The sequence below is a fragment of the Macrotis lagotis genome, chromosome X, assembly GCF_037893015.1.
Source record: "Macrotis lagotis isolate mMagLag1 chromosome X, bilby.v1.9.chrom.fasta, whole genome shotgun sequence".
Lineage (NCBI taxonomy): Eukaryota > Metazoa > Chordata > Mammalia > Peramelemorphia > Peramelidae > Macrotis > Macrotis lagotis.
The window spans coordinates 640,749,659-640,821,747 of record NC_133666.1 but is presented as its reverse complement, the minus strand read 5'-3'; the positions used below and the strand labels follow the sequence as shown (position 1 = coordinate 640,821,747).

General features: G+C 33.9%; 1 protein-coding gene and 3 pseudogenes across 1 annotated transcript; all 4 read right to left on the bottom strand.

Moving 5' to 3' along the window:
- Nucleotides 1–4,112: 4,112 nt before the first annotated feature.
- Nucleotides 4,113–5,051, bottom strand: LOC141497470 (olfactory receptor 1f45-like; annotated as a pseudogene).
- A 28,674-nt stretch (nucleotides 5,052–33,725) lies between these two features.
- On the bottom strand, nucleotides 33,726–34,667 carry LOC141497469 (olfactory receptor 1F1-like). The gene has a single exon (XM_074200122.1). The coding sequence runs from the start codon at nucleotides 34,665–34,667 to the stop codon at nucleotides 33,726–33,728; it is 942 nt and encodes a 313-aa protein (XP_074056223.1).
- A 12,603-nt stretch (nucleotides 34,668–47,270) lies between these two features.
- On the bottom strand, nucleotides 47,271–47,987 carry LOC141499527 (solute carrier family 25 member 32 pseudogene; annotated as a pseudogene).
- A 2,586-nt stretch (nucleotides 47,988–50,573) lies between these two features.
- LOC141499526 (proton-coupled zinc antiporter SLC30A5 pseudogene) lies at nucleotides 50,574–62,739 on the bottom strand (annotated as a pseudogene).
- Between the last annotated feature and the right edge of the window lie 9,350 nt (nucleotides 62,740–72,089).

Below are 72,089 nucleotides of genomic sequence, written 5' to 3'. Positions count from 1 at the left end.
CTATTTTGCTAAAGTGGATAATTATTTCAAGTAATTTTAGTTAATTTTCTATGATTCTCTAAGTATACCTTCATATCAGCTACAAAAAGTGAATGTTTTTGCTTCCTCTTTACCAATTCTAATTACTTCTCTTTTTCTTTTCTTCTCTTATTGCTAAAATAACATTTCTCATAAAATATTGAACAATAAACATAGGAACATCCTGGTTTCATATTGGAAATGCTTCTAGATCATCCCCATTACAAGTAGTATTTGCTGTACTACACATTTTTCATTTTTAATAGGAATGGGTGCTGTATTTTGTCAGACTTTTTCAGCATCTATTGAGATAATCATATGATTTCTCCTATTTTTGTTATTTATATGGTCAATTATGTGGATTGTTTTCCTAATATTGATCATTCCTGTCTACTTGGTACAAATCCTAACTTATCATGTTGTATTATAATACATAATAATAATTTGTTGTTATATCTCTTTGTTAAAATTTTATTTAATATGTATGCATCAATATTCATTAGTAAGATTGGTCTATAATTTTCTTTGTATGTTTTGACCCTTCCTGCTTTAGATATCAGCACCAAATTGATAATATAAGAGGAATTTGGCATAATGCCTTCTTCTATTTTTAATAATAGCTTATATAGAATTGGAATTAATTTTCCCCTAAATGTTTGGTAGAATTCACTTGTATTGCCAACTTGCCTACAGATTTTTCTTTGGGAGCTTATTGATGATTTCTTAAATTATTTTTTCTGTTAATGTGAGTATACTTCATTTTTGTAAATATTCATTCATTTCATTTAGATTGTCCAATGCATTGGCATATAGTTGGGCAAAATAACTCCAAATTATAACTTTAGGTGAATTTATCTTTTCATTTTTGATAGAGAATATTATTTTCTTCCTTTTTAAAAAACATTTATTTAATAACTAAAAATAAAAAAAAACTTGATTTTATTGATTTATTCAACAATATTTTTACTTTTAGTTTTAATAATTTCTTCTTTGATTTTCAGAATTTCTAATTTGGCATTTAATTGTTGATTTTTAATTTGTTCTTTAATAACTTTTTTCATTGCATGACCAATTATTGATCACTTTCAATATTTAGATGTAAAATTTTCCCTAGAAAGTGCTTTGGCTGTATCCCACAAGTTTTGGAATAATGTCCAATCACTGCCATTATCTTGGATGAAATTGCTGAATTTTTCTATGATTTGTTGTTTACCCATTCATTCTTTAAAATTATGTTATTTTGTTACTAATTGATTTTTGACTTATCTTTCATGGCCCTTTATTACATCTAATTTTTATTACATCATGATTTGAATTTTCTTCAGAAGTCTATCATATCTAAGTTTCCTAAAATTCTATTCACCTTAATTTCCTTCCTGTTTATTTTCTGGTCAGATTTATCTACTTGTGTGGGAGAGAGGTTGTGATCCCCTCCCCCCACCACTATTTTTTTGCTGTCTATGTCTTCTTGTAACTCTTTTAAGTTCTCCTCTACAGATTTGGATTCTATACTACTTGGTACATGGATGTTTTCTACTGATGTTACTTCATTACCAATGGTATCTTTTAGGAAGATATAGTTTCCTTCCTTAATTAGATCTATTTTGGCTTTTGTTTATTTTGAGATTAGGATTGCTATTCCTGTTTTTTTTTTAATTGCATTATTTGAAGCATAATATGTTCTTCTCCAGACTTTTTCCTTTACTCTATGTGTATCTCCCTGCTTCAAATGTGCTTTGTGTAAAGAACATATTGTAGGATTCTGGTTTTTAATCCACTCTACTATTTGCTTCCATTTTATAGGAGAGTTCATTCCATTCACATTTACATTATTGGTTATTAAAACTGTAGTTCCCTCCATGTAGTCTTTCCATTTTTTACTCTGTTCTTTCAATTTATCCCTCCTCACCAATGTTTTGCTTCTGACTGTTGTGTCTTGATCAACCTCCTTTTTTTCCTGTTAACCCATTTCCTTTCTTTCTCTCTTTCCCTTTTACTTTTCTTTTTGTCACTTTACCTTTTCCTTTACTCTTTTATTTGCCCTTCCTTTTTTCAGTACCATCTTCCCTTTTCCCAACCCCTCACCCCCAGTTCCCTGTTGAATAGGATAAATTTTTAAACCCAATTGGGAATATAAATTATTCCCTCTTTAAGCTAAGTATGTTGAGAGTATGATTTCCTCTGCGCTCACATGTTTTCTTTTTTCCTGCTACTATAATATGTCTTTGTACCTTTTTGTGTTGTGTTATTTATCATCTAACAAGTATAATCCATATTTTCTGGTCTAAAAATTTTATATGTCTTGTATACCTTGTATACCTGAGGATATATTCCTTATAAATGCCCTCATAGAGAGATGATTCTCAATGATTAATTGGTTGATTTATAAACTTTATATCTCACAATGAATTCATATCCATAGCCTCTTCCCAAGTACACTACTGTCACCTGGTTCATTAGAAATACAATTTTCATTTTCTTTTTTTTTACTTTTTTTTGCAAAGCAATGGAGTAAAGTGACTTGCCCAAGGTCACACAGCTAGGTAATTATTAAGTGACTAAGGTCAAATTTGAACTCAGGTCCTCCTGACCCCAGGGCTATTGCTCTATTCATTGCACCACCTAGCTGCCCCCAAGACATACAATTTTTAAGAGTCATAAATAAGATCAAGTTAGACTCAATTTATACCCCACCTTCTCTCCAAGAAATGCAAACTTCATGAGTTCAGCTATAATGTAAATCCAAATCACTTCATGATCAGCTTATAACTGCCCTTCCCCAAGTATACTCCTTCCAATTGTAGCTAAAGTCTCAAGTAAAGTAACATTTCTTGGTTTATTTTATTTAGATTTATTTTATTTTTCATGTTATATTCTTTTTCCAGTTGATGATTTTTACTTTTAAAGGAATTAATTTCTTCAGTCAATTTTTCATAATTATCCTATGTGGCTAATCTCTATTCTGCATTTTTTCTTCTCCTTCTCTTTGGTTTTTAAAATCCCTTTTGAGCTCTTCCAAGTGGTTTTAGATTTGAGGCCAACTTCATAAAATTTTCTGAGGTTTCAAATGTAGGCAATATCTCACAGCTTTATTCTTCTGAGATGGTATTTTTTTTATCATTCCTATTAGAATAATAACTTTCTTTTAGTGATCTTTTTGGTTTGTGGTTATGGAACTCTTCTGGGGCACAGGGCATATAGATCCAAGTTTTTTCCTCGGATTGGAATCTGATCCTGGGCTTATTGCTTGCTTTTGGTATTGATTATGTAGTGGTTTGTTCCCCATTTTTAGGATAGCCCTGGCTTTGCATTTGTCTATACTTCATTCTATGTAGAAGTTTATTCATTCCTTTAGGATAGTAATTGTTTTCCACTTGCCAAGTCATTGCCTATGCTTTGCACTTGTTGCCAGCATTAGGGGAGCCCAAACCAGTCCCTTCTATTGCAACAGTGTTCCTAGGGCTTGAAATGCTTCTTTCTGAGGACCCTAATAAATGGTTAATTTTTGTGAAGTTGTTATGTGCAATCGATAAGTAAGCATACTACTTCACATTCCCATTCCATATTTACCTGATGTCTATATTACCTAATTACTTATAAAATTCTATTCATGCTGTGTGGAAAATGAACCTCCACCCACTACTATAGTTTTAATTTCAAGAATGGTAGTGTAGTATAGTGATCAAAGAGCTCTCTTTAAAACCAAGAACATCTGGGTTCAAATCCCAACTTGGACATATCCTATTTGTTAGTCCCTAGGCAAATTCTTTGACTTCTCCTTAATCTCCCCAACTCTATTCTTGTAAAAATATAGATCTCTATTTTTTCTATATTATGTTGTATCCCTGAGTGCAATGATATAGTACCCCTGAATTTCCTGAATAAAGAAACTGAGACCCAGAAAAATTATATGATTTTCTCAGTTAGGAAATGGTAGAGCCAGAACCATAAGCAAAAATCCTAATTCAATATCCCATGTTCTTTTCACCACAAAATATCACTGTTGGTACAGGTTCAGAAGGGAACTTGATTGAAAATTTGTCAAAGAATTGAGATTATCTCAGTCATAGTCCCACCATGAAGATATCTCATTGTTACAATGACAGTTCTGGTTTCCTGGTGATGATCATTCTTAAGGCCCTTTTAATATCCTTGTTCCTTAGGCTGTAGATGAAAGGGTTCAGCATGGGAGTGACCACATTTTACATCACAGCTGCTACTCTGTCCTGTTCAGGTGTGTGGGTCGATGTGGGAGCGAAGTAGACTGCAATGATTGTTCCATAAAATAGAGAGACCACAGTGAGATGGGAGCCACACGTGGAAAATGCTTTCCATTTCCCTGCAGTTGAAGGGATCCTCCACACATTCAATAATATTTGAGTGTAGGAGAAAAGGATGCCAGTGACAGAAATTAAAACTGTGAGCATCCCCACTGTGTTGACCATTAGGTCATTGATAAATGTGTCTGTACATGCTAAGTTTAGCAGGGGACTGAGGTCACAGAAAAAATTAGGGATTTCATTATGGCCACAGAATGAAAGATAGGTCAGAAGGACAGTGTGTATGAGAACATCAGCAAAGCCTCAAATCCAGGACACTACTATAAGAAGGGCACAGATCTTTGGAGTCATGATCATGGAATAATGTAGTGGGGCACAGATAGCTACATACTGGTCATAGGCCATTGCAGTGAGAAGGATGATATCTATGCCCCCAAAGAGAAGGAAGAAGAATACTTGTGTTAGACACCCTGCATAAGGAATTACTTTTACTCCAGAAACATGATTTGCCAACATCTTGGGAACTGTAGTAGAGGTGAAGCAGATGTCATTCAGGGACAAATTGCTAAGAAAGAAGTACATGGGTGTGTGGAGGGATGAACTGGTCCTAATGGCCAGAATGACGAGCATATTCCCTAGACTTGTGATCAGGTACATAAGAAGAAATAAGAACAGGAATCTCTGCTGTTCAGACTGGTTTGAAAGTCCCAGGAGGATGAACTCAGAGACTCCAGACTGATTTCCTCCTTCCATGATTCTGTTGGAAAGTATGCATAGAATAGAGATGAAAGAAGAATTTAAAGATTAAACAGATTAATGGACTAAAGTTTGAGATATCAGTTTTAATACTTTGTTTTAAGTTATTTATGAAAGTAATACATTGTATTTTTAATACTTGGAAGAAGAGATAAACTGACTCTTAACCTCTTTTGTTCCAGTGAAATATAAGCTCCTAGAAGAAAGGCACTGTTTAATTCTTATCTTTTTATTTTCAGATTCTAACATAGAGTGCCTGAGATATAAAAGAGTTTTATAAATTATTTTTATTTGATTGATTGACTCCTGGAAGTGGATCTGCATTTGCCTCTGTTGAGCTGACAGACTTCTTCTACAGGAATAGAGTTGGATTTGAAGACAGAGGTTGCAGATTTTAATCTGGTTCTATCACTACTTACCTGTTTGAACTTGGTCAAGTCACTTATTCCATCTGTTCCTCATTTTGCTGATCTGTAAAACAAGAAGGTCAAACAGAATGTCTTCCATAGCCTCTTCAACCACCTAATATATGACCCTATAAACTCTCTCCATCTCTGTTTATCACCTCAGGAAAACACTCAATCTCACCAACAGATATGTGAAACATGAATCTTCCCAACACAAGTGCACAGTAATTTCTTTTATTCTGCCTTCTAGGACAAAATAGAAAGTCTTAAAGGCTACAGAGAGCTCAAGAAGGATGATAATTCATTTAAAAAAAGACATTAGCTTTGGAATTTATTGTTATTTACTTTGGAGGAAGTTGAAGGATCTAATCATAAGTTAGACAATGGAAGGTTAAAATAAGAAAGGAAATGTTTCATAGATTGCTGTCAGCATTCATCAAGTCACAAATTAGGAAGTGATATAAAATGATAGGTAACAGGAATGGATGGATCAAGTCAGGTCTCCTGAGAAGTAGGAAGACATGCACCTGATTATAGACATCATCAGGAAAGCATCCAGTAGTGAAGGCGAGATAGAACCTAAGTGACAGAATGGAGTAGTGGCAAGCTGCTGGAAAAAATGAGGTAGAAATGAGATTGCTTGTACATGTAGAGGGGTTTGCTCCAGAAAGAAAGGCTATCTCAATATGTGAGGTGAAGGATAATGAAAGAAGTTATCTGGCTACTATGAAATGAGAAGGAGGGAAGCAGAGCGAGGTCATAGGGAATTGTTTCAAAGGTAGGAAGAAAAGATCTATCATTATATCCACAGTTGAATATGGGACATTGTAAACAATCTTCATGTTCATCATTATTATTTCATTCTCCTTCTCTTGTCTGATCAAATTCAGAAAAATAATTCCAAGGGGAAAAAACTACCCTCTTGCTAGTATTATTTTATGCTGAAGATTCTGAAGACAATTGCACAGATCATTGAAATAACTACCTTTCATTTATTTTATTAATTTATTTTTGTTTTTTCCAACTGCATGCAGATAGTGTCCAGCATTTGTCTTTTTGTAAGACTGTGAGTTCCACATTTTTCTTCCTTCTTCTCTTTTGTCCCTCCTCATGACATCAAGGAATCTGATACAGGTTATATATGTACAATTGCCATATTTGTATACTAGTCTTATAATTGTTTTTTTTTGTAATAGTATACATGTGGATGTAGATTCATCTTCCGTAGGATAACTGGAAGCATTTTAGAGAAAGCTCCAGTAGTATAAACAATGCTAGGTAACATCCCATATCCCTGGATTTTATTTGCTTCTACTAACTTCCTATATTTTGAAAACTATTCATTACTCATAACTTTAAATTTTGAATATTTGGAAAGTCAAAGACTTACAAAAACTGTTCTTAAAAGTTTGTAGATTGGGGCAGCTAGGTGGCACAGTGGATAGAGCACTGGCCTTGGAGTCAGGAGTACCAGAGTTCAAATCTGACCTCAGACATACCTAGCTGTGTGGCCTTGGGCAAGCCACTTAACCCCACTGCCTTGCAAAAACCTAAAAAAAGAAAGTTTGTAGATCAATGTTATGTCTATGAGGCTGTAGACAATGGTTCTAATTATGATGATTGTCCAGTTAAAATAAAGTTTATTGTTGAATTATCATAAAAGAAACAAAAGTCTAAGAATTACAAAAGCATTTATTTCCACATTATTTTGCATTTGCACAAGACACTCCCCCTGCTTGGAATATATACTGACTTTTAAAGTCTCTCTCTTTCTTCACAGAATGGGTGAGGTGCTTCTTCCCATTTTTTGCCTTTCCAGATCCTTTCTGTTGACAGAGCTTTCTCCCTCTTGAATTTACTTTGGGTTATTTGCTATATAACCAGACAGCCAACAAACATTTATTAAACATCTACTATGTACCCAAGTACTGGGGTAATTTCTGAGGTCAGAAAAAGAGGCAAAAGTCAATCTCTGTAAATTAAGGAATTTACAGTCAAATGGGGAAGTCAGCTTGGGAACAATTATGTACAACCAAGCTATATACTGGATAAATAGGAAACTATCAACAGTTGGAAGGCTCTGAATTAGGAGTGATGAGGAAAGACTTCTTGTAAAAGATCAGTTTCCTTTGGAACTTGAAGGATGTCAGGAAGAAAAGGAGGTGGAAAGGATGGAGAATATTCCATGTATGAAAAACAACCCGTGAAAATTCCCAGATATAGAGGCTTCATTGACAAACCACAGAACAGTTTCTCTTTATTTATTTGTGAACATGGTCCATTCCTGATCTCAGTAAAAACACCCAATAGAATGTAAGCCTGTTGAGGGTGGGGAGTTTTTTCTTTTTTCTCTTTTTGTCTTTCAAACACCTCATACTGTGACACAATAACCATTCAGTTGAGTTGTTTTTAATAACAATCAATGATTACCCATGGATTTGATTACAGATCTTCCCAATTCCAAGTCCAGCTCTCTATTCACTCCACTGGGCCGCTGATAACCTGATCTTCAGAGACTTTTAACATCAAGGTAATATACAAGTAATAATTGGGAAAGAGTTGGAAACGTCCAAAGGAGACTCAGAAAACTACAATCTTCCTAACCAGTTTTGGCAAATGGATTCCCTTCTAAAATTTAAAACTTGGAAAAGGGAAGAAGTATTATGTCGTAGAAAGTCCATTGGAATGAAAATCAGGATGACAGTTGCAGATATGATATGAATACACCGACGGACCTTGATTGACACCCTTTATAGCCTTTAACTTCCCCAAGTATTATATGGAAAAATGGAATTTGTGATCCTTAAGGGCCCCTTTAACTTGATATTTTTCATTATGGCTTCCATTTTGTTTTTAGTGCATGCGGAGTAATATCCTACATCTCTTCTAATTCTGTTTTTTTTTTTTTTTAGTTTTTAAAAAAATTATAATATTGTTTGTTCTGAGAGCACTTCTTACTCTCAGATTCTATATGGTTAAGGTTTGATTTGTCCCTTACATTCTGTATTCTCACCTTCATTTTAAACCTGGATATTTTATATTCATCTAAAATTCTATGCTCTATATAGAATGTCTCTCTATATCTTTTAAATACATAGCACAGATACAAAAGCTTTATGAATGCTTAGGCTTTAAAAGGTATTAAGACTTTGAGGATAGCCTATTTTTGGTTTTTGCAAGGCAATGGGGTTAAGTGACTTGTCCGATGTCACGCAACTAGGTAATTGTTAAGTGTTTGAGACCTGGTTTGAACTGAGGTTCTCCTGACTCCAGGACTGGTGCTCTATCCACTGCACCACCTACTTGTCCCGAGTTTTCCAACTTCTAACTGTTTTTGTTTCTATGTACTATAATTCTTTCCAGCTCTAATATTTTGTATTCCTCCATCTGCTTTTGCTTTGATGTTCTAGGATTTATATGTTAAGAGGCAACTATGTGGATCAGTAGATAGAATTATTCATCTGCAGTCAAGAAGTTTCACTAGCTGTGTGATCCTGGATATCATTTAACTTCAGGTTGCCTCAGTTTCTACAATTATAGAATGTAGATAACAATAGTACCTACCTCCCTGGATGAAGATAAATTGAGATGCCTACTGGTAAAGCATTTATCACAGAAGTATACATTGTAGGTGCTTAAAAATGCTTGTTTTCCTTCTTTCTCCTTTCTTCCTTCCCTCCTTCCTTTGTTCCTTCATTCTTTCTGACTTTCCTTCCTTCTTTGGTTCCTTGGTTCCTTGATTCCTTGGTTTGTTGATCCCAGTTTCCTTGGTTTCTTCTGTCCTTCCTTTCTTCCTTCCTTCTTCCTCTTATTCCTTACTTTTCTCCTTCCTTCTCTCCATTCCTTCCCTCCTTCTTTACTGGTCACTTTCCTTCTTTCCATCATTCTCTCCTTCCTTCTTTCCTTCTGAAATTTCTTCCTTCTTTCCCTTATTCCTTTCTTCTCTCATAACTCCTTCCCTTCCTTCACTTCTCCCCTCCCTCTTTCCTCCCCTCCTCTCTTTCATCCCTTTGTTCCTTTGTTCCTTCCTTCTTTCCTTTCTCCTTCCCTCCCTCCCTCCCTCCCTTCCTTCCTTCCTTCCTTCCTTCCTTCAACTGACAGTCTAAATTTCTAAGATCTCTGTGTTTTTCCATTACTAGCATTCTAAGTTTTATTGTCTAAAGTCACTCTCAGATCTGACATTTTAGGTTCTATTTTCTGAGGTCTGTTGTGTTCTAAGAGTTCTTCCATCTAGTGTGTGTGCTATAGACTTGAATCCCTTTCAGTTTTTTCATCTTAGATATTCTATGTTACAGTATCCAAAAGGTCATTAAAGCATTCCAAAATCCTTTTATATTGAATTTCTAGCATTTTAATGAGACTTTTCCAACAGCATATGTAATTGCAAGGTTTTCTTCTTGAAATGAATAGAAATTGCCCTCTACAGATTCATTTACTTGGGCATTTGTTTGTTTTAGATCTTTGGTTCTTTTCAACTTTTAAGGTCTTTTTTTAGCACTTAAATTTCTATTATTTTAATGAAACTCATCTACAACTTTATATTACATAAGATTTTCCCCTTGAAATGAATAGAAAGTTTCCTCTCCAGATTTACTTGCTTGGGAATATCCTTGATTTGGGTCTTCTATTCTTTTTCTGAGATGCTCAGTTTCATGACTTTCTCTAGTTCATTTCCAAAGCTGAGATTTTCAGACAGGAAACCAGTCCAAAATGTCAGTTCTTCCAGGAGAAAGAAGTCTTGAGGCTTTGACTAAGATGTAATGTATGTGAGCAAGGGTCATCTCTGTCTCCTAGGAGGAATGTGTGTAGATAATTGTAGGTCCTTTTTCCAGGGATTGTCTGGACCCAGAATTCAAATTCCCTTAGGTGCTATTAGAGGCAAGCATCATATAATTTTCCATTTTCTACTCTGGCTTCTCAGGGCTAAACTTGTTTTGAAGCATTTGGTCTAAGTTCAATTTTTTTACAATATTTCTGTTAGGATTGATGATAATACCTTCCTAACTGATGTTTTTTTCCTTTCGAAATATGAAATCAAACATAGAGTTAGAAGGTGTTTTAAAGTATAGGATACATTATATATATATATATATATATATATATATATAAAATATATTTATATATATAATATATAATATATTTATATAATATAAATATATTTATATATATATATATATATATATATATATATATATATATATAGAGAGAGAGAGAGAGAGAGAGAGAGAGAGAGAGAGCGCAAGCATAGGAGCTAGAAGAATTCTGAAATATGCAACATAAGTGCTCAAGTTGATAGCTACTTTAGGGCATTGTGTCAAAAACTTCTTGAGAGTTACCTTGTTAGAGCTTAAGAGCCTTCTTATTTCTCTGCTTCATCATTTATTTATTTATTTATTTATTTTTTGCCAAGGCAATGAGGTTAAGTGGCTTGCCTAAGACCATACAACTAGGTAATCCTTAAGTGTCTGAGGCCAGATTTGAACTCAAGTACTCCTGACTCCTTCACTGTGCCACCTAGCCGCCCCCATCTGTGCTTCACTATTATAGGACAGATTATCAGTGTCTGACACTTTGCCACCTCACTTACTGTTTTTCACTAGCCCACAGATTCAGAAGACTCAAGATACAAGTTCATAGTTTCATAGAGATGGAAGGGATTTGTGCAATCAGTCTTATTTCCTTGTTTTATAGATTTCAAATGTCAACATTAACTAAAACTTAGAGTCAGGATTTGAAACTAAAACTTTTGACTCCAAATCTAATGCTTTTGAAATTCAAATAAAAAAACACAGAATAAGAACAATATTGTTAATCATTATCCCTTATTGAGGCTTGCACAATTTCTATTATGGGTAGTCGCTGATTTTTGTTTTCACATTGTTGCTTTCTTTTCAATATCTCAATGACACTGATTTTCTTGAAGTTTATACTTTTGGGAGTTTTCAGGAGATGTGGTCAGTTAATATGAATTTTTTCCATTTCCTGAAGTTCATTATACTTCTAATTTATCTGATGTTGTTAATACTTCTTTTCTCCAGACTATCAGTTTTCTGTCTTCATAATTCTTGTCAACCTTGAGAACAGCTCAGAAATTCTCAGGAAACTGTTTGAATTGTTTCCTTTGTACTTTCACCTCACTTTGCACCTTTTCCCCTAACTAATTAATTCATAGATTGATTTTAGCATTCTTCCCCTATGGATTTTGAATTCTAAATTTTTTTCTCCCCTCTGCTCTCTTCAACTCATTTAGAAGGCAAGTAATATATACATATATATATATATAATATGCATATTATATATATGTGTGTGTGTGTTTACATGTGAGTGTCATAAAAACATTATTTCCATATTAACCATGTTGGAAAAAATAAAGCAAAAAATTATACTTCACTTTATTCATTTGGAGTTCTTCAGTTCTCTTTCTGATGTTGGTTATGTTATTTTGATTTCTTTGAAATTGTTGTAGATCACTATTGATTAAAGGAGATCAGTATTTTAAAATCAATAATATCATTATATACAGTGATCTCTTGGTTCTGCTCACTTCATTCGGACTCCATTCAAATAAGTCTTTCCAAACTTTTCTGAAGCATCCCCCATGTCATTTTAAATAGCTCTATAGTATTCAATCTCAATGATGTGCCATTATTTTTCAATATTTGTGGACATTCCCTCAATTTCCAATTTTTTGCAAATACAAAAGAAACTGCTATCAATATTTTTGTACATATGGGTCCCTTTCCTTTTTTCTTTGATTTTTTTGTGATTGAGATACTTCTAAGTCAAAGGATATGTTAGATTTTTATAATCCTTTGAGTCTAATTTCAAATTGTTCTCCAGACTGGTTAGACAAAATCACAACTTTCCTTATATTACACATTACAGACCTATTTTTCCACATTCCCTCTAGAAGTTTTTTTTTTTCCTTTTTTTTAATAATAGCCAAACTGCTAGTTTTGAAGTGGCAATCAGGAGATGTTTTAATTTGCAGTTCAATAATCAATACTATTTAGAGCTTTTTTTTTTTACTCATTTAACTATAACTTTGATTTCTTCATTTGAGTGGTGACAGAACAGCAGCAACTATTTCCTCCATTTTTCTCCTCTTTTCCCTCTTCTCCCGGTATAACCCTCTTTTATACTTCCTTGTTTTGGAGATCATGGTAAAATAATCAACTCCCACCCATCACTTCTGCCTATGCAGACTATTCCTAATTGCTGAAGTAAAGATAATAGTCATCATCTTCCCACATAAGTATATAAACAATTTATATTATCAAATCCTATGTCTTTCACAGTTACCTTTCATGTAAATATAATTACACATTTGTCATGTAGTGAAAGAAGAAAGAGGACAAAGGGAAAAAGAAATTAGAGGGAAAAAAATCCAAAAAAACCAAAAATAGTGAAAATTAAATACTTTGATCTGCATTCAGACTTCATTGCTTTTTCTCTATATGTGTATAACATTTCTCATTATAAGCCTTTTAAAATTTATTTAGCTCATTATATTGCTGAAAAGAACTAAAGCAATCATACTTGACCAAACTTGCTGTTACTGTGCACAATTCAATCTCATAGGTGTGAGGTGGTACATCGTGGTTATTTTAATTTTTATTTCTTTTATCAATAATGAGCATTTTTATGTGACTATAGCTTTAATTTCCTCATCTGAGGCCTACCTGTTCATATACTTTGAACATTTATGAAAATTTGACTTCATTCTCTATAAATTTTAAAAATGTGTTCTTTATCAGAAGCACTACCTGTAAAAAATGTTTCCCAACTTATTATCTTCCTTTTAATCTTAGGTTGCTTTGGTTATATTTGTGCAACTATAAAGTAATCCATTTTATATTTTATAATGTTCTTTATCTTTTCATGGGTACAACCTTCTCCCCTTTCCACAGATCTGATAGAAACTATTCCCTGTTATCTTATTGCCTTAGGGTATCACCTTTTTGGTCTAAATCATCTTCATTTTTTTTCTTACCTTGGTTTATCTGTGTCTAGTTTTTGTCATTCTATCTTTCAGTTTTCTAAAAAGTGACTTCTTATTCCAGAAGTTGATATCTTTCAGTATATGAAACAGTAAATTCCTATACTCATTTAGTACTGTTTCTTTTGTACCTAAACTATGCCAGTAATCCACCATTCTATTTCTTAGCCAGCGCCAAGTAATTTTAATTACTGGTGCTTTATACCATAATTTTATTTCTGGTATGGTTAGGTCAACTTTCTTTGCCTTTCCTTTTCTTTTAATTCTCTTGATATTCTTGACCTTTTGTTCCTCCTAGTTAATTTAGCACCTATTTCTTCCTAGGTCAATCAAGTAATTTTTGGAAGTATGATTTGTATGGCACTGAATGAATAATTTAGGTTAGGCATAATTGTCATTTTTACTATATAAATTCTGTCTACCCATGAGCAATTGACATTTGATCAATTATTTAGATCAGTTCTTATTTGTGTACAAAGAGGTTTATAATTGTTCTCACATAGTTTCTGAGTTTGTCTTAACAGGTAGACTCCCCTGTAACTTATGTTATCAATAATTCCTTTTTTTTTTCTTTTTTTGATTGAATTTTTTTTAATTACATGCTGTGGTATCCATTTCCAGTTTAAGAGTCATAAATTTCTCTACCACCCTGGCTTCTCTGAACTTTTTTCATCAATTGCCTTGTTATTCATGTTCTCTTGCTGTTCCAGATAAATTTTGGTATTACATTTTTAAGTTCTTAAAGTAGTTTTTTTGATAGTTTGATTCGTATGCACTGAATGAGAAAAATGTTTTGTAATTGTGTCCATATAGTTCATTTAGCATTATCTAGAATGGTTAGACAAGTTCACAACTCTACCAGTAGTACATTAGGTACTGTATTTTGCCAAATTCCCTCCATCAAGGATCTTTTTTTATTTTTCTTTCATATTAGCCAAACTGCTAGCTTTGAGATGGTATTTTGGAGTTGTTTTAATTTACATTTCATTAATCAATCATATTTAGTGCATGTCTTACTCATTTAACTATTTTGAACTTTTTTTTCTTTTGGACACTGAAAAACAACAATTTCCTCTATTTTTCCTCTCCTTTCCATCTTCTAATAGTGTAACCCTCTTTTTAACTACATTATTTTTGGAAATCATCCTTTTATAATCAACTCATAATGATATCTTCTGTCTGTGCAAACACTTCCTAATTGCTGAAATAGTAATAATATTCTTAGGAATTGCCTACATTATCTTCCCATTGAATGTAAACAATTCAATCTTATTAAATATTTCATTTTAATTTCACATTTGCTTTTCCACAACAGTGAAAAAATGAATAAAAGGGAAATAATTTGGGGAAAAGAAAAACAAAAACAAAATAAGCAAGAAGTGTAACTATTATGCTTTGACCAGTATTCAGACTCCTTTGTTCTTTCTCTGGATGTACGTAGCATTTCCCCTTAAGAGCCTTTTAAAATTAAGTTGGATAATTATATTGCTGGTAAGGAATAATCAATCAAATCTGAACATCACACAATGTTGTTATGGGCTCGGTATTTTTTTTTCTGGCTCCACTTATTTCACTCCTCATCAGATTATGTAGGACTTTTTAGATTCTTCTGAAATCTCCCAGCTCATCACTTCTTATTGCACAACCATATTAAAAAATCAGAGTTATATCTCCCCTTCTATGGATGAATATAATTTAATGATCTTGACTAATATTTGTTTTGTTTTGTTTTTCCCCCCTTTGCCTTTCCCTTTTTATGCTTCTCTTGAATCTTGTATTTGGAGATTGAATTCTCTGTGCATTTCTAGTTTTTTTTGATTAGGAAATTTTGGAAGTCCTTCATTTCATTGAACATTCTTCTTTTTTCCAGACAGAATATACTGAATTTTACAAGGTAGTGTATTCATAGTTTTATCTAAGATCCTTTGCCCTCCAAACTTTCATATTCCAGTCCTCCAGGACTTCAATGTTGAAGTCTTTTGCAAGTCTTTTGTGTTTCTGTTTGTCCTTAATTGCTTCATTTTGTCTGTTTGCAGAACTTTCACTTTCATTTGAGAATTATGTAATTTGACCTTGATAGTCATTGGAATTTTTATCCTGGGGTTTCTTTCTAGAGAAATTCTTTGTGTACTTTCAATGGCTCTTTAGTCTTCTTGATATAGCAGATTTGGACAGTTTTCCCCAAAAGTCATTGTCCAGGTTGTTTTTCTTTTAATCTCTGCTTTCTGGTAGATCAATTCATAAATTATCTCTTCTGGATCTATTTTCCAAGTTGTTTGTTTTTTATAAAATATACTTTAAATTTTCTTCAATTTTTTCAGCCTTTTTACCTTGTTTGATGGAATCTTAGTGTCTCATAGAGTTGTTGGTTTCTCCTTGTCCAATTTTAATTTTTAGGATTTTATTTTTTTAGTTAGCTTTTGTGTTTCCTTTTCCAGTGAGTTATTTTTATCTTTTGGTAAACTACATTCTTTTTTTTCAGTTGATTGCTTGGACCTTTAGATAAGTTGCATTCTTTTTCTATTTGGTCAATTTTCTTTTTTTTTGAAGAGTTATATTCATTTTCCAGTCATTTATTTGTACATTTAAAGGAATTGGTTCCTTTGATCAATATTTCACAATTTTCCTGGATGACTCTCATTTCTTTTTGCCATTTTCTTCTTCTTCTCTTATTTGGTTTTTAAATTCTTTTTTGAGCTCTTTTGAAGTCTTTTTTGAGCCTTTGGATTTGAATCCAATTCATAGACTCCTTTGAGACTTCCTATGTAATTTTTCACTGTTTTCTTTTCTTAGGCAACATTGCTATCATATTTATCTGCATTATAGATTTCTTTCTCTTTAATTAATTAATTAATTAATTATTTTTCATCCAGATGCATATGTAGATTTTTAAGTTACAAAATTTCCTTCCACCCACCCTTCCCACCTCCCCTCTCCTCAGTGTTGAACAGTCAGGTTAGCATTGTACATACATATTTTATTTTATTTTATCTTATTTTATTTATTTTATTAGTGTTTTTTTTTTCAAGGCAATGGTCTTGTGTGGCTTGCCCAAGGTCACACAGCTAGGCAATTATTAAGTGTCTGAGACTGGATTTGAACTCATGTATTCCTGACTCCAGGGTGGGTGCTCTATCCACTGTGCCACCTAGATGCCCCCATACATATTTTTAGATAAACATGTTTACATATAAGTTATTTTTGGTATGAGGAAGTAAGATTTAGGGAAAGAGATAAATAAGAGATAATTTTTATAAAGGGTTCATCAGATTCTGAAAGGTTAGATTTTTTTAACCTATTTTCTTTTATTTTGCTTTTTCTTCTTCCTCTGGATGGGGATAACATTTTCCATAGATGGTCAAATACAGTTGTCCAAGTCATAATAGCTTTCTATGGATAGTGTTTATTTAATTTTGCTGCTCATTTTTATTATTTGAATTCTGCTCCTTGGGTATAGGGGTTTAGACCCAAGGCTTTATGCTGGGCCTGGGGTGTGATCCCTGGTTTATCTTTGGCCAAGGTGTTACCTATGCAGCCTACGCTTTGCCTTTGCAGAAGTTTGTTTCCTCTTTTATGTCCAGGTTCAAAGTATAGAATGGTTTGTTCCCAACGCAGTTCTGTCTTTGGCCCCAGTGTTCCCAGGGTTCACACTTTGTTTGGAGTTGGAACCTTCCCTTCTGACTTCCTATCTAGCTGCCAGTTGCTGTAACACTGCCAGACCTGGACAGCAGTGTCGCTCAAAGTCTCCTACTGAATTTACTACAATCCTGCTTAGCTAGATTTTGTTTCCCCATTTCTCTCACAGAGATAGACCTTCACTGAATATTCTCCATTATGTCTACAGTTGAAAACTTCCTTCCATCTTGTCTTTATTTTGGTGGAATCTATAGCTTAAATGTCTTTGTAGAGGTTTTATTTAGCAATGTGTAGGGAGCTCCCAGAACATCCTAGCTTCATGTCATCATCTTCACTCTGCCCTTATAGTTTTAATTTATAGAAATGTTGTGTAACACTGTGGATTGAGTCCTGTCTTCAAAACCAAGCACAATAGGATCCTATGTTCTTTTCACCATGTAACAATATTGTTGGTGCAAGGACAGAAGGGATCATGATTGAAAATCTGTCAGAAACTGAGGGTATGAGTCACATGAAAATGTCTCAGTCATAGAGAGGTCTGGTTTCCTGGTGACGATCATCTCAGGGATCCTTTAAGATCTTTGTTCCTTAAGCTATAGATGAAAGGGTTCAGCATGAGAGCTAAAGTGTGTGCATCACAACTGCTGCTGTGTCCTGTTCAGACATATGGGTGGTTGTGTCAGCGAAGTAGACTCCAATGGTTTTCCCATAAAACAGAAAGAAAGCAGTGAGATGGGAGCCACAGGTGGAGAAAGCTTTCCATTTCCCTGCAGCAGATGATATCCATAGCAGTCACAAACACTTGAGTGTAGGAGATAAGGATGCCAATGAAGGAAATAAAAACTGTTAGTGCCTCTACTGTGTTGACCATCAGATCACTGATAAAGGTGTCTGAACATGCCAACTTCAGTAGGGGATTGAAGTCACCATGAGCAAAGACTCAAATCTGGGACACTGCTATAAGAAGGGAACAGATCTTTGGAGGCATGAACATCGAATATTGTAGGGGGTCACAGATAACCACATAGTAGTCATGGGCCATAGCAGTGAGAAGAATACTATCCCTCCAAAGAAAAGGAAGAATACTTGTGTTAGACACCCTGCAGAAGGAATCGTTTTTACTCCATATACATGATTTGACAGCATATAGGGAATGACTGAAGTGGTGGAAGAAATGTCCACCAGGGACAAATTGCTAAGAAAGAAATACATGGGGATGTGGAGGCATGAATCGGTCCTAAATGCCAGAATAATGAGGACATTCCTAAACCTGTGAGCAGATATATAGGAAGAAGCAAGTAGAAAAGGAGTTTCTGTTGCTTAGGCTGGTCTGAGAGTCCAATAGGATGAATTCAGAGACTTCAGACTGATGTTTTTTCTTCCATGCTTCCGTTGGGAAAAACACAGTGGAAGAGATGAAACACATATTTAAAGATTTGACAGATTAAATGTCTCAATGTTGAGATACCAATTTTGATACTTTGTTTTGAAATGTTTATCACATTAATATGTTGTGAATATTTTAAAATATATTTTATTTATTTTTCCAGCTACAATGGTAGTTTTTACTAATCAATTTTTTTCCAAGGCTTTAAATTTTCAATTTTTTTCTCTCTCTCCTTCTCTCTCCTCCTGAAAGAAGCATTCTGATATAGACTCTACATTTAGTAACATGCTAAACATAAATCTGTATTGATCATATTATGAGAAAGGAATAAAATTCAAACAGATGAAAGGAAACATTAAAAAGAAAGAAAATAACACAATAAATAAGATAACTTGTAAACTCTGTTTGCTCAGAGCTCAACTAGTTTTCAAGAGTTTGACCTAAGTTCAAGTTTTTTTGTTTGTTTGTTTTTACAATACTTTTGTCAGGAATGATGAAAACTTTCTAGCTGATGTTTTTTTTTCTTTCCAAATAAGAAATCAAGCTTAGAATTGAAAGAAGTTTTAGAGCATTTTTTTGCACTATATAAGTGTATATAGAGTATAGGAGCTAGAGAGTAATTGGAATATGCAGCATATATCAGAAACTTCTTGAGATGAAGGACCTTGTTAGAATATGGGAGTCTTTTTATTTCTCTGTTTTAATATTGGGATCCAGATCATCAGCATTTGACACTGCCCTACCCCACTTATTCTCCTTTGCAGGCACATGGATTGAGAAAGTTCAAAATATGAATTCATGGTATCACAAATTTAAAGTTGGAAGAGATTTTTGCAATCATTTAGTCTCCCATTCTCATTTTATAGATTAGGGAACTGTTGAAGGTCATATAGTAAGATTCAGTGACATGATTCTTTTGAACCAGACCTAATGCTTAAAGAATCCCTATCATTAAGCAAAGGAAAAAACCAATACCATTAGTGAACATTTATTTCTTGAGGTTTATATAATTTCTCTTACTGGCTGTTTCTGATTTTTGTTTTCATATTGCTTCTTTCTTCCCTATAATATTGATTTTCTTGAAGCTTATACATTTTTATAATTCTCAGGAGATGTGGCTAGTTAATAAGGAATTTTTCATTGCTCGTCATACTCTTAATTCGTTTGAAGTTGTCAGTAGTTCCCTTTCCCAGAGTAACAATTCTCTATTGTCATAATCTTTGTCATACTGCCAAACAACTAAAGATAACAGAAATGCTCAGGAATCTGTTTCTGAATTACTGCTTTTATTCTATCACATCTCTCACTATTGCACCTTTCCTCTGAATTAATTAATTGATTGGTTTTGGCATTACTCCCCACAAAATTTGGTTTTCAGATTCATTTTCTCCCTTTTACTCTCTGTTACTCATTTAGAAAGCAACTAATTTACATCAGTTTACATGTGAGATCATGAAAAAAAATTTCTGTTTTAGCTATGCTGAAAAAAATTAAGAAAAATGAAGTCAAAAATTATACTTCACTTTGCTATTGGAGTTTATCATTTCTCTTTCTCAAGGTCATTGTGATCAGCCCTTTGGAGTTATAGATCACTCTATTGATTAAATTAACTAAGTATTTTAAACTCAGTCATTGTTTCAATATTAGTATTATTGTTTACAATGATCTTCTGGTTCTACTTTCTTCATTCTAACACTTTTCATATGAGACTTTTCATGGTTTTCTGAATCCTTCCTCCTCTTCACATTTTTAATAAACCAATGGAATTCCATCTCAACAATACACCATTATTTGTTCATCCATTACCCAATTGATAGGCATCCCCTCAATTTTCATATCTGTGCCAACAGAAAGGGAGCTTGTATTAACATTTTTATACATACAATTCCCTTCTGCTTTTCTTTGGTCTCTTTGTGATTCAGTTATACTAGTAATATTTCTGGGTCAAAAGATATATATAATGTTTTATAACCCTTAAAATTGTTCTCCATAAAAGTTAGATAAGTTCACAGCTCTGCCAGTAATACATTAGTGACCTATTTTTTTCATTTTTTTCAAAGTTGTCAAATAACTAATTTTGATGTGGTATCGAGGAATAGTTTTAATTTGCATTTCACTAATGAATACTATTTAGAGCATTTTTTACACATTTGATTACAGAGAACTGTAATTTCTTCTTTTGAACACTGATAGAATAATAACAACAATTTCCTCTATTTCATCCTCCTTTGCCTTTTTTCCTAATATCACCTTCATTTTTATTCCACTATTTTAGAAATCATCAGACTACATTCAATCTAACTTGTGATTTCTGTCTATTCATATTCCTATTAACTACTAAAATAATGATATTTTTAGGAGTTGTGTTTATCATCTTCCCACATAGTAAAATAAACAATTCAATCTTATTAAATCTCATGTTATTTCCCTCTCATATTTTTATTTCATGTAAATATATTTCTACATTAGTCATGTAGTGAAGAAGAAACAGGACAAGAGGGAACAGCCAAGGAAAAAAATCCAAAGAATTTAAAAAAAGTGAAAATAGTATGCTTTTATCTTTATTCTGACTCCATTTTTCTTTCTCTGTTATGTCGATAGCATTTCTCAATTTGAATCTTTTAAAATTGTATTGATTCATTATACTCTCTGATATGAACTAAAGCAATCATAGTTGACCATCACGTAATATTGTTGTTCCTGTGGACAATGCAATCCTCATAGAAGTGAAGGGTATCTCAGAGTTGTTTAAATTTTCAATTCTCTTAAAAATAATGATTTAGAGCCTTTTTCATATAGCTATAGTTTTAATTTCTTCATCTGTGAATTACCTGATGATATTATTAGGGAATGATCAGCATACTTGCAATTTTTTCTCTGTTTTCTCTAAATTTTAGAAATGAGTCCTTTTTCAGAAACACTAGCTATAAAAATTATTTCCCCACTTCCCTACTTACCTTCCTTTTAATCATGGTTGCATTGGTTTTATTTGTGAAGAAGCTTTTCAATTTAATATAATCAAAATTATACATTTTGCATTTTATAATGTTCTCTACCTCTTCGTTAGTCATAAACTACTCCCCTTTATATAGATCTGTCAGAAACTATTCCTTGTTATTCTAATTGGTTTACTTTGTTATTTCTTATGTCTAAATCCTGTACCAATTTCTACTGTATCTTAATATGGGGTATAAGATGTTTGTCCATGCCTAGTTTCTGCCATACTGCCTCCATTTATCCCAAGAATTTTTATCAAAGAGGATTTCTTATTCCAGAAACTGGACTCTTTGGTTTTATGAAGATTACTAGGTTCATTTACAGTTGTTTCTTTTATACCTAATGTGTTAGACTGATCCAACACTCTATTTCTTACCCAGTACTAAACAGTTTTGATGACTGATGCTATATAATATAATTTTAGATCTTGTATGGCTAGACCTCTTACCTTTTTATTTCTTTTTTGAAATTTTTCTTACTATTCTTGATCATTTCGTCCTCCAAATTAATTTGGTTGCTATTTTTCTTCTTCAATAAAGTAATGTTTTGGTACTTTGATTGATATGGCACTATTGATATGTCATTTTTATTACATTAGCTCAGTTCACCCATGAGCAATTGACATTTGCTTAATTATTTAGATCTGGTTTGATTTGTGTACATTCACTTTATTTTATTTTATCTTTTTTCCACTATTTCCTTGAAAGTTTATTTTACTTTTCCTTTACTTTTCCAATTATATGCTTTGGTAATTTCCAGCACCGATGCATTTGCAAGCTTATGACTTTGTAATCTACAAGTTCATCTTGACTTTTTGTTGCTCTGGATGAGTTTTATTGATATTTTTTCTAGCTCTGAAAATAGTCTTTTGGTAGTTTGATTGATTTGGCACTTAATATATAATTTAATTTGTTTAGAATAATTATTTTTATTATATTAACTGAACCTACCCCTGAAAATTGATATTAGTCCTATTGTTTTGATCTGCCTTTATTTAAGTGGAAAATATTTTTTTTATTTGTCTTCTTTTAGTTTCTGGATTTGTTTTGGGAGGTAGATTCCCAAGAATTTGATGCTGTGTACAGTGACTTTAAATGAAATTTCTCTATTTTTCTCTTGCCATTGGAATTTATTGTTCATCTATATAAATAATGAAAATTTGGGGTGACGGTTATTTGTGCTAGAATTGATACTCATTGCAAGTAGTTTTTTAGTTGATTTTCTTGGGTTCTCTAGGCATGCCATCATATTGTTTTCAGAGTGTAAGTCTTGCTTACTCATTGCCAATTCTAAATACTTCAATTCTTTTCTTCTCTTATTGCTAAAGCTACTATTTATAATATTATGGTGAATAGTGGTGGTGATAATAGGCATCCTTGCTTCATGCCTGATCTTATTGGAACTGCTCCTAGTTTATGCTGAATACATATAATATTTGTGGATCATTTTAGATAGATTCTGATTAATAGTTTAAGGAAATCTCCATTTAGTCTTATATTCTCTAATTTTTTTGAAACAAAAGAATACTTATATTTTCAAAGACTTTTTCCAACATTTATTAAAATTATCATAAAATTTTTGCTGGTTTATGTTATAGATGAATTAAATTTTGTTAATTGTTTTCCTAATATTGAACCATCCCAGCCAACTGGCTTAAATATTGCCTTATCATAGTTTATTATTCTAGTAATAACTTCCTGTAATCACTTTGCTAAAATTTTATTTAATATTTTTTGCATCAATGTTCTTTAGGGATATTTTTTCTAGAATTTGATTTCATTCTTGGGCTTTTTTCTGCTTTAAGCATCAGCACCACATTGGAATAATAAAATTAATTTGGCAGAACTACTCCTTTTTTTGAAAAATAGTTTACATTGAATTGGAATTAATTGTTCTTTGAAGCTTTGGTAGAATTCACTTATAAATCCATCCGAACCTGAAGATTATTTTAGAGAAATTATTGATAGTTTCTTCAATTTCGTCTTTTGAAATGGAGTTATTTAAGTGTTTAATTTCCTCTTCTGGTAATGTGGGAAGTTTATATTTTTGTGAATATTCATCCATTTCACTTCATTTATGAAATTAATTTTCATACAGTTGAACTAAATAGTTCCAATTATCATTTCAATTATTTTCTGTATTGGTGGTAAGTTCATCATTTTCATTTTTGATGCTGGTAATTTGGTTTTCTTCTTTTTTTATTTTAAATTCAGATTAATTAAAAGTTTACCTATTTATTGTTTTTTCCCCACAAAACCAGCTTTTAATTTTATTTATTAGATTAATAGCTTCATTGCTTTTCATTTTATTATTTTCTATTTTGATTTTCAGAATTTGTAATTCAGTATTTAATTGAAGATTTTTTTAACTTTGTTCTTCTTGTTTTACTCTTCTTGTTGTTGCATGACCAATTAATTGATTGTCTTTTTCTATTTTATTCACATAAGCATTTAAATATATAAAATTTCCCTTAAAATCTACTTTGACTACATCTCATAAATTTTGGGAAGACATCTCCTTGTTTTAATTGTCTTGGATGAAATTCTTGATTATTTCTATGATTTGTGCTTGGTCCACTAATTATTTATAATGAGGCCATTTGTTTTTCAAAACACTTTTAGTTTATCTTTTCAGGACCCATTATTTCATGCAATTTTGTTTTGCATCTTGATCTGAAAAACATGCATTCAATGCATTCTTTCTGCATTTGTTTGTTAAGCTTTTATGCCACAGTATTTGGTCAATTTTATATAGATATCATGTACTGCAGAGAAAAAAGGTATATTCCTTTCTATTCCTCTTCAGTTTTCCCCAGAGATCTATTGTATCTGTTTCTTAAGATTCTATTCATCTTCTTAAGTTACTTCCTCTTTAGATTGTGGTTAAATTTATCTTATAAGAGAGTGACATTGAGCACCCCACTATTATAGTTTTCCTTTCTCTTTCTTCTATTATTTCATTTAGATTTTCCTCTAAAAATACGAATTTTATAACACAATGCTTATATGTTTTATATTCATATTACTACCTTGAGTATATTGTCCTTGAGGAAGATGTGATTTCCTCTTTATCCCTTTTAAAGAGATTTATTTTTTATTTTAATCTATCTGAGATCAAGAGGAGCAATCCTGATTTTCTTATTTAATTTGAAGCATAATATATTCCACTAAAATCTCTTATCTATAACATTTATGTATTTCTCAACTTCTCATGTAATTCTTTTAAAGAACACATTGCAGGATTGTCATTTTTATCTACTCTGCTATCTGCTTCCATTTTATAGGAGATTTCATCCCATTCACATTTACAGTTATAATTCCTAACTCTCTATTTCCATCCTTATTATCTTCCCCCTTTTGCATTTTTCTTTTCTTTCCCCTTTTCCTTTCATACTAGCATTTTGCTTCTGACTGCTACATCTTTCAAGCAACCATTTTCCTTTCCTCTCTTTCCACTTTAGCTTTTCTTTTTAATCTTAAATTTAACTTTACCTTTACTTCTTTCCCTTTTTTTCCCTTCCCCTCCCTCACTTCTCTAGTGAACAGGATAAATTTTTAAAGCCAATTGGGATTGTATGTTATTCCTTCTTTGAGTCAAGTCTTTTGACATCCTCCCTTCTTTATGTCTCTTTGTGTGTTATTATTTATCCTCTAAGATATTGCCTTCTCCTAGTATAATCCTTCTTTACCTGTCTCCATTGTTTTAGAACTATCTTATACCCAAAAATCTCTGTGAAGATATTTTTCTAATATCTATCATGATACAAGTACAATTTCTAGAGTTGTTTGATTAATTGTGTGATTGATCATCATCATTACCTCATAGTCTCTTCATACTCAGCCTCTGTCCAGGTACACTCACCTCAATTAGAAATAAAATTCTCAAGAACAATAAATATCAAATTATAATCAATTTATCCTGTATTATCTTTTCTCTAGAGAAATATCATAGTAAAATATCATGCAAAATAAAATCAGTGAATTCCACCATAGTATACTGCCCTCAATTGTAGTCAAAGTCTCAAATAAAGCAAAATCACTTAACTAATGAATTGCTTTCCTTTTCCAGTTGGTCAATTTTACTATTTGATGAATTATATTCTTTTTCCATTTGATAACTTTTTCCTTTTTTATAAAAAGATGAATAATTTTCCTTTTAAAAAAAATTTTAAATTTATTTAAGGCAATGTGGTTAAGTGACTTGCCCAAGGCCACACAGCTAGGTAATTATTAAGCATCTGAGCCCAATTTGAACTCAGGTTCTCCTGACTCCAGGGCCAGTGCTCTATCCACCAAGCCATCTAGCTGCCCCATGCTTCCACCTAGCTGGCCCAGATGAATAATTATCTTGCAACTTCCAATAGGACAATAAAATTAAATAGGCAAAAGGTATGATAACTTTGAGTTAGGTTATATTGGAATGATATTGCAAGTTGTTAAAATTGACTGTATTTCCCTGAATCCAATTTTCCACACCCTCATTTATTCTATTCTCTCTGTCTCCTGTTACCCTGTGCACCTCAAAAGTGTGTTGTCCTGTGACTACCATCTCCCACAACCTTTCCTCTCTTCTATCACTTAAGCCCTCCTTCACTCCCTGTTCCGTTTTTCACATCCCTTTCCTCTCCTATTTTCTTTTAGAATTTCTCAACCAAATTGAATGGGTAATGTTATTTCTGGTCTGAACCACTTCTGATGAGAGCAAGTTCACTCAGTCCTCCTCAACTTCTCCCTCTTCCACTCTACTGCAAAAGCTATTTCTTGCATCTTTTATATGAAATAACTTTACACATTCTACCCCTCCTTTCTTTTTCTCCCAACACATTCCATTCTCCCCCATTAACTCCATCTTTTTAATATTTAATACTTGCAAATTCAACTCCTTCCTACCTTGTCTATATAATCTCTTTCTAACTGTTTATTTCATATGCATTATCTGTGTCATCTTCCCATGCAAGAATGCAAGCAGTTTAACATTATTAAGTCTCTAACTCTTTAAAAAGTAAAAATAACAAAATGGAATAAGAACATAACTCTTCAAAAAATAAAATCAACTAACTAGAAAAGGAATGCAGCTCATCTAAAACTCAAATTGATTAACTGGAAAAGAAAACGCAAAAGTTAACTGAAGAAAATAAAACCCTAAAAATTAGAATTGGACAAATGTAAACCAGTGAATCTATGAGATGCCAACATTTCATAAAAAACTAAAAAGGCTGAAATAATTGAAAAATATAAGATATATTTTACCAAAAACAAATGTTTTGGGAAAAGATCCAGAAGAGAATATCTGCAAATCATTGGTCTACCAGAAAGCCTAGATCAACATAAGAGCCTAGGAAATGTATTTCAGGAAATAATCAGGGAAAATTGTTCAAATCTGTTAGATCAAGAAGACAAAATAGCCATTGGAATAATATGCAGAACTCCTCCAGAAAGAGACCCCAGGATAAAAATTCCAAGGGCTATCACAGTCAAATTCCAGTATTCTCAAAGTAAGGAGAAAATACAACAAGGAACATAAAAATCACTTTAAATAAAAAGGACACACAATAGACATACACAGGACTCATTTGTTTCTATATTGAAGCACCAGAGGACCTAGAATACCATATACCAGATGGTAAAGAACCTTGGATTACAACCAAGAATCCACTACTCTGCAAAATTCTGTCAGGGGGAAAAGATGGATGTTCAACAAAATAGAAGAATTCCAAAATTTCCTCATAATAAAACAAAACTGAACAGAGAATTCAGTCTTCAAATACAAGACTTAAGAGATGCATGAAAAGGGAAACGGAAAGGGAAAAAACTGTTAGTCAAGAACATTAAATGTATATACCTCTACAAAGGAAGATAATATGTATAACTTCAGAACTGAATTTCTCTTCAAGGGTTGAATAAATGTGAAGAGACTGTACTTAGAGAATATGAATGAGGTTGTTTCTTGTCCTATCCAAGAAGAAGAAAATGACATTACTATGTTCAAGATAAATTACAGGACATTCAACTGTGGCTGTTCAGACCAATATGAATTCAGAATGCTCCACCACACCTTGTGCACAATTAGTCCAGGTGAAAATCTGGGGTGTTTACTCTAAACTTGTGCATCTCATGTTTCCTTTGACCTACTTTAATTCTGTCTTGTTCATAGAGCACAAAACTTTCTCTGATGAGGGCATCCTATGCTGGACAATTCTGTGCCAATGTTTCACATTCCTTAAAAGCAATCACAAAGTTCTTAAGAGAGATATTCAGTTTCCCAGTACTTAGAGTATTTAGAGACTCTATATTTAATTAAATCAGAAGTGACTTTACTAGATACTTAGAGGTTTATGATAACATAGGGGCAGAGTGGGAACCTACTTAGAAGGATTGGGTATAGATAGATTAGGAAGTGATTTTATCTTAATCCATACATAATTTTTGTTTAATTACTATGGTTGGGGAGCTCAATGATGGAGTATGTTTGAAAAGGTTTATGAAATGATTTGACTTTACAAGTTTCTTTGGCTCATGAGAATTGTGAATTCATGGAGGGTACATGAAAGAGAGGTAAGGTTCAAAGTCATTATGATTTAATGTGATTCATGAATCTTGAGAAGTATACATCTAATGAGATAGAAGAGGGGAAGGTACTTATTGACTATGAGGCAATGTTACTTAGCAATCAATCAAGCAATCAAACAATCCACTTCTGATTGATTATATTTTAATGGATAGTTCTTTAAAAACATCAAAAGAATAACAGTAGGCATTAGTGGATAAATAACATCAGGTGAAGAGGCACAAAGACCTATTATAGAAGAGAGAAAGAAGGGAGCATGTGAACACTGAACAATCTATTTGACCCAGAGAGGGAACAAAATACATTTACAATTGAGTTTAAAAATCTATTCTACTCTACAGGGAAGTGAAGAAGGAGGAAGAAGGGAATGATAAAAGGGAAGATGAAGGTATAGGTGAAAGTAAATTGAAAGTTAAAGTTCAAAAGAAAATGGAAAGGTAAAGGGAGAAAAATTTTGGTGAGTAAAAATAAGAGAAAAGTACACATGGAGAAGATAAATTGGAGGGAAATTAAAAATTAGTAATCTTAACTGTTGATATGAATGGGATAAACTCTCTCATAAAATGTAAGAGAGCAGACTGTATTAAAAACAAGAATCCTGCAATATGTTGTTTACAAGAAATATATTTGAAGCAGAGAAATATACAAAAAGTAAAAGTAAAAGACTGGAGTGTAATATATTATGTTTTAGCTGAAGTAAAAAAAAATCACAGTTAGTAATCCTGATCTCAGGAAAGCAAAAGCAAAAATTGATTTCATTTAAAAAAGGACAAAGAAGGAAACTACATCTTGTAAAAAGGCACCATATGAAGTTATATCATTATTAAACATATGTGCATTTAATGGTATAGTGTCAAAATTCTTAAAGGAGAAGCTGAACGAATTGCAAGGAGATGTAATAATGGGGAACCTCAAACTCCTCTCAGAAATAGATAAATCTCACCACAAAATTTGCAAAAAAGGAAATTAAGAAGGTGAACTTAGATAAGAAAGACCTCTGGAGAAAACTGAATAGGTATAGAAAAGAATATATCTTTGTTTTTCAGGAGAATATGGCAGGTATATCAAAACTGACCATATATGAGGGTATAACAACCTTGTAATCAAATGCAAGAAGTCAGAAATAATACATACTTTTTAGATCATGATAAAATAAAAATTATGTGTATAATGGGACATGAGAAGATAAACCAAAAATTAATTGAAAACAAAATAAATTAATTTTAAAGAATGAATGGATCAAACAACAAATCATAGAAACAATCATTTCATCCAAGGAAATTATAACAAGAAGACATCACAATAAAATTCAAGAGATTCAGTAAAAGCAGTCTTTAGGGGAAATTTTATATCTCTAAATGCTTATGTGAATAAAATTGAGAAGGAGGATATCAGTGAATTGGGTATGCAACTAATTATCCTAGGAAAAAGAACAGAGTAAAGTTAACCAATGAAATAACAAATTAGAAATTCTGAAAATCATGGGAGAGATTAATAAAATTGAAAGCAAGAAAACCATTGAACTGTGTTAGTTTTATGAAAAATAATAAGTTAGATTTTATCCTGATAAAAAAGAAAAGCAAAATTAGCAGGATCAAAAATGAAAAGAGCAAACTCATCCTCAATGAGGAGGAAATTAAAGAGATAATTCTGAGTGATTTTGCCCAATTGTATGAATAAATTTGATAATCTGAGTGAAATGGATAAATATTTGCAAAAACAGACACTTCTCAAATTAACAGAAGAGGAACACTTAAATAACTCCACTTCAGTAAAAGAAACTGAAGAAATCTAATTGATAAACTCCCTAAGAAAAATCTCCAGATCCAGACAGATTCACAAGTGAATTCTATCAATCATTTAAGAAACAATTCATTCTAATTCTACATAAACTATTAAAAATAGGAGGAATTCTGCCAAATTCCCTTTATTACACCAATAAAGGGCTGAAGTATCTGAGAAGAAGCAAAGCAAAACACCCAAGAAGAACCAAAGAAAATTATAGAACAATCTCCCTAATAAACATTGATTCAAAAACTCTTAATTAAAACTTTAGCCAAGAGATTATAGCAAGTTATTACTAGGATAATACACTATAATCAGATAGGATCTATTTATTTATTTGTTTGTTTGTTTGTCTGTTTATTTATTTATTTTTAGGGGTTTTTTGCAAGACAAATGGGGTTAAGTGGCTTGCCCATGGCCACACAGCTAGGTAATTATTAAGTGTCTGAGACCGGAATTGAACTCAGGTACTCCTGACTCCAGGGCTGGGGCTTTATCCACTACACCACGTAGCTGCCCCATCAGACAGGATTTATATCAAGTTGAAAGCGGTGTTTCAGTATTAGAAAATACTCAACATAATTACTTTCACTCTTTGCAGATGATATTATTGTATGCTTAGAGAACCTGAGAAAATCATCTAAAATACTAGTTGGAACAATTAGCAAATTCAACAAAGGAGCAAGATATAAAATAAATCTGCATAAATATTTAGCATTTCTATCTATATACAATACATTTTCTGTTAAGCTATTAGTTGTTTCATAAGGAAAGTTTCAAAGTTCCCAATTTCATTGAATGGCCAACTTTTCCCCTGAACATGTTCAGTTTTTCTGGGTGGTTGTAATTCAAAGTCTTTTGCCTTTCAGATTATCATATTTCAAACTCTATGAGTCCATAATGTAGAAACTGCTAAATCTTGTGCTTTCCTGACAGTTGCTCCACAATGTTTGAATTGATTTTTTTCCTTACTACTTGTAATATTTTCTTTATGATTAAATTCTGCTATAATATTGCTGGCAGCTTTAACTTTGGGATCTCTTTCAGGAGGCAATCAGGGGATCCTTTCAATTTGCTTCTAGATATCAGTATTGTTTTTCTGGAGAATTTCTTGAAAAATGAAATCTAGGTTCTTTTTTTAAGTCATGTCTTTCAGTTAGTCCAATAATTTTTAATTTATCTGCACCCATTGTCCAGCTCAGTTATTTTCCTGTGAGATATTTCACATTTTCTTCGAATTTTTTCATTCTTTTGATTTTGTTTTATTTTTTCTTGATTTCTCACAAAGTCATCAGTTTCTCTTAGCTACATTCTATTTTTTAAGGAATTATTTTCTTCAGAGAAAATTCATATCTCCTTTTCAATCTGCCCAATTCTTTTTTTAAGGCATTCTTCTCCTTGTCCTTTTGTAATTTTTTGCCTATTTGATTAAAACTTGTTTTTAAAATGTTATTTTCTTCATTATTTTTAGTATCTCCTTCACCAAGCTGCTTACTTGGTTTTCATGATTTTCCTTCATTGCTCTTATTTCTCTTCCCAATTTTTGCTTTACGTCCCTTACTTGATTTTCACAATCTTTTTTGAACTCTTCCATAGCTTGAGATCAATTCATATTTTTGTTGATGAGTATGTATTCAGAAGTCTTGACTTTGTTATGTCCTGAATGTATAAGTACTCCATAGGACCAGAGTAATTCTCTATCATCTGATTTTTTCCCCTTCTGTTGTTTGCTCATTTTCCCAAACTATGACTTGATTTTAACACTTTCTTAAGGTGAGGGTTCTATGGTGGAAGATACAATGTCTCAGTATTTTGAGGGGTTTTGCAGCTGTTTTCTGGGACACTCCACAAGGCTCTGACTGCCCCCCTGGCTTCTTCTCTAGTCTGCAGAAGGCCACCAAAACTCTTTTCTGGCCTGGAACTGTGAGGAAAGTCCCTGTTCCACTGCAGGCAGTAAGCTCTATTGTGCTTCTCCTCCTCCTTCTGGGATTGGGACCCCAGACTGTGATTTGTATTTTACTGTGGGTGAAGCAACAGTGTCTTGCCTCAGGGATAGCAATGGGATCCCTGAGATCTCTCCTGATACCCTTACCATCTGTGGGCTGTGCACTCTCAAATCAACTACCCAGTGGCTCCCTGCAAGTGTGGCTCCTCATGCCTGCCCTTGGTCTCCAATGGCCAGGGCTGTACACAAGTCTGCCACTGGATTTGGCTCCCCTCTTATCCTGGTGCAGCAGAGTTTTCCTATTGACCTTTCCAAATCGTCCTTGGCAACTCCTGGGCTAAGAGGTCTGGAAACTGCCCGTGCTGCCATGGACCAGGTGCTCCTAATTACCAAGGTGTCCCATGGTCTATTCCTGGATGACTGTAGCTTGTTTGCTCTGTCCAGACTTCCACTGAGGACCCTTTCTAATGCCAGTATAGCTGACACATCCCATAGATCATCCAAGTTGTGTTGGGTTGCAAAATTGTTTCACTCAGATTTTTTTCTGGGTTCTGCCACTCAAGAATTTGGTTAGAGCCATTATTTAAAGGAATTTGGAGGGGTTTGGGGTAGAAATCAGAAAAGTCCGTGTCTTTACTATGCCATCTTGGCTCCACCCCCTGCCATTTTTACTTTTAAAGAAGTTTTTTCATCAGTACATTTTTCATAGTTCATCTACATGATTCTCACTTCTTTTCTTCGTTTTTTTTTCTTTTCCTCTCTTCATGGGTTTTTAAAATATTTTTGAGAGCCTCCAAAAAGTCTTTTTAGATTTAAGGCTATTCATAAACTCCTTTGAGGCTTCACATATAGACTTTTTGTCACTGCTTGTTTCTTCTGAGACTATCAGGATAGCATTTTTCTATGGTAAGCATTTTTTTTTAATTTTTTGCTCATTTTGATTATTGAACTCTTCTCTTGGGGTACAGTGAGTATAGTCCTAAGCCTTTTGTACTGGGCCCAGAATCTGGTTCCTGTCTTACTGCTTGTCCAGGATGTTACCTTTGTAGTAGTTTATTCCCTCTTTTGGATAGCTCTGACTGTTTTCTTGGCTAAGATTTACCTACAAAGAAGTTTGTTTCCTCCTTTATGGTAGCCTTGGCTTTTTTTTTGTGTATGGTGTTGACTTTGTTGAAATCTGTCCCTTCTTTTACGGTAGTATTTATTTTCCACTTTCAAAGGCATTGCTTATGCTTTGATTTGTTCCCTGAATTAGGGTAACCAAACACAGTCCCTTCCGTTGCTTCAGCCTACCCAGGATTTGAACTACTTCTTTCTGAGGACCCTAATGAATGATCAATCTTTTTGAAGGTGCTAAATACAATTGATAAAACAAAAAAACTACATTTTTCTTCACATTCCTATTCTGTTTTCTGGAGTTTTATATTATATTCTGATCATGTTCTTCCTTTATTTTTTATTTATATTTGATGAGATGCATATGGGTCTGAGTATGGCAAATTGATCTTTGACCCCATCATTATAGTTTCAATTTCTGGAAAAACAGTTTAGCAGTGTGGTTAAAGATCTTTCTACAGAACAAAGAACATCTGGGTTTAAGTCACAACCTGGACATATCTCTTTGTTAGACCTTAGACAAGTCATTTTGATTTCTCATTGATCTTTCACCTCTAATTATATAAGATGCAGATCTTTACCTTGTTCTATTTTATATAATGTACCTGAGTTTCACTATATAGTACCATTTCATTTCCTGGATGAGGAAAAATATACAATTTGCTCAGCTAGGAAATGTAGAAGCAGAAACCTCCTGATTCTGAATCCTGTGTTCTTTTCCTCAAACTATGTTGCTATTGGTGCAAGTTTGGAAGAGAGCGTGATTGAAAATCTGTCAATGAATTGAAGTTTTCTCAGTCACAGTCCCCCAGATCATGAAGATGACTCATAGTCACAATAAGAGTCCTGGTTTTCTGAAAAAGAGCAACCTCAGAGCTCCTTTTATGTCCTTGTTCCTTAGGCTGTAGATGAAAGGGTTCAACATAGGAGTGACCACAGTGTACATCACAGTGGCTGTTATGTCCTGTTCATGTGTGTGGGTAGATGTGGGGCTGAAGTAGACTCCAATGATGGTCCCATAGAATAGAGAGACTACAGTGAGATGGGAACCACAGGTGGAGAAAGCTTTCCACTTTCCTGCAGTAGATGGAATCATCAATACAGTCACAAAAATTTGGGTGTAGGAGATAAGAATGGCAATGAAGGGAATGATAATTGTCAGTGCCCCTACTGTATTAACCATCAGGTCATTGATGAAGGTGTCTGAACATGCCAACTTTAGCAGGGGACTGAGATCACAGAAAAAATGAGGAATTTCCTTGTGGCCACAGAATGAAAGACTGGTTAGTAGGGCAGTGTGAACCAGGGCATGAGTAAAGGCCCACATCCAAGACACTGCTATCCAAAGGGCACAGATCTTTGGGGTCATGATCATGGAATAATGCAGTGGGGCGCAGATTGCTATATAGCGATCATAGGCCATAGCAGTGAGAAGGATACTGTCTATCCCCCCAAAGAAAAGGAAGAAGAATACTTGTGTCAGGCACCCTGCATAAGAAGTTGTTTTTATTCCAGATAAATTATTTGCCAACATCTTGGGGATTGTAGTGGAGGTGAAGCAGATGTCACCCAGAGATAAATTGCTAAGAAAGAAGTACATGGGGGTTTGGAGGCATGAGCTGCTCCTAATGACCAAAATGATGAGCAGATTCCCTAGACCTGTGATCAGGTACATAAGAAAAAACAAGTAGAACAGAAGTCTCTGCTGTTCAGGCTGGTCTGAAAGTCCCAGGAGGATGAATTCAGAGACTTCAGTCTGATTTCCTCCTTCCATGGTTCTATTGGGAAATACACATGGAATGAAGATGAAACCAGAATTTAAAGATTCAAAGATTAATGTTCTTAAGGTACATTATATCAGTTTTGATAGTTTGTTTTGTACTACTTCTCAAAGTAACATGTTGTGGTTTTAATACATTGAATCTATCTAGCATATACAAGAGGTGAACTGACCCTTACCTCTTTTGTTCAAGTAAAGTATAAACTAAAGGAAAGGGTCTGCTTAATTCTTATCCTTTTATCTTCATAGGCTAGCACAGCCTGCACATTAAAAAACAGTTTAATAAATGATTTTTATTGGATTGATTGGTTCCTTGCACTGAATCTGCATTTTTGTCAGTTGATCTGAAAGAATTCGTTGACAGGAATTGTGTTGGATTTGGAGACAAAGGACCTAGTTTTGTATCTGTTTCCAAATTTACATTCCCATGTGAACTTGGTCAAGTCACTTATCCCTTCTGGTCTTCATTTTCTTGATCTGTAAAATAAAAAAGGTCAAACACAATGCCTTCTGCAATCTCTTCTGTTGCCCAATAAATGACCTCAGGAGCTTTTACTACCTACCTTTGTTACCACAAACACTCAGTCCCACTGACAGAGAAATGAAGCAAGATTCCCTCCAAAAGACTCCTCTACTTTGAAGTGTTTGCTGATTTCTTTTATTTCTTTTTTCTAGGACAAAATATTATGAGTCTCCACTTTTTTTTTCCTTGTGAGACATCTTCATAAATAGAGGCCAAGTATTATCTTCTTCATTGTTTATTTCTTCTTCAGTCTATACCTTCTTAGTTTCTTTTGTATATTTTTGTATGGTGGGAACAATATTCTAATCTCTGCTCCCATACTTATTAGTCTAGTTTTTTTTTTTTTTTCTGAAAAGTTAGGCAAAACATCCTTGAGACTTGACTCAGGAGATTAAAAACTCACACTGCATACATTATTTTTTCATCTCCTGAATACAAAAATGTGATGAGGAGTTATAGCTGTCTCTAATTTTTAGTGGAAAACTAGGAACAACTTGGGACATGGAACTTAGCTTGACTGAATCAACTTGGGATGCCCTCCATATCATTTTTTTAAAACCATGACAAATTATATCTAATTCTCTTAATTGTTGATTGTTCTACAAGTATATTGTCTTGTTTTAATATCAAGTATTAATTAGCAGCATACTGTTCTGAGGCAGGTTTCACTACCAAAAACTACTATAGCCAGATTTCTAACTTTCTCTGTCTCTCTGCTTCCTCTTGATGCACTTTGATGTGATTATGTCCTTGCCACTCCCACTGATTGTTGTGGGTATAAATGATTCCACTAGAAGTAATTCAGTAATCATTACTTTACAAATTAAGCTATCTTTAGTAAGGACATTGTAACTAACATAGGCTGGATAGTACAGTAAGTAAAGTATTGAATGAATTCTATGACTTGGAATTAGAAAGAATTAAGTTTGCACCTTGTCTCAAATACTCTCTAGCTGTATGATGGGGGTAATTCACTAATTCTCTTTTAGCTTGAGTTTTCTCAACTGAAATATGGGCAAAACACTAGCAACTATTTCACAATGTGGTGAGGATTAAATTAGTTAGTATAGGTAAGAAACTTTGTAAATCCTTAAAAGCTATATGAATATTATGATTGTTCTTTTCTTCTATTTCTTCTAATTTTTTCTTGTTCTTTTCTTTCTTTTTCCTGATTTTCTTCTTGCTCTCTTCTTGTTTTGTACTTATTTTAATTTTTAAATTTATTTTAAATTTTCAAAATTTATTTATTTATTTTCATTCATATGCACATATATATTTTTAAGTTACAATATTTCCTTCCTCCCTCCCTTCCCATCCCTCCCCTCAGCAGTAAAAAGTCAGGTTAATATTGTACATACATATTTTGATAAAGGTTACAGATTAGTTATTTTTGGTGTGAGTAATTAGGATAAAGGGAAAGAGATATGTAAGAGATAATTTTTATGAAGCATTCATCAGATTTTGAAGAGATATTTGTGTGTGTGTGTGTGTGTGTGTGTGTGTATGTGTGTGTGTGTCTTTTGTTTTGTTTTTCTTCCTCTAGATGGGAACTTATTTTATTTTCTGTTTGTTCTTCTTGTCCTTCCCTTTTCTGGACTTGTTCTTATTCTTGTTCTTTTGCTTAGTCTTCTTTTTTTGTTTGTTTTTTCTTATTCTTTTTATTCTTGCTCTTCTTTTTCTTTTACTTCTTGTACTTCCTGTTAACCTTATTCTATTTCTTCATAATCATTGTCGTCATCATCATCATCATCATCATTTTCTTCTTCATCTTCTCTTTTAAGTGATATGAGGAATAAAGTCTGGTCTCAGAACCAGTAAAACCAGTATATAACTCCTGCTAGTTATCCTAGGAAGATCATTCAGTATCTCATTCCTATAAGCAATTCTTTAAAATTCTAAATTTCAGGTAAGTTACTTACCTGCTTTGGTACAGAAACCTCTGCTATTTAGTTCTTTTTTTGTAGTCTTTTTCAGTTGAATCTGACTCTTCATGACAACCTTTGGGCTTTTCTTGTTTAAGAAACCAGAGTGGTTTGTCATTTTTTAAAGTAAATTTTACAGAGGATGAAACTGAGGCAAGTTCAGTTAAGTGATTTCCAGAGTCATATGGTTAATAAGTTTCTGGGGTTAAATTAGTCTTCATGATGCCAGAACTCTAAAACTGCACTATACCACCAAACAGTGCTTTAGGAGTGCTTTATTTTCATCAAATAATAGTTCATTTTGCTATTTTTTTCTGTCTATATAAGTTGAGTCAGTAGATGAGAAGAAGATATTAGTTTGTGAATATTGGATTAGGAAGATGTTTTCCTTAAATGAGATTTGGATTTCAACACCATACCTATCTCTCTCTCTCTCTTTACATATATACATATATATTTTATATATATATATTTACACACATATGTATATATGTATAAAGTATATATAAACATGCACATATACAAATATATTTACATGCATATATACACATATAAACATATACATATATATTTACATACATATATATAATTTGTGTATATACAATGAATACATTTATAAGGAATATATTTATATATTTATATATATATATAAAATGAGTATATACGTACATACATATATACATGCACCAAGCATAATACATAAAAATGGTTTTTAGTAAAAGTTCAAGTCTGGCAAAAATTGACACATATTTGTTGAGCCCTGAGTATGTCCGGAGCACCATATTAAGTCGTGGAGTTGCGTAGATAGTGAGAGAGATTTCCTGCCATCAAGGAACTCCCAGTATGGTGGGAAATACAATATTCAAAAAACAAACTACAAACGATTCATATAAAAGATGAATTAGAGATCAACAGAGGGAAGGTACCAGTATTGATGGGCATCTGGAAAGGTTTTTTGCTGAAAGTTTGGTTTTAGCAGAACTTGAAGAAAGTCAGGAAGCACAAATGAAAAGGCAAAGAAATCAAGGCACTGAGGAAATGGTTTATCTTGTGAGAGGAAGAGCAAGGAGGCCAGTGTTACTGGAACATAGACAATATTTGTAGATGAGAGTAGAATAAGATATAAGAAGAGTAGAAAAGTAGGGAAAATAGTAAAGATTTTGAATGTCAAATAGAAAATATTATATTTGATTCTAGAGATGATAGGAGCCACTTGAGTTTATTAAGTATGGTGGGTACAAATCATAGTCAGATCTTTATTAAGATCAGTTTAACAGTTGAGTGAAATATGGATGGAAGTGAGGAGAAACTGTCAGGTAAACCAGAGAGCAGGTTATTTTAATGCCTCAGAGAAGAGATGATTAGGCCTGCATTAGATTCTTTGCAAGTGTCAGAGAAGAGAATGGGGATGTGAATGAGAGATTTTATGAAGGAAAACTGACAAAATTTGGCCACAGATTGGATATTGGGGTGAATGAGAGAGTGAGGAAGTAGAAATGATTCCTTAATTGGGATTTTTGGGGGAACTGGGAAGATAATGATGCTTTTGCCAATGATAAGGTTTTGGGAGGAAAGAGAACTCATTTAATGTTGAACATATTGAGTTTACAGAACATTCAATTCTAGATGTCTAATGTCAAGTTGAAGATATGAATGTCAATTAGAAGTTATGGTGGAATAAGGAAATTTGAGAGTCATTGGCACAGATAGGAAATCCATGGGAGGCAATGAAACTACCAAGTGAAATAAATGATGACAAGCACAGGGGTCTCTAGAAAGGTCTCTAGAAAGATCCAGGAAAGAACATTTAAAGGGAGGGGTCTGGTGAGTAAGAGGAAATGTAAGGGAAGGTAGTGTCAAAAAAAATTTTAGAAGACATTAAACAAAATGAGAGGGAGATGGAGACTGCTAAAGAGGTCAAGCAGGATAAGAATTGAGGTAAAAAACACATTAACTTTGATATTTAAAAGATTGTTAGTTACCTTGGAGAGAGTTGTTTCAGTTGAATGATCTAGTCCTAAGTTAGGCAACAGAGAGATAAGAAGAGTGAGAGGAAAACAAATGGTTTTTATAGACTGCTGACAGCTTTCTCAATCCACAAATGAGAGAAATGATATAGGATGATAGAATTAGATAGGAATGGAAGGATAAAATGAGATTTTCTGAAGACTGGGAAGACATGCACCTGAATGTAGGCATGCAGTATACAGTGAGAGATGGAATATAACAGAGAATGAGAGTGACTTAGTGGAAAGTTGCTGGAGAGTATTGCCTACACTTGTATATGTAAAGGGATTTCCCAGAAAGAAATACTTCAATATGTGAGACATTATGTGGGGTGAAGAAGAATAATAAAAGGAGTCATCTGAGTGATATGAAAAGAGGAGGAGGGGAACAGAGTCTGTTCACAATTGCATGTCATCATGTCTACAATAGGATGAATCCATGGCACATTGTAAGCAATTTTCACACTCATCATTATTTAATTCTTATCTTATCTTAGAGCCTTAGAAAATAAATTACCCTTCTGCTAATGTTTGTATATTTAAAATACTGAGAACTATTTTTTTGCAAGGCTTGGGAAGTTAAGTGACTTGCCCAAGGTCACACAGTTAGTTAATTTTTAAATTTCTGAAGCTCGAATTTGAACTCAGGCCCTCCAGACTCCAGGGCTGGTGCTCTCTCTAGTGCTCCACCTAGCTGCCCCTTATACTTAGAACTATTACACAGGTAGATGAGTAACCAGTTTTTGGGTTTTTTAAATGTTACTTTTTAAAAGTTATTTCAATTATGCACAAAATATAGTTTCATCATTCATTTTTTCTTTAAGAGTTTGAGTTCCCTATTTTTCTAGTTCCTTCCCCTCTTTTGCCTCTTCCCCTCTTTTTCCCTTTCCCAATACCTCAAGTAATTGATACAAGTTGTACATTCACAATCATGTTTACCATATTTCTATATTAATCTTGACATATTTTTATAATAGATTAAAAGTATATAGTCACGAATTCTCTTCCATAAGAACACTGAAAGCAGTTTTTGGGAAATCACCAATAGAAAGAATGACAGGTACATTATCCTGAGCCCTTAGTATTTTATTTTCTTCTTCTAGGTATCCATATTTTGAAAACTTCATTCTGCATAACTATGAGGTTCTGAATATTTAGAAAGTTGATGATTTTAAAAAATCCTCTTATATGTTTGTGCTTCAATGTTAGGTCTAGGTGGTTGCAGGTAATGGTGCTTATTGTGATAATTGTCTAGTTAGAATAAACTTTTTTTGTTGTATTATCATAAAAAGAAACAAAAATCAAACAGCTACCAAAACAGTCACTTCAGCATCAACTTGCTTTTGCACAAAGAGTTCCCTTGCTTGGAATATACCCTGACTCTTAAAATCCCTCTCTTTCTTCATAGCTTTAGTCAGGTGCTTCCTCCCATTCTTTGCCTTTACTGATTCTCTCAGTTGACAGAGCTTTCTTCCCCTTGAAATTAGTTTGTGTTATTTTCTATATAACCAGTGAGTCAATAAATATTTATTAAGCATCTACTCAGTATCAAGCACAGGGGTCATTTCTGGGGACACAAAAGAGGCAAAAGACATTCTTTGTAAATTAAGGAATTTATAATCTCATGGGGAAGACAGTTTTGGAATGGTTATGTACAAACAGCTATATATTGAATGAATAGGAAATAAAAGTGGAAGAAAACGAATCAAATGTGATTGGAGAAATATTTCCTGCAGAAGATAGGGATATTTTGGAACTTGAAGGGAGTCAGACAAATATGAAAAAGAGAAAATAAAGAGCCTTCCATGTGGACATTTAGGTTCTTATTAGACAAACTACAGGAGAGGCAGTTTCTCTTTATTTAACTGTGTCATGTTTCATTCCTGACCTCATTCCATTCTCCTAATTGACTTTTATAGTCTGTTGAGGGTGGGCAGCATTTTCTTTACTCTTTTAGTCACTAGAAACTTGACTAAAGCCTTGTACTATGTGATGCAGTAAATGCTCATTTAAGTGAACTGCCTTTGATCAAAGTCAATAATTACTTGAGGACCAGATTATAGATCTCCCCAGTTCTAAGTTCATCTCTCTTTTCACTCCCCCAATGACACTGATAACCTGATTCTTATAGACTTGAGCATTTTTAAGCACCAAGGTAATATCCAATGATAATTAATTATTTGGCAAATGAAGAAGAAGTTCAAGAAGTCCAATGGAAACTCAAAAAACTACCAGTTCTGCCAACAGGACTACCCTCTAGAACTTAAAATTTGGGAAAGGGAGGCAATATTATGTTCTAAAAAGTCCATTAGAATAAAAGTCAGGGTTACAGTTCCAGGTTTGTTATGAACACACTGTGGAACCTTGATTGACTCTCTTTACAGACTTTAGTTTCCTCAAGTGGCATTTGAAAAAGTGGAAAATGTGACATCCAAGGATCCCTTACCTGTGGTTTTTTAAAATTTAACTTCCATTTTAGTTCTGATGCTACAAAAGAAATATACTATGTCTTTTCCTTTATTTCTCTGTTTTTTAAAGTCCTTTAAAGTTTTATGAATAAATGTTCTATGTCTGAGAGCCCTTCCTACCCTCAGATTCTGTTTGGTAAAATTCCTTTTGACTCATCCATTCTATGTTCTCAGTTTCAATGAAATCCTGATATTTTGTATTCATCTAATATTTCATCCTCTATATAGAATGTCTCTTTATTTTTGAATACATGACAGAGATACCAAAGCTTTAAGATGGATTAAGCTTTAAAAGCTACTATCACTTTTAGAATACCCTGAACTTTGAGAATTTTCTAAGTTCCAACACTTTATATTTCTATATGCTATAATCATTTCCAACTCTAATATTTTGTATACCACAATCTTCTTTGCTGTGATGTTCTAAGGTCTATGTTCTAAGAGGCAGTTAGAACAGTAGATAAAATTATGGTTTTTCAGTCAAGAAGTTCTACTAGGTGTGCGACCCTGGATATTAATTAACATCAGGTTGCCTCAGTTTCCACAACTATAGAGTGGGTATAATAATAGCACCTACATCCCAAAGCATGGATTAAATGAGATATCTATTTTAAATAACTTATTACAGTGACTATTATAGTATAGGAACTTAATAAATTTTTTCCTTCCTTCATTGCTTCCTTCCCTACTTCCTCCTTTCCTTTCTTTCTTCCTTCTTCCCCTTGCTCCGTACTTCTGTTTCTTCTCTCCTTCTTTTCATTCCTTTCTTCCATTCTTTCTACTTTTCTTCTTTCTTGAACCCAGACTGTGGGGTTCTATGATCTATGGTTTCGTCCATCACTAGCATTCTAGATTTTATTAAGGTTGCTCTCAGATCTTATATTTTAAGTTCTATATCCTGAGATAGTATTCTGTGTTCTAAGGGCTCTTCCATCACAGCCACTTTATGTGTTTTAGGCTTGGATTCTTTTCAACTCTTTTCAGCTTAGATATTCTATGTTATATTTTCCAAGAACCCTTATATAAGTAGGGGAGAATTGAATTTTTAATATTTCAATGAGATTTAATGAGATTTTTCCATGCATCATATTCTGCAAGATTTCCCTCTTAAAATGAATAGGATTCATTTATTTGAGCATTTGGGAGGTTTATTTTGGACTTTCTCTTCTTTTTAACTTTTAAAGTCCCTTTTAGTCCTCAATTTCTAATATTTTAATGAAACTCATCTACAACATTGTATTGTATTAGATGTTACCCCTTCAAATAAATAGAAAGTATCCTCTACAGATTCACTTACTTGGGCATTTGCTTGATTTGAGTCTTCTATTCTTTTTCCGAGGTATTCAGCTTCATGACTTTCTATAGTTCCCTTCCCAGAGCTGAGATTTTTAGACAAGAAGCCATGCCGAAATGTCAGTTCTTCCAGGAAGGAGACGTCTTGAAACCCTGGCTGAGGTGGCATACATGAGGGTCATCTCTGTCTTCTATGAGGGAAGTATATAGGTCCTTTTCCTATTGACTTAGATTGACTTAGGGGGATTGACTTAGACCCTGGATCTAAATTCCCTTAGGTGCTGTTAGAGACAAACAGCAAGTAATTGTCCATTTTCCACTCTGGCTGCTCAGGGCTCAACTTGTTTTGAAGAGTTTGGCCTAAGTTCAATTTTTTTTTAATAATTCAGTCAGGAATGATGAGAACTTCCTGCATGATTTTTTTTCTTTCAAAATATGAAATCAAGCATGGAACTGAGTGGGGCTTTAGAGTATGGAATTCATTATAAAAATATATAGGGCAGAGGAACCAGGAGAGTTCTTTGAATATGCAAAATAAAATAGTTAACTTGATAGAGAACTTAGAACATTGTGTCAGAAGTTTCTTGAAATGAGTGGTCTTGTTGGAGAATGGGAGCCTTCCTATTTCTCTGCTTCATTATCTCCAGACAGATTATCAGTTTCTGACATTGCCCCACCCCACCTATACTCCTTCTCAGTTACATGAATTCAAAAGACTCAAAATACAAATTCATAGTATCATAGATTTAGGACTTGAAGGGAATTTTGCAGTCATTTAGTCTCACTTCCTTATTTTATAAATTAGGAATCTATCAAAATCATATTAACTAATAAGATGTATAGAGAGGATTTTAACCTATATATTTTGGCCCCAAAGCTAATGTTTTTAAAATTCATATTAGAAAACAGAGAAAAGTAACAATACCATCAGAGAACATCCCTTCAATGAGATTTATACAATTTCTATTATATTATGGGTGGGATGTTTCTGATTTTGTTTTCAATTTTTGCTTTCTTTTCAGTATCTCTACAGCATTGATTTTCTTGACATTTACACTTTTAGCAGATGTCACCAGTTAAAATGGATCTTTTTTACATTGCATGAGGCTTATTATATTTCTACTTTATCTGATGCTGTCAATAGTTCACTTTTTCAGAGTATCAGTTCTTTATCTTCATAATTCTTGTCAACCCAGAGAATAGCTCTAGATGCTTAGAATTGCTCAAGAATCTATCTCCGAATTATTTCCTTTGTCCTGTCATCTCCTTTGCACCTTTTCCCTAATAAATTAATTAATTCATAGATTAATTTTAACAATTTTACCCCTCAATTTTGAGTTCTAATTTATTTTTCTATCTCCCCTCTCCCCTACTCATTTAGAAGGCAAGCTATGTATAATATATGTGTATATATAAATACATATACATAAATATATAATCATTCTACATGTGAGATTATGAAAATTATATTTCCATATTCCTTAATTTGAAAAATGTAAATTAAAGTAAAAAGGTTGCATTTGGAATTCATTACTTCACTTTCTGCAGATGTTTGCAGATAATCTTTTGGAATTTTTGTACAACATGTTGCAGTATTAAAAGTATTGTGTTCAATGATCTCATTGTTCTGCTCAATTCATTCTGACTCTTTTCATAAAGGTATTTCCAAGTTTTTCTGAAACAATCTTCCTTTTCATTTTTAATTGCCCAATAGTGTCCGATCACAAGGATATACCATTATTTACTCAGCTCTTACCCAATTGATTGGAATCCCCTCAATTTCCAATTATTTGTCACGAGAAAAGAAGCTGCTATCAATATTTTTATACAGACAGGTCCCTTCATTTTGCTTTGATCTCTTTGTGACAGAGATCTAATAGTGACATTTCTGAATAAAAGGGTATGTAAAATTGTATAACCCTTTGGTGGGGGGGGGGGGGGGTTGGATCTAGTTTCAAATTGTTCTCCAGAATGGCTAGACAAGTTCACAACTCTACCAAGAGAGATTTAACTTTTCCATATTCCCTCCAGCAGGGTTTTCCCCCTTTTCTTCATATTAATCAAACTCCTAGTTTGGTGGTACCTAGGAGGTGTTTTAAATGTCATTTCAGTAATCAATATTATTTAAAGTATTTTTTCACTCATTTGATTATAGAGAATTTTGATTTCTTCCTTTGAGCACTGACAGAACAAAAATAGCAACAATTTCCTTTGTTTCTAGACCCCTTCCCTCTTCTCCTGGTATAATCTTTTTTGTTGGTGTACAACACTGCATTTATTCATCTGGACCAGAACACTCACAAATACCAAGGCTGGTTTGATGAAAATGTTGGGGAAATAGAAAAGCTGCTAAATGAAAAGCAAGAACTCCACATGGTTTACCAGCAGGGTAGTTCATCCATTTCTAAGAAGGAAACATTTAATTCCATCAAAAGTTAAATATAAGCAAAGTTTAGAGATATGCAGGACTCTTGGCTCAGTAAGAAGGCAGATGAAATTCAATGTTATGCAGACAGTAACAAACCAAATTGCTTTTATGATGCCCTGAAGGCAATTTATGGGCCAAAGACCTGCAGTGCATCTCAACTACTCATTACTAATGGATTTACAATGATTAATGATAGGGACATGATCCCAGAGAGAAGGTTTTCCATAGTTTTCTTAACAGATCATCATCAATCAATGAAGAAGCCATTCACAGTTTACCTCAAGTTGAAGTCAATCAGCTGAAGAAGAGGTTTTGAATGTCATTAGGCTCCTTTCCAGGTAAACCATCTAGTGCTGATTCTGTTCCAGCTGAGATCCTTAAGATGGGAGGATATGAGATGTTGGTCCATGCCTAGTTTTTGCATGCTGTCTTCCAGTTTTCCTAGCAATTTATCAGAGTGATTTCTTATGCCAGAAATTGGAGTCTTTGGCTTTATGAAACAGTTGATTACTATATTCATTTAGCACTTTTCTTTTGTACTTAATTCTTTTGAACCTAATCTATTCCACTCTTCCTTCACTCTATTTCTTAGCCAATGTCAAACAGTTTCAATGACTGATATTAAATAATACAGTTTTTGATATGATTTGTCTAGGCACCTTCCTTTGCAATTTTTTAATTCACCAGATATTCTTGATCTTTTGTTCCTCCAAATTAATTTAGTTACCCTTTTTTTCAGCTCAATAATTTTAATTTTGTAGTTTGGTATGGCACTGAATATTCAATTTAGGTATTTTTAGAATGTTCTTTTCTTTTTTTTGGCTTTGAAAATTGAAATGTTTTATTTACAAGAAACAGATAGTAGTGCAATAGCAGTCAGGTATTTATGATAAATAAGAATATAATTATTTTTTCAACATTTTAGGGAGAAGGGAAGGGAATAACTTTTCATTTAAACCGCTCCTGCAATGCCTCATAAAAATAAAATCAACAATAACGAGCATAGGTAAAATTTGTATCTAAAACATGAATATGACCAGTTGGTGGAATCCAAGTTCAGACATCCCAAAATTACAGGCATAAGTGGAAATATTTTTTCCCAGTTTACAAATTATCAACCTGCCAAGTAACAACCCCAACACTTGTGAATCTGCAAAAGGATCTGCATCTCTAATAAATGGTATGTATATGTTAAATCAAGAACAAGACACTCAATCTTGGAGCACAATGAGATTTGCAAAATCAAAAGTATATTCAATGACAGTTTCCAGAAAACTTGGATCTGGAATTAAACTTTATATTAAGGGGGGAAATTGCTATTACAATGGATACTGACTCCATTCACACCTTAATCCTGAAGGAGGTATGAAATCTCACCAAAGTGCAAACTGACCTAAAATTAAAGTATATCACCAGTGAATGAATACTTGTTGCACTGTCCACTGATTCTGATATACTTTCAATTTGGGCACTATTTTCAGCAAACCTTCTCAAGTTTGAAATCAATTCTTTAAGGCGAACTATTAAATATTTGCCACCATATATCCTTGCAAAGACAACTTCTTACTACTGCACAAAAGCATTATTTTAAAAACCAATCCACACAGTTCAGTTTAATAGTGAAGGCAAATCCTCCTAATCCACTAGACAAATATTGCAAAACAAACTTCTATTTGAACAATGGACAAATTCACTAAGCTATAAGCTTCATGTTAGTTTTAATATTGTTTTGATGGCGGCTATTCTAGGCAACAGTAACCAAGTCACATAGATTAATGAGAGCAAAGCTGAAAATTTGTGAGGATGCATCAGTTCTTTAACTTCTTTCAGTTGTTCGAGGTTGATTTGAATTGTGAATAATGTTGCTGAGCATTACTTCTTCCAAGTTTTGTATTTCAAACTCTAAGGAGTATATGCTACTGCTGCAGCAATATTTTGGGGGTTATCTTCTTTTCTTCTAAAACCAAGTAAAAAAATGGGAGACATTTTCATAAACTAGAAAGTTAATACAACAGGTGGGAGTCACTCTAATCAAATTAGGGACGATTCCTTTGTAAAATCCAAGGATTCTTTCTTTCCTCCACGTTGTCTTGATTACATCAAGTACACCTTTGTAAAAAATGTATTGATCCTGAAGTCGGGCCCTGATTACTTGATATGGGTATGTTGCTGCCACAGCAAATATTGATATGTGTATTATACTTCAATTTCAGCAATTCATATGTCATGAACTGAAGTGCTGCATGTGATGTTCCAATCAGCCCAAGCAGAAATCCCTTGTACAGTCCTCGTACACCTTCAAATTTATATATCTTTACAAATGTATCCACCATTCCTTTGTACTGCCTCTGTTTAGCACTGACAACATCATACTGTAATATAAGTCGAGTCTTTGTTACCCATAATGGATTTGTAAGACAGAGTGTCATGGACCCAGCTTCATCAGCTGAAACAAGGTATTCTGTCTCTTCTAGACGTTCTGCTCTCCCCTCTGTCTTACACGATTTAATGGCATTGTAGCGGCGAAGTGCATCTTCACCAGGTCCAGCGGGTGCAGCGCCAGGTTGGAGAGGACGCCGCCGCTCACGCCAGCCACTAGGTTCTCGTACCGCACGTGCCGGAACACTCAGTACAGGGGCGATGAACCGGCAGTCGACTGGCCCTGGGCACTCATGATGTCGGGGACCGCGGACACCGCGGACAGCATGGAGCCCAGGGCCGCGGAGCCGGGTCTGGATGCCATTGCCGCCACCGCAGCGACTGCCCTGCTGGAGTCGGCGGAAGCGGGCGGGCCGCCTAGAATTTTCATTTCTATTATATTAGCTCCTTTCATGAGCAACTGACCTTTGCTAATATTTTAGATCAGATGTTATTTGTGTGAAAAATGTTTTATAAGTGATCTCATATAGTTTCTGACTTTGTCATTGCAGGTACTCCCAAGTATTTTGTGTTGTCGACAGTTAGTTTATCTTAATTTTTGTTTTTTGTTATTTTATTGAAATTTTATTTTATTTTTCCAATTTAGGGTAGTTTTCAGCATTCAACTATTTGCAAGTTTATGAGTTACACATTTTTCTATCTCCTTCATTTCCTTTGTATTTTTTGCTATCAATTCCCTTGATATACTTGACCGTTTATTGCTCCAGATGAATTTTATTACTTGTTTTCTAGATCTATAAAATAGATTTTTTGAAAGTTGGATTGATATGGTACTGAACAAATAATTTGATTTGGATAGAATTGTCTTTTTCTCTTTTATTAACTCAGCCTAATCATGAGCAGTTAACATTTGTTTATAGCTGACTTTATGTGAAAATGATTTTGTAGTTTTATTCTAATAGTTTCTGGATTTGTCTTGCAAGTCAGCTTCCAAGTATTTTATGTTGTCTACTGTACTATAAATAGTATTATTCTTTTCATCTCTTAAATTTGGGCTTTGTTGTTCATATATAGAAATGATGATGAATTATATGAGTTTATTTTATATCCTGCTTCTTTGCTGAAGTTAAGTGTTTTAAATAAATTTTACTTGATTTTCGAAGGTTCTCTAAGTATACCAACACATCATCTGCAAAGAGTGAAAATATTGTTTCCTCATTGTCAGTTTTAATTTCTTAAATTTCTTTTCCTTCTCTTATGAAAGTAACATTTGCAATGTTATTGAATATTAGTGGTGATAATAGACATCTTTGTTTCACCACTTATCTTTTTGTAAATGCTCCTAATTTATGTCAATTACATATAATGTTTTGTGATGTTTAAAATAGGTATTGCTTATTATTTTAAGGAAAACTCCATTTATTTCTATATTCTTTTGTGTTTCTTAAAAGAAATGAATGTTGTATTTTGTCCAAGGCTTTTTCAGCATCTATTGAGATAATCATCTTATTTCTGTTGCTTTTTTATTGATATGTTCAATTTTGTTTATGCTTTACTCATTTTGAACCATTCCTGCTTACCTGGCATAATCCTACCTGATCATAGTATATTATCCTAGTAATAACTTACTGTAATCTCTTTGCTAAAATTTTATTTAATATTTTTTGCATCAATGTTCATTAGAGAGATTTTTCTATTGTTTTCACTGTCTGTTTTTTACTCCTCCTTGTTTAGATGTCAGTGTCATATTGGTGTCATAAAAGTAATTTGGCAGAACTCCATTTTTTTACAATAGTTTATATAGATATAAATTAATTTTTCCTTAAATATTTGGTAGAATTCACTTGAAACTTCACCTGGGCCTGGTGATATTTTCTTTGGGAGTTTATTGATGGCTTCTTTCTTTTTTTTTTCTCAAATGTGGTTATTTAAGTATTTTATTTCCTCTTCTATTAATCTGGGTAGCTTACATTTTTGTAAATATGCATCCATTTCACTCAGACTGTCAGATATATCGGCACACAACTCCAATTTATCTTTTTTAATTTTCTCCTTTTTTGTAGTGAGTTCACCCTTTTCATTTTTTTTGAAACTGGTACAGTAGAACCTGTGTTTACAAATTTAATTTGTTCCAAGTTTCTGTTTTCATGCAATTTGTTCATATTGCAAAGCAAATTTTCCCATAGGAAATAATGTAAAAGCAGATGATGGGCACCACATTCCCAAAAATGTTCATATAAAAGTAGTTATTTATAATTTTAATTAGATTTTTTTGTCCCTAATGCACCTGAAATACAATAGCAATGATTAGTACACAATACAACTGAAAATAAAATAAATCAACATGCACCTTACCTTTGAGAAGCGTCATAGTTAGCATGAGGGAGATGAGAGGAAGGAGGAATAAGGAGTATTGCTTGGAGGGATAATCTTCTTCCATGAGAATATTGGGCATTTCAGTGTTAGGGGGGTTCTATCTTACGTTACTTTTACTAAAAGTAAGACTAACACTACTGCTTTAATTTAGTTTTCATTTTTTAGAATTACTTTCATGTATTGATGCACTGATTTTTTTTCTTTTCATTTGCTTCTGAATAGGAATCTAACAATGCTTGTTTTTGACAGTTTTTTTTCAGAATGTCACAGAAATATGACATTGCATTATCATTAAAAATAATCATGACTCTCATTGCTGTAACCTTATTTGGGTTATGTTTTTCAACAAAATTTTGCACTTTTCTCCACATCTGATAAAGCTCCCTGATCTCACTTGATGTGAGGGATTTCTCTGAACTCTCAACCTCCTCTTCAAATGTGATACCCTGTACAACCTCTTGCTGCTGCTTTCACATGCATCCATCAGTTCATCTGTCATCAGTTCCTAGCTATGTTTGTCCACCAGCTCTTGAATGTTTTCAGCAGCTACTTCCAGTTCCAATGCCTTGTACAAAGATATGCTTTCATTGACGACTGGCTCCTTTTCAGGAATGAACTCCTCAAAGCTACATTCAAGAATACAGTTGGACCACACTTTTTGCCAAACAGAATTGAGTGTTCTTTTGGTGATTCCATCTCAGGCTTTGTTGATGATCTTGAGGCAGCCAATGATGTTGAAATGGTCCTTTCAAAACTCTCAGAGGATAAGGTTAATTCCTTTGGTCAACTCAAAGCATCACTGAAATAAAGCTTTTGTACAAATCTTCTTAAAATTTAGGATGATCCATTGATACTTGTGCTGGAGTAGCTTGTGTTGGGGGGGCAAGGAATGTGACTTAAATGTACTTGTGCCCAGCATTACAGTTTCTTGTACTGTAATGTACATTCTCTTAAGCATCCTTTCCCCCAAAAAAAGATATGTCTCACTGCAGTTATAAACTTGCTGCATCAGGTAAGTCTCAGAAATCACAAGCTTCTCAAATTCACTGATGAAAGCCTCTGTTGCCTTAGCATTTGAACTTGCTGCTTCACCATCGCGTACAACAGCATAGATACCACTTCTCTTTTTTTTTGAAATTACCAATCTAGTCTTATTTAGTCTTGAAACTATCTTCCTCTGACTGACTTGTGACCAGCTTCTTTGAAACAAGATCAGCATCAATGCCTATGGCTTCTGATAGAAAATGTTCTTGGTTACAGTATAATCTGTTAAATGCTTCTCATTGATCCATATGAGAAGCAACTTTTCAACATCTTGTAGAACACATGGTTATTTCTTTGAGATTCTCATGACCCCTTTCACTGCACCTACCACCTTTATTTAGTACTTTTTCAAAATGGAGCAGATTGCATATTCATATAGGGTATAAATCTGTGAAAGGCTGGTCACACACACACACTACATTCATTCTTCTCAATGATTTCTTTTTTAATTTTCAATGTAATGTTCTCCTTCTATGCATCTTCCTTTTCAATCTTCTTCTTCATTGGGACCATTGCTAGAAATATTGTTTTAGATCATTTCTGTACAATATATCCTGTTTAGTCACTACAATTTATGCAAAGTACTACCATACACATGTAAATATACTTGCAATGGTACTGTTAAAAAACAATGTTGCCTTCATGAAGGGTCAATGCCAAATGAGATTGATTAAGGCAGTATATCTTCATTTGATACATGAAAGCAAAACAAAATACCCTAGTTGAGCATCATGCCTTTGTGAAATGTTCAAAGCCAAACATGATGTTCTTAACTGTAAATTTTTGTTCATTCTGCAAGACAAATTTTGTGAAAATCTTTTCCTCATCACATGAAGTACATGTAAACCAGGTTTTACTGCAATTTGGTTCCTTTTTTAAAAAAAATCAGTTTAATAAGAAATTTATCTATTTTATTGATTTTTTAGAGTTTTTTTCCAAGGCAATGGGGTTAAGTGATTTGCCCAAGATCACACAGCTAGGCAATTACTAAGTGTCTGAGGTCATATTTGAACTCAAGTCCTCCTGACTCCAGGGCAGGTACTCTATCCACTGTGCCACCTAACTGCCCCTTTATTGCTATTCATAACACAAAATCTTTATTTTAACTTTTAGATCAATGATTATTTTGCTTTCAATTTTATTATTTTCTCCTTTAATTTTCAGATTTTCTAAGTTGGTATCTAATTGAGGGTTTTTACTTGTTTTTTTCCTAGGTTTTTTTTATTGCATGCCCAATTCATTGATCTTCTTTTTCTCTATTTTATTTACATAGTATTTAGAGAGATACAAAATTTTTCCATAAACCTGCTTTGGCTGGACCCCATATATTTTGGCATGATTATCTCAGTGTTGTCCTTGTCTTGGATGAAATTGCTGATTATTTCTATGATTTGTTGTTTGACCCACTCATTCTTTAAAATTAGGTTATTTAGTTTCCAATTAATTTTTGGTTGATCTTTCCATGGCTCTTTATTACATGTAATTTCTATTGTCTCATGATCTGAAAAGCATGCATTTAATATGTCAAACTTTCTGCATCTGATTGTAGAGATTTTTATACCTTACTACATGATCAATTTTGGTATAGGTGCTATGTACTGCAGAGAAAAAGATATATTCCTTTCTATCCCTATGCATTTATCTCCAGATTCTTTCATATTTAGTTTTCTAAGATTCTATTCACCTTCTTAATTTCTGTTTACTTTGTTTTGTTTTGTTTTTTGGCAAGGCTATTGGGTTAAGTGACTTGCCTGAGATCACACAGCTAAGTATTAAGTGTCGAAGGTCAAATTTGAACTTAGGTCCTCTTGACTCGATGGCGGGTACTCTATCCACTGCACGACCTACCTGTCCCAATTTCCTTTTTTTAATTTTGTAGTTAGATTTATATAATTCTAAGAGTTTGATGATGCCCCCCCCCCCCGGCTGGTATCGTTGTTGTCTAAGTCTTCCTGTGTTTTGTTTATTTTATACTCTAAGAATTTGGATGATAAACTACTAGGTTCATATATATTTAATAAAGATATTGCTTCATTGCCTATGGTGCCTTTTGAGAAGATGTGGTTTTCTTCTTCATCCATTTTAATGGCATTTATTTTTGCTTTTGCTTTGTCTGAGATCAAGTTTGCTACCCCTCATTTATTTTGCTTCCACTGTAACATAATAAATTTTGCTCCAGCCTTTTAACTTTACCCTTTGTGCATCTCTGCTTCAAATTTGAGATACAGACTATATCTCAGCATACTGTAAGATTCTGGTTATTAACTTATTCTGTTATCTGTTCCCATTTTATGAGAAAATTCATTCCATTCACTAACACTGTATTTCCCTCCATGTTGTCTTTCCCATTTATTCTTTTCTCTTTCATTTTCTGCTAGCATTCCTCTGCAATGTTTTGCTCCCTTTCCCTATTAACTTTTCTTTTTAATTTTAACCTTAACTTTTACATTTTCCTTTTCCTTCTCTTTTATCAGTCCCTTCTCCCATTTTTCTTCCTTTTCCCCACACCCCTTACTATTTCACTATATGGGAGGATTGATTTTTAAACCCATTTAGGAATGTTTGTGACTCCCTCTTTTGAGAGTAGAATTTACTAAATGTTTCAACTTTGCCTACTTTCACTTTACTATAATAGGTGTTTTTGCCTCTTTTTTGCTGTAATTTATCCTCCTTTGTCTAGCCTTTCCCCAATATAATCCTTCTTTTCCAATATTTATCATTTTAACTTTGTCTTTTACCTACAATCCATCTTTCAAAATATAGTCCTTTAATCTGTCCTTTTCAAAGAATATTTCTCAAGGACTGATTGATTGATTGACAAGTTGATAAACAACATTGCTTCATAGTAATTGCCTAAGTACATTCCCCTCTTCTGTCTCATTAGAACTACACCCCAAGATTCATAAATAATATTAAATTATAGTCAGTTTATACCACACTCCCTTTACAAGTACCCTTCACAGCCACACTATCATCATGATCCAAAGCATCAGGCAAGGGCAAATCATATCCTGAATCATTTATAACACACTCATCTCTAAGCACAGTCTCCAATTGTAACCAGAGCATTGGGCAAAGCAATGTCGCTTCTTTATCTATTCTTGACCAGTCCCTCTCAGTACCATCTCTCCCTCTGTCTCTATAGCATTCAAACTATAACACTATTATCCTTGTTAACTAAAATCTGGAATAAGGCAAGATCATTTAATGATCTATTTGTGTACAACAATTCTAAGTATACTCTTTCCCTCTATACCTATTGTACTACCTCTCTCTCTAACTAAAACATCTAGGAGGGTAATATCATTTCATGATTTCATTATATACAGATGCCCCCAATACTCTCCCTCCCTCTGTCCAAGCAGAAAATGAACCTTCATAATCAACATTGATTCATTAAAAATTTTTTACCCATATCCTCTAAATTCAATCCCTTCAACTATATTGAATGCTCATTAGTTTAGGTATTAGCTAAAGGTTGCCCTATATTCTTATCTTCTTTACTAAATGTGTTTCTTTTGGCTATCTTAAAAGAAATACAATTCTAAAGTATTACAAGTGCCATCTTCCCTTGTACAAATCTTTAGTTTAATGTCAGCCCCCACTTTCATTTTGCCTTTTTATGCGAATCTTGAGTCTTGTCATTGATGATTGAGTTTTCTATTCAGTTCTGGCCTTTTTATTAGAAAATTTTGGGAGCCTACAATTCATTGTAAATCCGCCTTTCTGGAGAGTGGAGTCAAGAAGGGGGCAGGAGTACATTTTTCTCCTAGGTGTTCTCTCCAAAATATTTCAAAATGATGAGTCTAAATAAATTTTTAAGAGACAAAAACACAGAAAGATCCAGTGAGGCAATTCTCCAGACCAAGGTAACCTGGAAATTTTGGGGAAGACTCTGTTCTGTGGGGTTGGAGGAACAGCAGCACACCAGAGCCAAAGAACTTCAACCTCCCAGAAACATCCCCAGAATACCTGGGAGGTCTGGTTCCTAGGAGCAGAAGCAGTTTCTTGATCTGCACCCCAGGGAGCACTAAGCACAACTTGGAAGATCAGCAGGGAGACCTCTGCCAGGGAGAGGGTGAAGCCCAGGCAAGTGTGGCTGTCTGAGATCCTCAGCACAGCCCAGATCCCAGGAAATGGAAGTAGGCCTAGAGAGCCTCACAGCAGCTGTGCCCTGAGTGCTCAGCCCATGGAAGGTAAGGGAGTGGAGGGAGATTGCCAAAGTCTGTACTCTGTCTCTGGGACAGGACTCTGGGGCTTTGATCACATTGAGACCCTGGTCTCAGTCTGGGTTCCTCATAGAACAGGGACCCCACTCACAGTCCTGGGACAGAGAGTTGAGCTAGTAGTTGTTCAAAAGACCAGGTGAGCAGTCAGAGCCTCACATACTGAGGTTCTTGTGGGGGTATCCCAGTAACACTCAAAAGATCAGGAAGCTCCCCCAAAACAGGTACAGGCTTGGGAAATGAATAAACAGAATAAAAGGAACCTTACCATAGAAAATTACTTTGTTCTCATAGAGGATCAAAATACTCAAACTGAAGATGAGGAAGTCCAAGCTTCTGCATCTAAAGACTCCAAGAAATATAGAAGTTGGGATCAAGCTATCACAGAGCTCAAAAGAGATTTTGAAAATCAAGCCAGGGAGATAGAAGAAAAATTGGAAAAAGAAATGAGACAAATGCAGGAAAAACATGAAAATGAAATCTACAGCTTAGTCAGAAAGATCCAAAAAAATGCTGAAGAAAATAACATGTTAAAAACCAGTTTAGGTCAAATGGATAAAACAGTTAAAAAAAGTTATTGAAGAAAAGAACTTTAAAAAGCAGAACTGCCCAGATGGAAAAGTAGTTAAGAAAGCTCTCTGAGGGAAGAAAATCTTTCACATGTAGAATGGAGCTGAAGTAAGCTGATGACTTTGCAAGAAATAAATACATTATGTTTCAATGCCAAAAGAATGAAAAACTAGAAGAAAATGTGAAAAATCTCATTGAAAAAACAACTGATCTTGTGAAGAGATCTAGGAAAGATAATTTAAAAATTAGTGGGGACTTCCAGCCAAGATGGCACTGTGTTAAAGTCTCCTGATCTTCCCTCATAAATAATATGAAACAAATCTCTTAATAGAAATCTGATTGACACAACCCAGAAAGAGAAGCTAGGAGAATATCTACCTCAAAATTTCTCTTTGGGGATCATGGATGAACCTGGGCACAGAGGGTGGACTCTGCTTGGGAGCACAGGACAGGGTTGGAGCCTGGGAGCCTGAGAGGGGGACTGGCCTGATCTGTTGCAGGGGCAGGGGCCAACTGGGGAGCAGAGGCATTCATAGGGACACTGACTGTCTGGAGGTTTTTGACAGGGCTGGATCCTGAGTTCCAGTGTGGGAATGTTGCTGACATCGATCCCTGGGGTCTTCTGGTCTGGTCCGGAGGAACTCAGAGTCCATACCTTCATTTCAGCTGAGGTCTTTTCCCAGAACAAACACCATCACAGCCCAGCTCTGCCCCAGGATCAGGTGTGAGCAACAAAGTTCCCTCAACTGTGAATAGGGAGTGAAATTACCTTTCCCTAGGGCAAAGACCACCATTATTCAAACACAAAAGTTTTCAACAGCTTTAACCACCCCCTCCAGGCCAAGGGAGAGGACCTCAAATCAAGGTGACAGACACTCCAGAAAAAGCAACCAGTGCCCCCTGCTGGCTGGCCCACGGGGAGTTACTAAACCCAGTGAGTAAAGCCTCTAGGGTTTTCAATATCAAACCTCTGTGAACCAGCCCCTCTCCAATAAAGGGTCTTAGGAAAATGAAGAAAGGTCAGCTGAAAGGAGGGTCCATAGAAAATTCCTTGAAGAAAAACACCCTAACAAAGAAAGACCTAGAACCTCTGAGAAGAATATGATCTGGTCTCCAGCACAGAAAGACTTCCTTGAAGAAATCAGGAAGGAGTTTAAAATCAATTGGAAAATTTGAGAGAGAAAATTTACACCTTGCAACAAGAACACAAATCCTTGGAAAATGCAATTGGATAAATACAAAAAAAGAATAATTCTCTCAGATCCTCAGGCAAATGCAAAAAGGAACATAATTCTCTCAAAACCTTATTTGGTTAAATGGAATACTCTTACAAAAATAGAATGGACCAATTGGTAAAGGAGTTGCAAAATGTAAAAGAAGAAAATTCTCTGAAAAAAAAGAATGGAGTCTTTGGAAACTAATGATTTCATGAGATAGCAAGAGACAGTTAGACAAAATGAAAAGATAAAAAAAACAGAAGAAAATGTAAAATACCTCATCAGTAAAATGACTGCTCTCAAGAATAGATCAAGACAGGACAATATGAGGATTATTGTTCTTCCTTAAAACACTGAAGAGAAAAAAATCCTGTACTTAATATTACAGAATTTAGTGATGGAAAACTGCCATGATACCATGGAACCAGAGGAAAAAAATAGTTATCCCCATCCGGAAAGAGATCCTAAAATGAAAACACAAAGAATTTTCTGGCCAACTGTCCAGATACTATCAGAACTATCAGAACAAAAGACAAAATCCAACAAGCAGCCAGAAAAAAACAATTTAGATATCACGGAACCACAGTAAGAAACATGCAAAACTTGGCTGCATCAACATTAAGAGAGCAAATGGCCTGGCATAAGATATTCTGAAGAGCAAGGGAGCTTGGAAAGCAGCCAAGAATCCACTACCCAACAAAGCTGAGCCTTGTCTTCCAGGGAAAAAGATGGACATTTAATGAAATGGGAGACTTCCAACATTTCCTGATGAAAAGACAGAGCTAAATAGAAAATTTGGACATCAAACAGGAGGCTCAAAAGATGCACGAAAAGGTTTAAAAAAATGGTTAAAGGGGGAAAAAAAAATAACTGCTATCCAATAACATGAAACTGGCTATATGACCACCTGGGAAAAACACTCTGATAACTCTCAAGAATTGTAACTCTATTAGAGAGAATATACATATCCAGAAGTGATGTACACTTAGGACTTTTCTGTGAGTACTAGAATGATATAGAACAATGCCTCCTTAAAAAGGGGGTCAGCAAGAAGACATGAGGATGGAGGAGATTGAATGGGGTAAATCTCATTACATTAAGAGGTACAAAAGTTCTAATGAAGGCAATTATATGGGGATATAAAGGAATATACTTTTTTTCACCTGCAGTACATGGCACTTAGACAAAAATTGACCATGCACTAGGGCATAAAAACCTAAAGATCATTTGTGAAAAATAAGAAATAGTGACTATATCATTCTCAGATCATAATACAATAAAAACCATATGCAATATTGGGCCAGGGAGATATAGACTCAAAACTATCGGAAACTAAATAACCTCATTTCAAAATGTGAGAGGATCAAACAACAAAGTATAGAAAGAATTAATTATTTCATCCTAGATTATGACAATAATGATAAAACATGCCAAATCCCATGGAATTCACTCAAGGTGACTATTGGGGGATATATTATATCTTTAAATGCTTACATGAATGCATTAGAGAAAGAGGAAATCAATGAACTAAATATGCAAATAAAATAATTAGAGAAAGAACAAATTAAAAGCCCGCAAATAAATACTAAATTAGAAATTCTACAAATTAAAGGAGAAATAAATAAAATCACAAACAAGAAAACTATTGAAGTAATAAACAAAACCAAGATTTGGTTTTTATGAATAAACCAGGGGGCATCTAGGTGACACAGGGGCGTAGCTAGTTGGCACAGGGGGCAGCTAGGCAGTACAGTGGATAGAGCACTGACTCTGGAGTCAGGAGTACCTGAGTCCAAATCTGGCTTCAGACACTTAATAATTACCTAGCTGTGTGGCCTTAGGCAAGCTACTTAAACCCATTTGCCTTGCAAAAAACCCTGAAAAAAGCCAATAAAATTGATAATGCTCTGGTCAATTTGGTTAAATAAATGAAAGAAGAAAAGGAAATAGCTGGTATCATAAATGAAAAAGGTGAACTCACCACCAATGAGGTGGAAATTAAAGCAATAATTCAGAATTATTTTGCCCAACTCTATGCCAATAAATTTGATAATCTAAATGAAATGGATGAATATTTACAAAAATATAAGTTGTACAGATTAAATGAAGAGGAAATTAAAAACCTAAATGATCCTATCTCAGAAAAGTAAACTCAATAAGCCATTATTGCACTCTCTAAGGAAAAAAAAACTCCAGGGCCAGATAGATTCACAAGTGAATTCTATCAAACATTTAAGGAACAATTGGTTCCAGTTCTGTATAAGCTCTTTGGAAAAATAGGTGAAGATGGAACTCTACCTAACTCTTTCTATAACACCAATATGGTGCTGATACCTATACCAGGTAGAGTTAAAACAGAGAAAGAAAATTATAGACCTATTCCATGATGAATATAGATGCAAAAATCTTAAATAAAATCTTAGCAAAAATGATTACAAGTTATCACTAGGGTAATACATTATGAACAAGCAGGATTTATCCCAAGAATGCAGGGTTGGTTCAATATTTGGAAAACTGTCATTATAATTAATTATATCAATAACAAAGTTATCAGAAATCTTATAATTATATCAATAGATGGTGACAAAATACAGCACCCATTCTCAATAAAAACACTAGAGAGTATAGGAATAAATGGATCATTCCTCAGAATAATAAACAGTATCCATCTGAAACTATCAACAAGCATTATATGCAATGGGGATAGGCTAGAGGCATTCCCAATAATATCAGGGTTGAAACAAGGATGCCCATTATCACCACTACTATTCAATATTATATTAGAAATATTAGCCTCGGCAATAAGAGAAGAAAAAAACAATTGAAGGAATTAGAATTTGGAAGAGAAAAAACTCTCATTCTTTGCAGATGACATAATGGTATACCTAGAACATCCCAAAAAATCATCTAAAAAACTGCTAGAAATAATTAGCAACTTTGGTAAAGTTGTAGGTTATAAAATAAAGCCTCATTATTCCTCAACATTTCTATATATGACTAGAAAGATGCAAAAGAAAGAGGTAAAAAACAAAATCCCATTCAAAGTAGCCTCAGACAATATAAAATACCTAGGGGTCTATCTGTCAAGGAAGACTCAAAAACTTTTTTAAAACAATTACAAAGCCCTTCTCACACAAATGAAATAAGATTTAAATAACTGAGCAAACATCAACTGCTCATGGATAGGTTGAGCTAATATGAGAAAAATGACAATTCTACCAAAACTAAACTACCTGTTTAGTGCCATAACAATAAAAATTCAAAAAAATTATATTGAGTTAGACAAATTTGTAAATAAACTCAGATAGTGAAATAAAAAGTCAAGAATCTTTAGGGATTCAATGAAAAAAAGTGCAAAAGAAGGTGGCTTAGTCTTACCAGATCTAAAATTATATTATAAAGCATCAGTTTTCAAAGCTATTTCATATTGGCTAAGAAATAGAGTACTGGGTCAGTGGAATAGATTAGGTACAAAAGAGATAGTAGGAAATAATTATAGTAATCGGCTGTTTGATAAACCCAAAGAGTCTGACTATCAGGATAAAAATTCTTTCCTCAATAAAAACTGTTGGGAAAATTGGAAGATAGTATGGACAAAAGATAGATTAGACCAACACCTCACACTCTATACCAAGATAAGAGCAAAATGGATGCAGGATCTAGATATAAAAAAAATCTATATTATAAGCAAGCTATAAGATCAAAGAGTAGTTTGCTTGTAATATTAATGGAAAGGGAAGCTGTTTGTGACCAAGGCAGAGATAGAGAACATCATTAAAAACAAACTAGATAATTTTGATTACACTAAATTAAAAAGCTTTTCCTCAGATAAAACATATGTAAACAAGATAAAAAATGTAGTAAACTGGGAAACAATTTTTACTTCTAGTATTTCTGACAAAGGACTCATTTCTAAAATATATAGGGAACTGAGTCTGCTTTTCAAAAAAAACAAACAAACAAACCATTCTCCAAATGACAAATGTTCAAAGGATATGCAAAGACAGTTCACAGCTGAGGAAACACAACCGATCCATAGTCATATGAAAAGTTGCTCTAAATCATTACTTATTAGAGAAATTCAAATTAAAGCATCTATGAGGTAAGATCTCGCACCTCTCAGATTGGCCAATATCACTGGAAAGGCCATTAATAAAACCAGAGAGAATTTCTATTCTGCCATACCCATAGGAGAAAATGCGGGTTGCTTTCCACCTACTCACTAGGGCTGCAAAAAGTCCCATAACTAGAGCAGAACAATCAAAGAGCATATGGAATCCATCTGATATTAGACCTAGGCTATTGGTCAGTACTCCATAGAATAATTCCACAAAGGTAAAAACCAGATTTAGGCACGAGAAGTAAAAGATATGTGTAGAATCACTCTCTTCAAGTATTTGTTTCACTGATTCTTTAATAAACCTGGGTACTGACTGAGAGCTATGTTGTAAAGCATCACCCATGAAGTTATATAGAGGAGTTCCTTCAGGAGAATAGCCAACAAGTGTACCCTTCTGTCCTCTCTTAGAGGGAGAAGCTAGGATGTTAGCAGACAAAATGAAGAATATAGCACTCACTACCACTCCTCCAGAAAGGACATGTTCAGTACTCTCTTGATGTGCTGGTTTATTCATAGCTCGAAGTTGGTCTGTTATTGGATGGGTCCAAAAATTTCCAAAAAGCAGAGCACTAATACAAATCAGAAAAGATCCATAGCGGGCACTTTTGGGAGCTTCCATTTTGACCGAACAGATAGAATCCACATAGAAATCCAGGACCACAACAAAAAAGATAACTGTTGTGAAAGGCATGATGAGAGAAGACTAAGATTCTACTGTACTCTCAGTTGTCACAGAAAGAATGATGACCCGTGGGCTCAAAAGAAGCACAGAAACAAGATGGGATAATGCTTGAAGAGGTTTGCCTCCACCCACATCTGGAGAGAGCTTTCTGGAAGCTGTATGAAAACCAACTTTACAACACAAGGCCAACACGAGCAATAATACTCCACCCTTGTGGTCTGCAACACCTAAAAAAGCAATGACTGTGTAAAGCATATGTGTCAGAGCACTGTCATGATGTCCTTCAGGATATTCAGCAATTTTAGCCATGAGATCATCGTTATCAAAAAACAGCAAACAGATCACAGCAATGATGAAAAAAGCAGCTCCTCTTGTCTTTGCTGGTCCTCCTCCAGAACTAGTGAACAAAACATTTAGTAGCGAGATGACAACAATATCACTGTGTTCAAAGAGCAGCAAAGCCCTTAATGGTCCACAAAGAGTAAGGCCAAAAAACCATAAAAGCGAAATGATACACCCAGCAACAGCATGTTTAATATTTTGATCCACTGATGTTTTGTAATAGTTTTCCCAGAAGAAAATGGCTTTTGAAACAGAACCATGAAAAATGCACACCCAAGTTTTAATATAAAGATGAACTGTACAATGTGAACTACTTTTAAGAGATCATATGGTTCAAAAAGTCCCAAAGCCTTGAGAAACTTAGTGAAACATAACAATACAATATATTTAGCAAATCACGCCCTGAGCACGTCCACCGGCCCGAGGCTGCCGCCACCCGCCAGCGCGTGGCTGCTGTACTTGTCCTCCATCCCGCGCGTCTCAGGGGCCGCCGCAGCCGCCGGTCCGGCCGCAGCCTCTCCGCATCTCCCGCTGTGGCCGAGCTGGCCCTTCACTGGCGCATGTCCGCGGGCGGCCGCCTCGCAGGCTGTCCCCGGGCGTGGCCAGGCCGCGGGAGGCGGCGGCTCCGGCCCCTCTTTGCCTTTTTTAATAGTTCTCTAATGCAATGGTCAATTTGTAATGCGATAACTAATTTTTCTTAAGTGTTGATTAGTTTACAGGTATCTCATTTTGTTTAATATCAAATATCTATTAGGAGGGCATGCCCTTAATCAGATCTGGTTATAAACACTTTGTATACCTTGATCTCTAGATTTCTCTCCCTTTCTTGTGATTTTCCTTAGTATCTGCTCTGAGAATGTCCTCATTACTCCACTGAATTTTGTGAGTTTTAATGATAACGTTAAAAGATACTCATTAAGCGTTGTCATAAATTTAATCTGCTTTGATAAGTATATTGTGACTATAGTGGCCTTGGTGGTATAGTAGATGAAACAATGGTTAGATTTCAGAGCCTGGAATGTGAAAAAAAATTGAACTTGAACTCTATCCCAGACACTGTTTAACTGTATGACTGGGTGCAACTCACTTATTCTTGTTTCTTCAGTTTTCTCAGTTGTAAATTTGACAAAATCATAGCAACTATCCCACCGTGTTGTGAGGATTAAATGAACATAAATGACATCTTGCAAACCCTTGAAAGTTGCATAAATGTAGTTTTTCTTTTCTTCCTCTTGTTTTCTTCATGGTTATTTTCTCCTTGTTCTTATTCTATTTATTCTTGCTTTTCTGATTTTTCGGCTCATTATTCTTGTCCTTCTTCTTCATTTTATTGCTTTTCTTCTTGTGTGTCTTGTGCTTATTCTTCTTATTCTTCATAATCTTCTTGATCTTCCCCTTTTTTATTCTTTCTTGCTCTTCCTATTACTCTTATTCTAGGGATATGGGGATATAGGGATATGGAGAAAAAAAGAGTAGGTCACAGATATGAGTCCTGCTTTTGTTACATTTTGGGTATGTTATCCCAGGAAGACCCTTTAATCTCTCAGCTCCCTAGGCAATTCTCTAAAATTTCAAGTTTCTGAATGCTGTTGACCTACTTTGGAAGAGGAACCTCTCTCATCTAATTCTTTTTTGTTTAGTGATTTTTCAAGCACATGAGACTCTTCATGACTTCTTTTGGAATTTTCTTGGCTAATATACTAGAGTGGTTTGTTATTTTATGCTTCAGCGCACTTTATAGAAGAAGAAACTGAGGCAAATAGGGTAAAGTGCTTTCTAAGGTCTTATTATTATTAAGTGTCTGAGACTAAATTTGAACTCAGGCTTCCTAAAATCAGGCTGAGCCTTCTACTCATGCACTGTTTCACCAAATGGCCCACCAGGAATTCTTTGAATTCATTAAATAATATTTTGTTAATATTTCTTTGACTATTTATGTAAGGTGAGTCAAGTAAAATAGCATGGCAAAACTAGGCATAAACTCACATTTCATACCTTATACAAAAATAATGTCAAAATGGCTACAAGATTTAGACATAAAGGGTGATACCATTTTCCAAATAAGAGAACAAGAAATAGTTTATTGGATAGATGAAAAGGGGACAAATTTATATCCAAACAAGAATTAGGGGAAAGTATAAGTAGCAAAATGGATGATTATGGCTATATTGAATTAAAATTAATTTTTGCACTAATATAATCTGTGCAGTCAAGATTAGAAGGAAGAAAGAAATCTGGGAAACAATTTTCATAGCCAGCATTCCTGAAAAATGACTCATTTCTAAAACATATGGAGAAACAAATGAAAATTTACAAAATTGCAAGTCATTCCCCAGTTGATAAGTGGTCAAAGGATATGACCAGCTAGCTTTCAAATGAAGAAATAAAAGATATTTGTATATATATATATATATATTATATATATATATATATATAATATATATATATATATATTCAAATGAAAAAAAATGTTCCAAATCACTATTGATTAGAGAAATTCAAATTAAAACAGGTAGGAGGTACAACCTCACACCTATCAGATTAACTATATCAACAAAAATGTGAAATCATCAATATTGGAGAATATGTGAGAAGATTGGGACACCAATGTATTGTTGGTAGAGTTGAGAACTAAATCATTCTGAGCACAATTTGAATCCATACTGAAAGAGCAATAAAGAGTAAAAAACAAAAAAAATACCCTTTGACCTAGAAATATCAATATTAGGTCTATATCCCAAAGAAATCACAAAAAAATAAGAAAAATCTCAGATGTTCAAAATTCTTTTTGTAGTAGCAAAGAATTGAAAATTGAATGGGTGTCCATCAATTGGGAAATTTCTGAACAATTCTGATGTATGAAACTTATGGAGTACTGTTGTTCTATAAGAAATCATGAACTGATGCTGAGTAATGGTAGTAGAACAAAAAGGATATTGCATTCATTTTCAATGACACTGGGAGACAATCAACTATGGTGGATTGCAGTTTCTTTTAGCAGCTCTGAAATCAAAAATTGCTCTGAGTGACTTTCTATGGACAATGCCATCCACAACCAGAGTTGGGGAAAGCTATGTAGTCTTAATGCAGAGCAACTCATACTATGTTCTCTCTTTTAAACTTATTTTATGTTGCTCCTTCCTTTCTCATGGTTTTTTCCTTTCCTCTTAGTTTTAATTCCTCTTTGATAACATGATTAATATGAAAATATGTTAAATACTAAACTACATGTAAAACTTACTAGATTCTTTGCCACCCTCAGAAGGGTTGAGGGAAGGGAGCATGGTTTAAATTGGACAAATAAAATAAGGCTTCGAGTAAAGAATAAAATAAAAAAACATATTGTGAGTCAGTAGAGGATAAGAAGGCACTAGTTATGAGCAGTGGAATAAGAAGATAGTTTCATTGAATGAGATTTGGATTTCATTACAGACATAAATACATGTGTATGCAGTATAGATATAGTTGTGTATTTAGATATATTTAAGTATATATACATATAAATACATATATATGACATTTGTACATATAATGAGAATAAATGTAAGGTGAATATATTATATATGCATATTGCATATATATTGTATATAGAGAGATATAGATATAGATATTGATATAGATATATAGATTTAAATAGCTTTTAACTAAAGATAACTTCAGTCAGAATCAACACATATTTATTAAGTATTGAATTTGTTCCAAGCACTTTGCTAAGTACTGGAGTTACAATATAGAGGGAGAGACATTTCCTGACCTAAGGAACTCACAGTTTAATGCAAAACACAATATGCAAACAACTAATTACAAACAAGTTATATAAAGGATGAACCAGAGATAATCAACAGAGGGAAGGTACAGGCATTGCTGTGGGTCTGGAATGACTTTTCTGAAAAAAAAAAAAAACTTTGATTTTAGCCAAGACTTGAAGGAGGCCAGGAAGCCCAGGTGAAGAGGTAGAGAAATCAAGGAACTGAAGATACGGTGAGTCTTGTGGGAGGAGGAGCAAGGAGGTCAATACCACTGGATCATAAACCATGTGTGTAGATGGGAGTGCTGAGAGCAGAATAAGATTCAAAAAGACTAGAGAGATAGGAAGAAAATTGTGAAAGGTTTTGAATGTCAAACAATGAATATTATATTTGGTTCTAGAGATGATAGGGGTCACACTTAAGTTTATGCATAGTCAGATCTTTGCTTTAATAAGATCAATTTTACAGTTGAGTGGAGGATAGACTGGAGTGAGGTGAGACTGGCAAGTAGCCCAGTCAGCAAGATACTTTAGCAGTTGTAAAGGGGTAATTAGGGCTTATCAGAGTGGTGGAATTATCAGAGGAAAGAATGGGGATTTGAATGAGAGATTTTATAAGGTAAAATTGACATAATTTTGCAACTGATTGGATATTGGACTGGATGAGATAGAGAATAAGTAGGAAATAATTCGCAAGTTGGGGCTTTTGGGGCAAGGGATGGTACTTTTGCCATTAATAAGGAATGTTGAAAATGAGGAAATGTTAGGAGGAAAAATAATTAATTTAATTTTGAACTTTAAGTTTACACAACATTCAGTTCTAGATGTCTTTTGAAAGATGCACATGTAAAGATGTGAATCTGAAAGTCAGCAGAGAAGTTAGGATAATAATAGGAGTTTTGAGGGTAATTAGCATAAAGATGTAATGATGAGACAAATGAAATAGTATAAAGAGGAAAGAGAAGAGAGTTCAGGATAGATCTCTGTGGCATACCTACAATTTGCATGGGGTGTCCTGTAGAAAGGGAGGGTGTTTAAAAAACTTAGAACAAATTTGTCATCCTGATTGTGAAAAAACCTTAATAGGGAGTAAGTGGGATGACTCATTGGCCAGCATAGGTTCTGCCACCCATTCGGCACAAATAATGGTACAAATCGTGGCTCAGGGTTTTAAAAAAAAATGTATGAAGTGCTTTCAATGTGGAAAGTTTGGACATATAACAAAACAACAGTAGAAATAAAGGGGGAGATCCTCAGCTGATAACTCACTGTCCAAAGTTCAAACAATCAGGACATTGGGCAAATGCATTAAACCTGATGTTGGGCCAAGCTCCAGTGGCCCAGGAAAACAAATGGGGAATGCCAGGAATGGAGGAAGAAGTCAGCTCAGGGAAAAAGAAATTAAGAAAGAAATAACAGGAGTTAACCTCTCACAGTGAACATTCTTAATTAATCTCTGTTCCCAAGGAAATTATTTAATTAGAGCTGGTAACACAGTCATTCTTCCTATACAGGAAACCAAAATAAATAGTAATAAATTTTTAGTGTTAAATGCACCAAGTATGGACTATACCTGCTTACATATACAGGTTGCTATATTAGAAGGAAATGAAATCTCAGATTTTAATCCCCTACAAAATCATATAAAGATTGAAGCTAACCAAATAGTTAGGGATAGGAATATTATTGGAAAATTCAGGTTCTGCACCAGTAATGGGAATCTTTACAGAAAAAAAATACAATCCTCTAGACCTATGATAACCATAAAGGCAGTTCAAAGGAGTGTGTGTTTGTGTGTGTGTGTGTGTGTGTGTGTGTGTGTGTGTGTGTGTGTGTGTTTATCTTGTATCTTGTGGGGTTTTTTTTGTTTTTGTGTAATGTTTAAAGGGACACTTTAGTGTGAGAGCAGAGTGGGTTTTCCCAGATTTGGGGGGCTTCTCTGGTTCTAAATGTTCTGACTCTGTTTATGTGTTTATATGTATTTGTTTTAAAATACAGGCAGAGAAAAACTCTCAGTTGTGTCTCAGATCTGTTGTTCTCTGTGTTCTGACTGGCCAATTTTCTTTCCATTCAAAATTAGATCTTTTTTCCCAAAAATCATCATTAGCACCAAAAAAGGAGATTTTCCTGAGAATCATGTTGTTTTTTGGTGGAGAAGGGGTTCTCTTATTTTTTATATTCTTTTTCCTGGTCTGATAGGATAATACAATTTTATTTACTGATTTGGCAAATTATACATATAAGGGATCTAGAAGAAATAGAAATTGTTCCCAAAATTATTTTTGGACTGCTCTTAATTAGCATATTTATATAATTAGTGCATATTACTTTGACATCTTAAAATGTGAGGAATCTCCAATTCCCAGAACATCATTTGTCAGTGAGGATAGAAAGCTCTTTTAAGTTAGAGCATTGAGAAGTTAGAATAGCGGTAATACAGATAAGAAGGATTTGAAAACTTTTATATTTTGAAAAGGAAAATACGTAAAGGTAATTTTGAATATGAGTTTGGAATTTATAAGATTATTAAGAGAACTATACAGAAAATCTTGTAATCATAAAAAGGGATTTTAGAAACATCTGGTCTCAAGAAATATTTATGTATTGCAGAAGTTTTAGGGAATAAAGGGAATATAGATTAAATTGAAATGTGTTATGTATAATTAGTAAGCTTTGTATAAGAGCAGATTCAGCCAATTTTTTGAAACTTTAAGATTGTGTTATAATAACAAAGAATGAATGAATTAAAGTATCATTCATCACTTTTGTAAAGATTTGTTATAAGAAAACTGGAGAATACCTTGCCAACAAAGTTATATCTCTTAAGGTTTCTTGGCTCAGAGAAATTGTGAAAAACTGTGTTGTTCCACCTAGTGTTTCTTAAAGGGAATATTTATTACTTAATATCTATTATTTAAGAAGAAATTATATATATATATATATACATATATATCTATATCTATATCTATATCTATATCTATATCTATATCTATATCTATATCTATATCTATATCTATATCTATATCTATATAGATATAGATATAGATATAGATATAGATATAGATATAGATATATACTGTAACCCTGGCATTGGTAAAAGTTTTACATTGGATGTTTTGAAATTATATGTAAAACTAAATTCATAGTCGGATATTTAGTTCTAAGGTTAACTTTAAGTGAATGAGATGTCAGCATGGAAACACTATGTTTTATGTAGGTTAAGAATATAATGTTTAATTTTAAAGAAGCAAAAATGGCAAACTTAGAAGAAGTTTGTATAAGAGATTGGGAATTTGAAAACAAACAGGTGAAAATTAGACCATATGTGGTACAAGGACTTCCCATGATCTTATGGGGAAGGGAATTGCTCATGCAAGCAGGACTCACTGTCTCTATGGATTTTTCATAGAGGCCAATGAAAGAAAAGAAAAATTAATGCCCCCAGAAATAAAATGGAAATTGATGTCATTTGATGATCTGTTTCTCCCAGTTTCCATTAAAACAGATAATGTTCTAGCATATGTTTTTAGGTTTGTTGGAACCTTTTGTGAGGGATTTAACATTATACATATAACAGGAATACCTTAAATCCCCGTGGTCAGGCTATTGTGGAACATGCAAACAGGACACTGAAAACCTTTCTCCACAAACAAAAGAAGGGGAATTTTGGGAGCAAACCTAAAATTAGGATGGACATGTCATGTTATACATAAAATTATTTAACATTTAATGAACAACGTATAACTCCAGCCATGAAATACTACTGCTATCCTCCAGTAAATGGCAATAGCAATTCTAAACTAAATAAACAACTTATACAAAAGGGACATAATGAACAAGTTATATGGAAAGATCAGGATGGAATATAGAAAGGACCTAACAAGGTATTAACAAAAGGACCAGGTTTTCTTTGTATCTCTACAGATGGAGGTGAATTGCTCAAAGAAATGCAAGATTGAGCATTGAAGAAGATTGCATAAAAAGGGATAAAAAGAAAAAAAAACACCAAACAGAGTAGACAAAAACTATGGACTGTTTTGATACTGTTATTTCAAATGCAGACCAGCATGATGGAATGCCCAGAGGAAGAAAAGAGATGGGTTTTTTATTCTCAACCAACTTAGGTCCCAGTTGTGGAAGAAGGAGAAAAGACCACTAAATCTTTCACAAATAGTTCAACCACAATTTGAATGTGATCCATTTTACAATCACACTAATCTTCCTGTTCGATTTAATTTTACTTGATCATTAGCAAACTTTCCTCTCTGCTTCTCCAAAATAACTGCATGTATATCCTAAGTAGTACCTGTAACCTATCATCTAACAGAGGTACCTAATGACATTATTCCTGTCCTAAAGACAAGTCATCTGCTATAATAGATATGTTTACACTTTATCATCAATTCCCTGCTCCATTATATATGGATAGGTGGGGAAAAACTTTAGGAGAAGACTGGAAAACAGCTATGATTATGGGACTAAGCAACATCACATGAAGAGATACTTCCAACAGAATCACTTCACATGAGACATTGATGGGGAGGGCTTGCCTGGGGAATAATTATGCCTTTATGCAAATAATCAGTAATGGATGGTTCAGTGTATCCTGTCTAAATTGTACTGTAACAGAATGTACAGAATGTTGTTTTCAGAATATTTTTATTAGTATCTATTATTACTTCAATTTCTCTAGCAATGTCTGTAAGCATTGTAAAGAATAAAATAGTACAGGCTCAATTCCTAGAAGAGTTAGCTAAGAATGTTTCTTTGGGATTTAAGGAACAGTGAAGTATAGATGAGAAATTTTATAAAGCCATCAAAGCACTAAGGGACACTATTGAGAATGTTGGGAATAAAGTAGAAATGATAGAAAATAAGGCTAGTTTGACATGTGATTATCAATATTCTTTTTTTGCTCAACAAAATTGCAATATAATGAGTCTCATCATTCATGGGAAAGAATTAAGAATCATCTTAATGCAATTATAGATAATGGTAATATTATAATGCAAATTGAAAATTTATATGATTTAGCACAACAAATTAATGATGCTTCTGTACAAGATATTTTACAAGATAAGAGAGTTCAAAAATCATTGATTATTTTAGTTATCTATTTTTTCCTTCTTGGGGACAGCACACCGTATACACCATTGCTACCACTATAGGAGCAACCCTTCTGGTTTTAATCATACTATCATTTCTTGCTCAATTTGTGTGGCCTGCTTTGCAAAATAATCTTGATCAAAGGAAGGCCCAATTATAGAAAAATAAAAAGGGGGGAATTGTAAGGGATCCTTGAGGACCACAATTGTGAAATGACAAAGGTAATGGTTTAAAGACTCTTTTGGCCTCTTGTTTTGCAAACATACTGGCTCAGTTTCTCAGGAGACCAGCATGAGCCAAACCCCTTGTTTTTCCATAAGATCAGCATGACCCAGCTCCTTTGTATCTCCTGACATTGAACAAGAATCGCATTATAACAAGAACAATGAAGTATACATAAGAATGTACAACTGTTTTTTTTTTTTTTTTTTAGGTTTTTGCAAGGCAAATGGGGTTAAGTGGCTTGCCCAAGGCCACACAGCTAGGTAATTGTTAAGTGTCTGAGACCAGATTTGAACCAAGGTACTTCTGACTCCAAGGCCAGTGCTTTATCCACTACACCACCTAGCTGCCCCATAGAATGTACAACTGTTTAACCAATGTGTAATGATCTAACCAATGTGCAGTGTTTAATATGATTGGTGCCTAAACTGGTAGCATGAGTTGTCCATGAGTATGGAAGTAGACTAAGGTATAAACTGCTGTGTGACCCTAATAAAATTTGGAATACTTTACCATCTCTGCCTCCTGTCTCATTCACTAGAAGCTTAGAACAGTTCTCTGCTGACCAGAGAACTCAAGTAGTTGGTGCATCGTACATTTACATGTACAATTATGTTTATCATATTTGTATATTAGCCTTAAAACTTTTTGTAATAGGTGAAAAGTGTGTAGATGCAAATTACTCTTCTACAGGCTCACTGAAAGCATTTTTGGGAAAACTCTTGTACCCCTAGAATTTTATTT

Excerpts from the sequence above, each read along its gene's own strand:
- LOC141497469 (XM_074200122.1), bottom strand. The coding sequence starts at position 34,667 with ATGGAAGGAGGAAATCAGACTGAAGTCTCTGAATTCATCCTCCTGGGA.